General features: G+C 38.3%; 1 protein-coding gene across 1 annotated transcript; it reads left to right on the top strand.

Moving 5' to 3' along the window:
* Positions 1 to 33,957: 33,957 nt before the first annotated feature.
* LOC102903715 (large ribosomal subunit protein eL37-like) lies at positions 33,958 to 34,274 on the top strand. The gene has a single exon (XM_042272661.2). It carries the CDS (start codon positions 33,981 to 33,983, stop codon positions 34,272 to 34,274), a length of 294 nt encoding a protein of 97 aa, XP_042128595.1. The 5' UTR covers positions 33,958 to 33,980.
* Positions 34,275 to 72,089: the final 37,815 nt, after the last annotated feature.

The following is a 72,089-nucleotide window of genomic DNA, read 5'->3' as shown; positions in this document are numbered from 1 at the left end:
AACATCTATGCCTTTGTGTCCTCAGAAACTCTGTTTTCCTTTATGAAATTTAAGTAGAAGGAGCAGATAATATTTTTATTCAGGTAGTTGTCATTAATTCCAGAATATTCAGGGGCAATACTTCTCCCTAACCATTTCTAACATGCAGGTGTAGAATATTTCTGTGGACATAGAGGGGGAGAGAGAGAGAGAGAGAGAGAGAGAGAGAGAGAGAGAGAGAGAGAGAGAGAGAGAGAGAGAGAGAGACTCAGACAGGGAGTTGAAAAAAGTAAAAACATATATTTGTAAGTGATAGGCTAAAATTACAACAGTGACAAAATTATTCTTCTTCCTTATTGTAACCAGAATTAAGACATAATTGAAAGAACATTATTTTTCATTGTATGAGTTAAAGAATATAGTGTGTGTGTGTGTGTGTGTGTGTGTGTGTGTGTGTGTGTGTGTGTGTGTGTATGTATTCCATTGAGAAGGCAGAGCTACAGGAGTAGCTCTCATACTGTGAGGTGCTGGGAGAGAAGTTATGCTGCCTATTCCCAGTATTTGTTGTGTTTAAAAATTGAAAATTGCCACTTAGAAATTCATAGATCACTAGTTGGAGGGAAGTAGACTTGCTGGGATAATAGTAGAGAGTGAGTCTAGAAGGAGAGAGAGAAAGAGAGACAGAGACAGAGAGATAGAGACAAAGACACATACAGAGAGACAGAGACACAAAGAGAGACAGAGACACAAAGAGAGACAGAGATGGACAGACATACACAGAGAAAGAGACAGAGAGAGACAAAGACAGAGAGACAGACAGTATCTTTTTCTCCTCTCCAGAAGAAGCTTGCTACCCGTGCTTTGGAAACAAAGGGTGACACCAGAAACTTCATACTTTAAAGTAACAAATTGTTCCCAGCTCTTAGCCTGCAGTGCAGAGTGCAATTTTTTTATACAGAGACAGCAAAATTGGGCCTAGAGTAACTTGATACCTCAGGCTATTGTCTGACCCAGGATTTATTAGCTGAGGCTGCTCTGAGCTTAGAAGTTTGCACACTGCTCAGGGTCCCTCTCTCTAGAAGGTAAGGTTTTCTCTTCTGAGGAAACCTCTCTGGAAATGAATATGAAAACTCTGTCTTCTGACATTACTCTGACCATTCTATTCCTGACTATGTCCTAAGACTATCCTAGTGTCCACCATGTGGAGTTAGGCCAATGGAATCTCTCAGGGAAAGAGTTATCTCCAGCATTTTTATATGCAAAGAAGGGGGATATCAAATACAAAGAGCTTAAGATTCCCAATTCCATCTTTTGCCATCCTTATGAACTTGTAAAGATCGTTTACTTCTTTGAGTCTATTTAATCTCTAGAAAAAGCACTGTCTTAATGACTATCATAGAACTGTGTGAGAATTAAAAGAGTAAATGGAGGGAAAACATTCAGTTCCCAGGTTGTGCAGTTTGAATAGTGGGTTCTACCATTTGATATTTCTCACTTTTTGTTGTACTAATCATGTTTTACTGTGCAAATATGAGCAACCACAAATATCAGTAAGTACTTAATAGTTACACATCACTGAGGGTTTCAGCTGGTTCCAGTTTAGTGGATCCAAGTTGCAAGAACAATGACATTTACTCCACTAACTCCTTGTCCTTTTTAAATCAATGATTTACCCAGCAGTATTCTTCGGATGGATCTTGCAGAGGCATATAAAATCAAGTAAGGGCATGATTATACTCTTAAAGCCAAAGCTGAAAACATGTGTCCTAATGTCCCCACCCTTAATTCACTGTCCAAGCTAAACCTATGAATGCAGAGGAAAGTAAATGCTGAAGCCATTGATAAAACCTATAATAGCAATAGTGTTTTCAGAACCTATCCCCACACAGAAGGAAAATCTAAAATAGTAATTAAAATGGAAGTCTCATATCTCCCTCCCTAAACAATAGAGGGCACCATATTTTCTTCCCCTTTTCCCACTACAGAACTATGGAAAATAAATTAAATAGAGTATATTAGTTAGTTTTGCCTTGACAAAGTACCTGATGCAAAGCAACTTAAAAGTGGAAAGATTTATTTTGGTTTATGGTTTCAATGGATACAGCTCATCATCATCATGAAGTCATGGCAACCAGTGCATACAGGAGCTAATCATGTTTCTTCTTCAGCCAGGAGGCACACAGAGGACAGGAAAAAGAATGAGGCAAACAAATCTCAAGGATCACTTCCAGTGACCTACATCCTAAGCAATGTTCTACTTCCTGAAGTTCCTATAATGTTATAATATAACACCATCAACTACATACTAAACGTTCAAACATAGGAGCTTATAGAGGACATTTCATATTTAAACCACAACACATATTAAGCACATATTTTTTTCTATTCTTGGGTATTGATTTCTTTTTTAATGGTTGTATTTCTGGAAATCTCTTTAAACCAATTGTTTTATCAAGCAATGGATACTCGTGGTGCAAAATTCAAAGATTTTAAATGGCCATGTGCAATAAAAATACATTCCTCCTTTGCCCCACTCTCCCTTTACACAGCTTTTACCGAAATGGATATACAGATAATCGTGGAGTTTTGAGAATGTCTCCATTATTGTTTGTTTCCTAAATATATGCTGTAAGTTTTGACCTTCCCACATATTTGACATCACTAGTAAAGATATTGTGATAATGATGATGTTGGTGGAACCAGGATTAGTTAACACTTACTGCTCACTAACTCGGCACTGTAAGCTTGTTAACAGAAAGGCTATAAGAAAATAGTTAAGATTCAAGCTTCATATTTCAAACATCTGTGACTTCACATAGCTCCATTCACAGGCTGGCACTTGTGGTTTCCAGAATCAGATTCCAATCTGTTTTTTTTTTTTTTTTTTTGGAATGCTTCAAATTCCCTCTTTGGTAGATGCTTAACCATAATGTTGACAAAGTAGAACAGTTTTCAGCAACTATTCTTCCCTTTATGCTTGGGGGTACAACATAGCTTACTACTCCACTCTGTAATTGGCTGAATGCTTTGATGAAGTCAAAGCTTTTCTGAGCCACTGAGATCTGGAGTGGTTTCATACACAGCATGTGAACAGCAAAATTGGACTGATACAATAATTTAACTAAATAACTCACCACCACTTCTATAGATTTTTTCTGTGAGAATTTTACTTGCAATATCCTATTCCTCTGAGATATCATTTTTCCTTAATCATTATCATTGCATGTCTAAAACATAGTTATGAAGGAGGTACATAATCAATATAAGATAACACAGGCATAATTTCTGTAGAACTGGTGATTATCATGGGTTGATTGTTTATACCTCAATGTAAAAAGAATTAATTGTATAGAATATTGCAAGAATTCAGTATATCATGAATTCAAAACTTGACGTTTAAAATGTACTCAGTGGATGCTTCTAATTTGTATTACATATTTTCTTTAAACAGTTACAACTCCCTTTTGAGATGAGGTCTTTTATTTAGACCATTTTATAGATAAGAAAACTGAGGATAAGGGTTGATAATTCATTTCTCTTATGGTTAAATGTCAAGAAACAAACTAGGCTTCTGCTTCTAGATTCTGAACATTCACCATTCTATTGTGTTTCCTAGGTGATTGCTGAAATTTCCTTCAGCTTTCTGCTATATGGTTTTTTGGTCAGATATGTGTCAGCCCATGTAACAGAAGTGCTTTCTCTAGCTCAGCTCTTTCCAAAGTGTAAGATGCCTGTCTGGTATGGTCCAGGAGGTAATAGCAATGGAATAGTTCTCTGAAGACACTGAGTGAAAAAGCCATTTCCTTCCAAAATATGTTCAAATGTCAAGGAAAAAAATCTCAGTTGGGTACTAACATCTTCAATACTTCTAATACATGTTAATCTCCTTGTTTCTCTACTCTTTCTTTAAAAAAAATTCTAACAGATAGAGGATGTTCCTCTAAGACCAGCCTCTCATAAGTAAGAGCTTCTTATTAGAACTTCTTTTAGAGATGTGTTTTTATTATTTTTCCCATTGTCTTTTCATTAAAGCATGGATTTCTGGCTTCCCAGTGACTACGTACTTTGAAGTTCTCCTGTAAAGGGCATTTATTTAACCTGTGATAGTTGATTTAAAGGAAATGAGTAAAGAAATAGTCTATTCTATAAAGAACAAACATCATGAAGGTGGTAGTCAAATGAAAATATTTCATTAAGCACTATTTAATAGACACATTTTCCTTTTTTTTTTTTTTTGCCTGGCAGAATCTCTTCTACCACAGTAGGTCCTCAATCTGTGTTTCATTGTCAAGTGATTAACAGACAGTTTTATAGGTAGTGAATATACAGTTATAATTATTTAGAAACAACAATTCTGAGTCCCCCCCCCCAGCACTGGGGCTCAGGACAAATACACTAAAATAGATGGCAGAAATTCTGGGTCCTCTACTGTCTTGCCTCACTAGTTTTTTTTTTTTTTTTTTTTTTCCTTTTTTCCGAGACAGGGTTTCTCTGTGTAGCTTTGCGCCTTTCCTGGAGCTCACTTGGTAGCCCAGGCTGGCCTCGAACTCACAGCGATCCGCCTGGCTCTGCCTCCCGAGTGCTGGTTGCCTCACTAGTTAACTGTGTGTCTGTGCATAAATTATTCTTATTGTCTGAGTCTCAGAATGCCTATTTACTAAATAAGGAGTTTTAACTGGATGATTTCAAGTCAAAGGATATGGATATTTTCAATATTATTTTTATTAAAAGAATCGTTATCATTGATAATTTCAAATGATTTTATAACAAATCTGATAATAAAGGGCAACAATATATGTGCAACAGAAATATCATTAGCATATGATAATATGAGTTGATTACTTTTGCATGTATTGAAATGAAACATGTGGTAAAAATTAACCATTGCATGCAAATGAGTGAAACAAGCCTACTTTTGAAATAATAATTCATTATATCCCTTATAATATATGTCAGCGTCTTCTTGTTTTCCCCTAGCACACCAAAGCTATGAAGCTAGTGCATTGGAAGTTTACCAAGAAAGTATAAAAGAGAATCCTACCTTTCATTAGCATAAATCCCAGAATTCCACCTGTCTGAAATTGTAAGCTATTAATCTATGATAAGCCTGTCACTAGAAATTCATTTATAGCACAGACGTCCCATCTGGACAAGAGGTGAGTGCCTGGGCTCATTCCCAGAGAGAACTGCCCCTAGGTCCCATTCCTGGGCACCAGCCATTCCAGGAAAGACCTGCCCAACTTGGCCCCAGGTTCTGGCCATCAGGCAGGATCTCCTCCACCCCCACCATGAAGGTTCCCCTTCTCCAAGACCCCAAGCAGACCCTGAAATCTCCACGCCCTGCCCCCATGCCCATCTGTCCGAGACCCCAGCCACTTTCTGAGACTTAGAGACCAGCCCTCAGCTCCCATCCTGCTCTGGACCTCCCATCTGGACATGAGGTGAGTGCCTGGGCTCATACCCAGAGAAGCCAGCCCCCATGTCCCATCCCTGGGCACCAGCCATTCCTGGAAAGACCTGCCTAACTTAGCTCCAGGTTCTGGCCATCGGGCAGGATACCCTCCACCCCCAAAAGGAAGTTTCCTCTTCTCCAAGACCCCAGACAGACCCTGCAATCTCCATGCCCATCTGCCTGAGACCCCAGCAATGTCCTGAGACTCAGAGACTAGCCCCCAGCTCCCATCCTGCCCTGGAGCTTCAATCTGGACAAAAGAGCTTCCATTTGGACCAAAGAGAGGCTTCCTGAATCTGTCAGCTCTGTCTGGACCAAGAGCGCTGATAAGACCAAGAACAAATCCACAAGGAGATGGGCAGATGTCAAGGCACAAGTATATACAACAAGATGAAGAGCAATACAACATCACCAGAAACCACCCCTCCTCCAACAGCTAGACCTGAACATCACAAAATGGAAGAAATGCAAGAAAGCAACCTTATGAAAAGCATTATGAAGAGGCTAGAGCCTTATATAGAAGAAATCAAAAATGAAATTGAGGAAAAGACAAACAAAAAATGGGAAGAATGCTATAAAAAACTAGAGGAAAGGACAAATAAAGCAGAAGAAAACAATAAAGCCCTGAAAGAAAATCATGAAAAAGCAATGAAACAGATGAAGAAAACAGTCCAAGACCTGAAAAGGGAAATAGAAAAAATGAAGAAGACACAAACAGAGGCAGTGCTGGAAATAGAAAATCTGAGTAAACAAACAGGGACTTCAGATGCAAGTATAACCAACAGAATGCAAGAGATGGAAGAGAGGATCTCTGGTGTGAAGATAGGGTAGAAGAAATAGATTCATCAGTCAAAGAAAACACTAAAGCCAACAAAGTCATGACCAAAAATGTCCAAGAAATTTGGGACACCATGAAAAGACCAAACCTACGAATAATAGGGATAGAGGAAGGAGAAGAATGCCAACTCAAGGGCACAGAAAATATATTCAACAAGATCAGAGAAGAAAGCTTTTCCAACTTAAAGAAGGAAATGCCTATGAAGATACAAGAAGCCTATAAAACACCAAAAAGACTAGACCCCCCCAAAAAAAGTCCCCTCACCACATAATAATTAAACAACTAAACCTACAGAATAAGGAAAGAATATTAAGAGCAGCAAAGGAAAAAGGCCAAGTGACTTATAAAGGCAAACCATTCAGAATAACACTTGATTTCTCAATGGAGACTCTGAAAGCCAGAAGGACCTGGACAGATGTAATACAAACACTAAGAGACCATGGATGCCAGCCTAGACTAATATACCCAGCAAAACATTCAATCATCATAGATGGAGTGAACAAGACATTCCAAGACAAAGCCAGATTTAAACAATACTTATGCACAAACCCAGCCTACAGAAAGCACAGGCAATAGATAGATAATGCTGCAGCAGTAAACCCCAAAGAAGAGAAGTACACACATACTACCACCAAAAAATAACAGGAATGAACAATCACTGGTTATTAATATCTTTTAATATCAATGGACTTAATTCACCTATAAAAGACACAGGCTTACAGAATGGACATGAAAGCAGGACCCATGTTTCTGCTGCATACAAGAAACACACCTCAAATTCAAAGATAGACAAAACCTAAGAATAAAAGGCTGGGAAAAGACTTTCTAATCAAATGGTCTTAAGAAGCAAGTGGGTATAGCCATCCTAATATCCAGCAAAATAGACTTCAAACTAAAATCAGTCAAAAGAGATCAAGAAGGGCATTACATCCTCATCACAGGAAAGATCCATCTAGATGAAGTTTCAATTCTGAACATTTATGCCCCAAGCAGAAGGGCACCCACATATGTAAAAGAAACATTACTAAAGCTTAAACCACATATAAAACCCCATACATTAATAGTAGAAGACTTCAACACCCGAATTTCATCACTGGACAGATCTCCCAAATCGAAACTTAACAGAGAAATAAAGGACTTAACTGATGTTATGACTCAAATAGACTTAATCAATATCTATAGGACATTCCATTCTAATAAAAAAGAATATACCTTCTTCTCAGCACCCCAAGGAACCTTCTCTAAAATCGACCACATACTTGTCCACAAAGCAAATCTCAACAGATACAAAACAATTGGAATAACCTCCTGCGTTCTATCAGACTATCATGGTTTAAAGCTAGATTTCAACAACAATGAAAACTACAGAAAACCTACAATCTCATGGAAACTGAATAATGCTCAACTGAAGACCAATGGGTTAAGGAAGAAATAAAAAAGAAATTAAAGACTTCCTACAGATCAACAAAAATGAAGACACCACATACCCAAACTTATGAGACACTATGGAAGCAGTGCTAAGAGGAAAATTCATAGCACTAAATGCCCACATAAAGAAGTTGGAGAAATCCCACACTAGTGACTTAACAGTACACCTGAAAGCTCTAGAACAAGAAGAAGCAAAGTCTCCCAGGAAGAATAGACACCAGGAAATTATCAAATTGAGAGCTGAAATCACTAAAAAAGAAACAAAGAGAACAATACAAAAAATCAGTGAAACAAAGAGTTGGTTCTTTGAGAAAATCAACAAGATAGACTAGCTCATTTCCAAAGTAACCAAAAGACAGAGAGAAAACATCCAAATTAACAAAATCAGAAATGAAAAGGGGGACATAACAACAGAAAATGAGGAAATCCAGAGAATCATCAGGTCATACTTCAAAAACCTCTACTCCACAAAACTGGAAAATCTAAAAGAAATGGATAATTTTCTGGATAGGTACCACATACCTAAGTTAAATCAAGACCACATAAACTATCTAAATAGTCCAATATCTCCCAAGGAAATAGAATCAGTCATTAAAAGTCTCAAAAAAACAAAAAAAAAACAACAACAACAACAACAACAAAAAAAAAAACAAGGACCAGATGGTTTCAGCGCAGAATTCTACCAGGTCTTCAAAGAAGAGTTAATACCAATACTCTCTAAATTATTTCATACAATAGAAACAGAAGGAACATTACCAAACTCCTTCTATGAGGCTACAATTACCATGATTCCTAAACCAAACAAGGATACAACAAAGAAAGAGAACTACAGACCGATCTCCCTCATGAACATTGATGCAAAAATACTCAATAAAATACTGGCAAACAGACTCCAAGAATACATCAAAACAATTATCCACCATATCAAGTAGGCTTCATTCCAGGGATGCAAGGGTGGTTCAACATACAAAAGTCCCTCAATGTAATACACCATATAAACAAACTCAAAGAAAAAAACCATGTGATCATCTCACTAGATGCAGAAAAGGCATTTGACAAAATCCAAAACCCCTTCATGATAAAGGTCTTACAGCGATCAAGAATACAGGGAACATACTTAAACATAATAAAGGCAATTTACAGCAAGCCAACAGCCAACATCAAATTAAATGGAGAGAAACTCAAAGCAATTCCACTAAAATCCGGAATGAGGCAAGGCTGTCTGCTCTCCCCATACTTATTCAATATAGTACTTGAAGATCTAGCCAGAGCAATAAGACAACATAAGGAGATTAAGGGGATACAAATGGGAAAGGAAGAAGTCAAGCTTTCCCTATTTGCAGATGACATGATAGTATACTTGAGTGACCCCAAAGATTCCACCAAGGAACTGATACAGCTTATAAACACCTTCAGCAACATAGCAGGATACAGAATCAACTCAAAAAAATCAGTAGCCCTCCTATATACAATGGACAAAGAAGCTGAAAAGGAAATCAGAGATACATTACCCTTTACAATAGCCACAAATGACATAAAATACCTTGGGGTAACACTAACCAAGCAAGTGAAGGATCTATACGACAAGAATTTTAAGTCCCTGAAAAAAGAAATTGAAGATGTCAGAAAATGGAAAGATCTCTCATACTCATGGATAGGCAGGATTAAGAGAGTAGAAATGGCAATCTTTTTTTTTTTTTTTTTCGAGACAGGGTTTCTCTGTGTAGCTTTGTGCCTTTCCTGGAACTCGCTTTGGAGACCAGGCTGGCCTCAAACTCACAGAGATCTGCCTGCCTCTGCCTCCTGAGTGCTGGGATTAAAGGTGTGCGCCACCACCGCCCAGCCAGAAATGGCAATCTTACCAAAAGCAATCTACAGATTCAACACAATCCCCATCAAAATACCAACAAAATTCTTCACAGACCTGGAAAGAATAATACTCATCTTCATATGGAAGAACAAAAAACCCAGGATAGCCAAAAGAATCCTGTACAATAAAACAACCTATGGAGGCATCACAATCCCTTACTTCAAGCTCTACTATAGAGCTACAATAATAAAAACAGCTTGGTACTGGTATAAAAACCGACATGTGGACCAATGGAATCAAATTGAAGACCCTGACATTAATCCGCACACCTATGAACATATAATTTCTGACAAAGAAGCCAAAACTGTACAATGGAAAAAGAAAGCATCTTCAACAAATGGTGCTGGCATAACTGGATATCAACATGTAGAAGGCTGCAAATAGATCTACATCTGTCACCGTGCACAAAACTTAAGTCCAAGTGGATCAAAGACCTCAACATAAATCCAGTTACTCTGAACCTGATAGAAGAGAAAGTAGGAAGTAGTCTTGAATGCAATGGCAAGATCACTTCCTAAATATAACACCAGCAGCACAGACACTGAGAGTAACAATCAATCAATGGGACCTCTTGAAACTGAGATGCTTTTGTAGAGCAAAGGATACAGTCAACAAGGCAAAGCGACAACCTACAGAATGGGAAAAGGTCTTTACCAACCCCACATCTGACAGAGGACTGATATCCAAAATATATAAAGAACTCAAGAAGTTAAACATCAAAATGCCCAACAGTCCAATTAAGAAATGGGCTATAGAACTAAACAGAGAATTCTCAACAGAGGAAGCTCAAATGGCTGAAAGACATCTAAGGAATTGCCCGACATCCCTAATCATCAGGGAAATGCAAATCAAAATGACTCTGAGATACCACCTTACACTCGTCAGAATGGCTAAGATCAAAAACACTGAAGACAGCTTATGTTGGAGAGGATGTGGAGCTAAGGGAACTCTCCTCCACTGCTGGTGGGAATGCAAGCTTGTACAACCACTTTGGAAATCAATATGGTGCTTTCTTAGAAAATTGGGAATCAATCTCTGCCCAGACCCAGCTATACCACTCTTGGGCATATACCCAAGGAATGCTCAATCATACCACAAGGGCACTTGCTCAGCTATGTTCATATCAGCATTGTTTGTAATAGCCAGACCCTGGAAACAACCTAGATGCCCTTCAACTGGAGAATGGATAAATAAAATGTGGTACATATACACAATGGAATACCACTCAGCAGAGAAAAACAATGACATCATGAGGTTTGCAGGCAAATGGATGGACCTAGAAAAAATCATCCTGAGTGAAGTAACCCAGACTCAGAAAGACAAACATGGTATGTACTCAGTCATAGGAGGATACTAAATGTAAAACAAAGATGACTAGACTGTTACTCACAACTCCAGGGAGGATATCTAGAAAACAGGATCCCAAGAAAGACACTGGGATGGCCCAATGACAGAGAAATTGATGAGATCTACATGAACAACCTGGACGTGAGTGGGGGTAATGAAGGGCAAGGGTTGAGGGAAATAGAGCTTAGGGGAGTGGGAGATCCCAGCTGGATCAAGAACAGAGAAGGAGAACAAGGAATAAAAGACCATGGTAAATGAAGACCACATGAGAATAGGAAGAAGCAACGTGCTAGAGAGGTCCACAGAAATCCACAAAGATACCTCTACAATAGACTACTGGCAATGGTTGAGAGAAAGCCTGAAATGACCTACTCTGGTGATAGGATGGCCAAACACCCTAATTGTGCTAGAAACCTCATCCAGTGACTGAGGGAACTGGATGCAGTGATCCATGGCCAGGCCCCAGGTGGAACTCCAGGAGTCCAGTTGGCGAGAAAGAGGAGGGTTTGTATGAGCGAGAATTGTTGAGACCAAGACTGGATGAAGCACAGTGACAAATAGCCAAACAAATGGAAACACATGAACTATGAACCAATAGCCGAGGAGCCTCCAACTGGACCAGACCCTCTGGATAAGTGAGAGAGTTGATTAGCTTGATCTGTTTGTGAGGCATCCAGGCACTGGGACCTGGACCTGTCTTCAGTGCATGAGCTGGCTGTTTGGAACCTGGTGCTTATACAGGGACACTTGGCTCAGCCTGGGAGAAAGGGACTGGACCTGCCTGGACCGAATCTTCCAGGTTGAACTCAATCCTCAGGGGAGTCTTTGCCCTGGAGGAGATGGGAATGGGGGGGTGGGCAGGGGAGAAGGCGGTGGGGGAGGGGGGGAGAACCAGGGAATATGTGGCTGATATGTAAAATTAAATTAAATTATAAAATTTAAAAAAGAAGTTCATTTATAATGTTGTCATTGGAACCTAATGAACATTTAGGATGTATTTTAGGAACTGTAAATTTTTCTTTGTGCCCAAACAGAAAAGGGGAAGTGCATTTGTATCGCAGCAGAAAGATTTTGTGGCACAATGGTACAGCTAGCAAATTTGTTGAATTTTTCTCTTGCAATTTCCTTTCTTGTTTTATAATATAAAATCATATAGTTATGACTATGAAACTGTGGATTGGTGGAAGAAACTCAAGAATACTCTCTTTTAGCATGTTCATCTTACAGATATAATAATAGACCCAGAGCAATAAAGATCTTGTTCATAATCACATGGTTAATTGCAGCACTTGTCTAGGCTCAAAATCACCTTACTTCTAGCCTAATGTGCTGCTATGTTGAAATGTGTTACTCAAACACACACAGATTTATATATATTGTTTGAATCTTAGATGATCTTTTAATAAAACACCCAGAGCCAGATATCAGGGTGATAGCTGAAAGATCAGAGAAGTAGAACAGCCAGCCACTATTTCTTACCTCTTTGAAATCCTCAGCCTAAAGAGTGTGAGTTCCTGTTTCCTCATGCCTAGACATCACTTCCCAGGATTAAAGGCATATGTCCTTCACAGTACTGGGACTAAAGGTGTGTGCCACCAGTTCCTGGCTCTGTTTCGAGTGTGGCCTGGAACTCACAGAGATCCAGATGGATCTCTGCCTCCCGAGTGATAGGATTAAGGCTGTGTGCCACCACTGCCTGACCTCTATGTCTAATGTAGTGGCTGGCTTTGTCCTCTGATCCTCAGGCAAGTTTATTGGGGTACACAATATACCATCACATTTATAGATATGATGGGCATGCATGCAAACACAATGATCATGGTCAAGGTCAAGTCTAGAAAGTCATAAAGTTTGTCAAATTGCTCATTAATGGTGTAGGCCTGACCTCTTCTTAACCACCCTCATCAGAGATTGCTCTCCAAACTACCAGCACTGACCACCTCTCTTGACTGCATTTCCTGTTGTGTGATAAAAATCCTCTGACATACTCAGTTTAAGGGAACCAGTGTTTGGGCCCCCAGCAAACAGTTCATTCCTTTATAACAGGGAAAGCACAGTAGCAGGAGTTTGAGATAACAGATGAATTATACCTGCAATCAAGAAGCAGAGAGTGGTTATGCTCAACCAGCTTTCTCCTTTTCCAGATAGTATAGGACCCACCTCAGGAAATGCTGCCACACTCCTTCAGTATTACCTCCTCTGGTAAACCAATCCAGATAGTTCCTCACAGGTGTGCCCAGAAGCTAACCTAACTTTAAAAATTTCTTATAGGTGTGCCTTGTTTCCTAGGTGATTCCAGACCCTGTTAAGTTACTTGTAAGTAACCACCAGAGCCAACTTGGAACATATTAATTAATGATATAGTATGACATTGTTTGATTAATATCAGTTTTTTTATTTCAATTTATTAGCATTTATTAATTATTAATTGTAAAAAAAATTTTATACATGTGTATAATATGTTCAATCTCTTCAGTTCCTCATGCCTTGCTCTCCCCTCTGTTGCCCTTTCCTATACCTCCAAGCCCTCCTACTTTCATGTATTATCTCTATGGTTTTCTTCTATTGTTAGTGTTATATATATATATACATATAAGTATAGAAATACAACATGCCGAGTCCATTTTATTTTGCTTATATGTATATGTTTAGGGATGATGATTTGACATTGGATAACCAAACATTAAGTTCATCCCAGGAGGTGACTGATTTTCCCTCTCTCAACATCCATTAATTGTTTAAAGCTCTTCAATTAGGTTTGGACACTTGAGAGATTTCCTCTGTCTATGGTGGCATACCATCTAGTGCTGTCAATAGTAGGTAATTTATTCCTGGTACTGTAAATCTATGAACTACTTTTGAATGGCAAGGCTGTGGAATCTAGCTGAGAACCTACTACTATCACTTTCCTAAGCCACCATAAGTTTTGACTGCCATATAAATACTTATCCTTATAATGGGTGCATGGATAAATGGAGCTCTCACCTCCTCATCAATGAAGCTTTGTTTTGCTACAAACAAAGCCCATTACAGAAAGCAACAAACGGTCAAAATGCAGGCAACACATAAACATGAAGTTCCCAGCCTGAGCTGTTGCAACTAACACACAGCCCTACACCTCAGGCTCAGGGAACATCATGGAAAAAGAGGTGTAAAGATTAGAAGAACCAGAGGACCACGATATCTGCTGTGAGATTATGCTTTCTATATATGACAGGAAAGTTACACTAAAAATATCATCATTTAGTGGCCTAAATAAAACCTGAGCATCAAACGTTTTGATTCAGAGAGATCTGGGTTATTTCTGTAAATTGTATATTCATTGAGCAGGGAGACTAAATTCTCATACTTTATAACATCTAGTCCTAGACCAGGATGTATACTGAATAAAGATTAAATGTAAAACCTGTGATTTTATCAAACTTAATCAGTTAGCTATGTTTGCACAGCTAGTTGAAAATGAGGTGAAAATAAAAGGGCCTCAGATACTCATAAAGTAATTAGTTTAGAGGTAAGTTTATGGTAAAGTATACTAACACTGTATCACAAAAATAAATATTACTATTGAAGTAATTTGCTGTGTATATATTTTCTTAGGACCTTGCAACTCTTAATGTATTAAGAAATGAGGCTGGAAAATTCATAGTACATAATCAATGTGAATGAAGGCTACTAGAACTCACAAAGTTTTATAATATAAAATCATGGTCAGGATTGTAGGCCCATGGAAAAAATGAAGAAACACTAGACCTGAGACCAAAGACAGAAAATAAACACTACTTTGACTTTCCTTAACCTGTGTACCAAACACAAAGTATTATTGTACTCTTCCCAGGCATACCATACCACACCAGTGACAGTTGACAAGGGCTGATTTAAAACCTGTATTTCACTCTTTTCTATTAACTTCAGAACTTTGGAGAAGTCAATTAGACTTCTGCACTTGATCTCATTTGTGTGGGGACAGTTATACTTACTTAATAAGGGTATTGTTATCATTAAATTAAAGATGTAAGCTTAGTAAGGTGTTTTGGACAAGTGTATTTCATATTGAAAAATCAATAAAGAACACTGATTAATAAGAGCCATGTCATTCATAGTTATACTATGTAACTAATATACCAGGAAAATAAAATCCTCAAAGCACCTAATCATATTATTTATAACTTGTACTACATTATGATAATATTAATATTCTACCCATTCTAGGTTGCAAGTTTCTTGGGGGAATCATGCACTAAATTACAGTACAACTGTAAAAATTTGAAATGGTTAATGTTTACTCTTACCAATCCAAAGATATCCTAAATTTGAAGTGTAACAACTGAATATATATATGCATACAAATATATATATACACAAAAAATATGTGTGTGTACACATACATGCACACCAACATGTATATGGTTTACATACACCTGATTTTTCCCTTTTATGTTTTGCTCCTGAGTAAAATAGTGGAAAGGACTAAACAGTCAAAAGGATATGTCTCTTCTCTCTCTCTCTCTCTCTCTCTCTCTCTCTCTCTCTCTCTCTCTCTCTCTCCACACACATACATATGTATGACATATTTATACATATATAAGTACACACACACACACACACACACACACACACACACATATATATATATATGGAGAGAGAGAGAAAGAGAAAAAATCTCATTTCTTACTTGCTCACCAAATCGAACTTGATAGCCTCTCACTAATAAGTATGGAATTCAACGTCCTTGAATAGGCAAACCACACCTATTTTTCTAAGTGTTATCTAAAACTATTGCTTCACATGAATGATGGATTTCAGTCTTTGATCTTCTAACCATTCCTTGAAGATGCTCTATTGTTTCAATCTTGTATGCTGTCTTATTAATCTTATCTGCCTTGCAAAATCCAACTTATTATTCAGGACACATCTATGACACTTTCTCCAACCACGTCAATGAAACCAAAATGATCATCATGGCCCTTATGATAACCTCTCATCTGTGCCAGGAACAGTATGACAGGCAGTTACACCATGTTCTGTGATTATCTCTACTACAACATTTGTTTCATTTATTGTATATTGTATAAATCTCCATCTACCTTGTATCCTCTTAATTTGACATTGGGACTTGAGGAGTAAAATCGTGTTTAATCAAACTTAAAATTTTTGAGAAGATCTCAGTATAGGGTTTCAATCAATATTTGTTAAAAAGATAAAGAGCAGGGTTAAGTTGCATTTAATAAATATTTGTTGAATGAGAATAGTGTATAGAAGATCCAAATATCTAATGAGAGATTGGCCTCAGAATATAAATTTCTTTCCCAAAATAAAGTGCATGATATAGCAAGTCACACATTCAGATAAGGCCCATAACGTTGGGAAATATGATAAAGATGAAGGGCAAAGATAACTGAGATCCCATGAATGTTTAAGCTTGCAGACATCCCTGATCAACAAAGGATCAGGCACAGATAAACATGCTATCACACATCTGGAGATATTCCACCTCCTTTGACAGAATCCCCATGGCTTTCAGCAGACAGTATATGAGGGTATCTATAAATAATCACCCAAATATAAAGTCATCCATCCTGCTGGATTAAATATAGACATTGGGTTTGCTCCATGGAGGAGGGAACAGTGGTTTCCAACTCAAAGAAATTGTTATAAATTCCATTTGGTGCATGAATATGCACAGTGGATATTTCTTTCCATAAGGACACCAAAATAGCAATTAACTCAAGGCTAATGTTATAGCTGTTGCTGTCTCCCCTGCTCAGTATCTCCCCATCTGGATCCCTATCCAGATGCTGATGTGTCTAAATGTGTCTGCTGTGTGATACTTTATGCACCTGTTCTATGCATACCTGCCCACTACTTACTGCCAATGATTCTTATTCAGCGGAGGAAATGTCCAAATGGGTTATATACACCTGATATTTTTTTCATTTTATATTTTACTTCAGAGTAGAATAGTGGACACTATTGACCCATAACTTAAGTCAAAAGCATATGTCTTAACCTCTCTACTTATTAGCTGTGGAGTCTTAGGTAAGTTGCTTAAACTTTCTGAGTCTCATCAGTTTGCATTTTCACAGCACAGAGATAATCTCATATGCATGGTAGTCCATGAAGATTTAACAAGACACTGCATGTGAATTTTAAAAGTTATTCCTGTTTAATTCAACAGATGACGGAATCATGGATATTACAGGAATAATACATTGTAGAGCCATTGTATTGAGTTGGAGGTTGAGCTAAGACTGCCTCCACAAGCATCAGATATCATAGAAAGTTTTAATACAAGGTTTAATGTAAGTCTGTATAATAGAAATTTGTTTCTATATTGCCTTTAGAACCACAGGTCAAACCAGCATCAACCTTGCTTCCATAATATATGTGCATATCTTTAATTTTTGTTGAGTGTCTATCAAGCAGTAGGTATTGAAGATAAGGAAAGGAGAAGCATATATGATTACTGTGATCATCCCCAAAGATATTCTCAGGTTGGCTCAGCAACAGAGGTAATATTAACTGACATTTTTTAGCTTTTGATATCACTCATTAAGTGATATGAGCTACATTAAACATTTTGTATATTTAACTAACTTCATCTTCTTCAAAACATATTAGATGTAACCTCAATTTCTGCCCTGCTTTCCTATGAGAGAAACTGAGGCACAAATAGGGTAAATAATCTACACATATTTACGCAGCTAGTAAGTGGTTATTATAGAATTTTGTTAACATGCAATGTTTTTTTTAAATCACACTTTTTAACAGCAAATTATTCTATCTCTATGCAGATATAAGGCTAGTGACAATAGTATGACAATCTAGAGGAGCACAAAAGATGTGGAAGATCTACACTGGGCCTCCCCTCCCAGCAAAACTTGAGGTTCCAAGAAGATAGTTTTGGGATATTGTAATATTTTGAGTGTTATGGGATAAAGTCCAGAGATAAAAGTTGGGTGAATTTCCATGGAACTCATAATGACTTCTAGTGACCCACAGGAACATAAGACAATAGAAATAAACCTGTAGTTGATGGTAGCTTGTGTTGTTTAGCATCGACACACATAATTTTTGCTTAAGCTGTTCAGTGCTGTATCTGTGATAAAGCCAGGATGACAGTTAGTATTTCAATTTTACAATGAAGAAGCCTCAGGCCAAAGAGATATTAGTTTTAGTTACAGGAATACACAAGATCATTAAAAAAAGTAGAGTAAGCTATGCTGCTAGTAACTCACAACACTTTCTACTTTTCATCTTGATTCTATCATTCTATTTAATCATGAAAAGAAACCTCAGTAATTCTTAAAAGAAGAGAAAGAGTCTGTTTATTAGCCTGCCTCCACAGGCATCAGATATCATGAGAAGGCTTAATACAAGTCTAAATCTTAGACACATCACAACAAAATCCTCAAATAAGAACATGTGGTATAGATATTTCACGTTGTTGGCTAAAGTGAGAGGCATTTGTGGCCAGAAGTGTATGACTTGCATTGTTACCCTGGGGAAAAGATTTACCAGCCTTGGAGTAGATGTGAGTAAAATAAGGACAGAGATAAGGCAGTCATTTTTCAAAGAAAATGTCCTTTGGGTCATGCAGAGGTTCTGCTCTGTACAACAAGAAAGTGATAGTATTATCTATTGGAAGTGTTTTTAAAGACAGCATAGTGCTCTGATCTTCCAACACACAAACCTTGGTGACCCTGGAAGAAACTCATGCCAAAAACATTCTCTTAACTGGCTGACATTGTCATGAAATGGATTCCCACATACAATATGGGGAACTAGAAAGAGGTTTAAATGAACATTATCATTAGTAGGTTCTGAATGTCTTCTAGTGCACTTATCCCTTTAGAACAGGTTAAAAACTAAAGATATTTGCTTAAAATGAATATATTAATTTGAAAATTTAATATATATCTCAGCTATTCCATAGTGTTTTGTGAAGCCTAAAGACATATTCTATTAGCACTTCATAAGTGAACAATTAAAATCTCATCTTCAGTTGTTTAGTTACTTTTATGAGGCATTATATTGTAATATTTATAAATAGGGAAAAAAGACTGTGTATTACTCACTATTATACTCTAGGTGACCTGGAACCCATTTAAAATAGTGTGACCAGGAACCCATTTAAAATTGAAGTAATCTGTAATATAGGCTAATATTTAATCTGTTAGCTATTGCTCCATAATAATCTGTCCAAAACACAATACTCAGTAGATATTTTTAACCCCATAATTTTACAAATTAATAGTTTAGAATAGGTATATTTGAGTTTCTCTTAGTTTCTGACAAATTTCTACAAGTGTTTTTGTTGACAATGGACAGCCTTTCTAACACATTAGGGCCCTTAACTAAGGCAACTACATTGGTTTATCTCTCATGCATGTAGTATATTACTTTCCATCATGTCACATGAGCTAGTCCATATGATGGAGTCAGCAAGAAACACATGTGTTGTCTTAAACTAGTAGCTTAGCATCTAATTTCAGATGCCAAGAACTCTGTCTCTGTAGACATCCTGTACTTCAAGTAAAGACTGCTAGATGTCTCCTGTGCAGTCAGTCTTTCATACAACACACTGTCTTTCCTTTGCCCTCAGCTACAGAAGAGCAGAACCATTCATTCAAACCTTATGTACACTCAGATCTCCTGATGTGGTGTCTTTCAGTCAAAAGTAACACTAACTATGAATGGCAGGGCAGTTAGCAGTTTGCCTTGGGAAAAAAGAAGGATTCAATAAATAGAGAAAGAACAGAATAGAGTATGGATGATTAGTGAACGAATTGAAGAACATTAGGCTGCTGCTCCCATTATAAGTGAGGGCAAGTTCCTCATCATTGTTCTTTCACTCTCAAAACGTCCTTAATGATATTACTAGGGAAGAAACCATCTCTTGAATGTCCTGGAAGCCATGATGATTAAGTCTAAAAGTGTGGAAATTTGGGGCATTGATATTGATTTGGCATATGTATAACACAGAGAACACACTGGTAACCTTCTGATTACCCCCTCTTCATGACCATATTCCAAACTCCCATGTTCCTTGAACTTATCACATTATCTGTATCTTGCTTGCCTGCCTCCTTTACAATATTTCCCATAGGCAGTTATATGAGGGCAGAGACTTCATCTGTATAATTGTTACTGTCAGTCCACCATCCTATGATGGGGGTTTCACTGATTCAGTTTACTTACAATTCTCTATGACACGTACAGAATGTTGATACAAGAATAAAATAACCCTCTAATTCTAGGATATGACAGCAGGATTCAGCCTTCCTAACTGTATCCCCATCATTCTACAATCATCCAAAAGATAAACCTATTTCTAAATGTTCTGAATACCCTAGTTCAAGGTCAATGCCAGGTGTTTGTAGAAACAGTCATGTTACCTATGATGAGTCTGTCAAAATGTAAACAGTTTTGATGTGGGTTTGGAAAACTGGTGATAATTGCAATAATCATTATGAAAAAGATGTGTTGTTCTTTTCAACTCTTATTAACCTGGATTTTGTTTAAGAGCTTTCCAATTAGCTTCTTGTATCTGCATAGTTAACCTTTTCTGAGGTTTCCTCTTCAGGCCCCCTCTCTCCAAGCCCTCAGCCCTCATTTCTGCCCATGAAGTCTCACAGGAATAGTTGGAATTCAGCCTCCTGAACAGTTTCTGAGCACAGGATAATTGCAATATAATTAATGAATTAAAAAGAATGAAATGTTTTAAGTGCTTTCAATATTCCCCTTCCTATAATTATCTACAGGAAACATATTCATTAACAATCTTGTGCTGACAGGCCCCAGGCTCTGTTAAGCTAGCTCAACTTCCAATAAGAAAATTAATTGATGACCTCTTCAGATCATGTATCCCATTTTTATGGAAATAGAGGGGGTCAAAGCTGGACAGCATCCTGAAAACTGTTTACCAGATTAGACTCCTTCCTTGCTCTTATTCTGAGTACAACTTGGTTAGTTTCAAGTGACAAGAGCATTCTCTCTGCCTTCCCAAGACCTATTTCACTTTTTCACTAAAGGAAACATAATACTAGTTGTGGCTTCTATTAAGTTTCTCATTTCTCATATTGGTTTACTGTTAGCTTCAATTAAAAAATGATGAATCATTAATTCATGCAGATGTACTAACCACTCCGGTCTTTTAATGCTGTACTCATAGATTCTCATCTATGATGGAGAGTCATAGGGTAGTCAGAGGGATAGGACATATCAATTACACATAAGTGCCCTGGGTAGAATTTTACTTGATCATTTGGGGGGGTCTATTTATGTTAAATTAAATATTTATATTTTATAATACTTGATATATATATATATGAATTTTATATTATAACATTATATTAAAATAGTGCTATAGGTAGAGGGCTTCAGGCTGGGATTTTGAGTGACCAAGGCTATCTAGTCATTGACCATATTATTAGAGATATTTCTCGTTAAGTATGGTCTTATGACACATCCCCATTATATTAATTTATGTCCATGTACTGCCATCAATCTTGTATTGTAAGACTTAAATAAATATGGAAGACTAATAGAATGAACATTGTGGGTTAGGATTCCATCTCATATCCATTTTGCATTATTCGCTTATTATATATTTGAGTTTCAAATATGTGAATGTGGCTATGCCAAGTTCAATGTGGAACACAGTGAAGAATGGCAAAGGAACGGTGCACGCAGAGATTTTATAGACTAGTGGGGGGATAAGATTTCAATCTACAAATAATAGAGACAATAATAGACACAGGGCTAAAAGCTGGATGATAAGAGCAATAAAAGCACCATGGAAGGCCAGAGGACATACATATCGTATTCAGCCAAGGGAATCTGAGAATCTGTTACAGAAAAGGAAAGTTTTTGGCTGGTGCTTGAAGGATGGATAAAGTTTGGACGAGCAAATGTTAAGGAAGAATTCTTAGCAAAGTTTCTAAAACTGAATCCAAGAAAGAAAGATCTAACCAGATGGATCAGGGATGGAATAGTCCTCATGTGATGTATCCTTGGGAGGTGGCTACAAGGGTACAGAGCTAGAATCGCAGTTTCAGAACAATCTGAGAAGGCCTTTACATGTTATGACAAGAGCCTGAACCCACGGCAGGTTTTTAGTTGATAGTCTAATAGACTCTTTGTATTTAAAAATAGAGCATGACAGCCAGGTGGTGCATAATCTAAGTGTATGATGTGAGACTAGAAATAGGAATTCAAGACAGAGGGTTAATATATATATTTTTAAAATAATCACCATGACCCAAATCAACTTTGGGAAGAAGGGTCCTACAGGCTTGTTTACAAGTCAATCTTCGGGAGGCATTATCTCAGTTCAAGTTTCCTCTTCCCAGATGACACTAGCTCCTGTAAAGTTGACAAAAACTTAACCAGCCCAGTTAGTTAAATAATTATAAAATGCAACAAAGAATGATTAACCACACAATTCCAGATCAAATCCTACCATGTACAATGTATATGAAAGAGGATAAAAGCATGACATTTTACTTTGGGACAAATACAAATAAATGGAAATTAAGAGCAGAACAGTGGAAGAACACAAGGGAATCATGGAACACAATGAATAGTCCTGGAAACCATCTTTTAAAGGCAAGAAAACAGTTCCCGTGTTTAATAAACTCAGCTGAATGCACATTTTTAAGATGGCAATACTCAGGCACTGTGCAATACTTACTGGTTGCTTAGCATTAATAAAATTCTAATTTAGGCATAGGCTTTTAGAGAGTAACTGGGGATTCTGACTAGATAGAGAAGACCACAGATTTGGTAAGTTTTCAATATAAACGAATGATTTGGACAGGTGGACTGTTAAAGGGATATTTGGGGTTAAAGCAGGTGACAATTTGGGCATCATTTCATAAGATCAGGGATCCATAGAGGTAGTGTCAAAGAATATTTAAGGCAGGCCTGAGTAGTCTGAGTAGCTGCTTCTAAACATTTAGAAAATGGCTCAAACATTTCTCTTATACTTTAAAGTGAGCTTATGGAGACTCAATCATTGGAGACAAAGCTAAATTGGATTTATATTTTCTTGCTTCACCAAGAGGCCTCATCATTTATAAGCACAGAAACCAAGCACTATCTTCATATCCTCAAGATGATGTGGCCTCATTTCACTGGAAAGTCAACCTTTTCCAACTCAGATTTTATAGCTGTGGATCTGAGTCCAGACGATATCTTCTGAAAGTCTGAGGTTCTTGTGTTCCAGTGACTGAAATAGAGACCATATATTAAAAAAAAAAAAAAAACAAAACAAAGGTACTCCGGAGAATGGAAGTGGGCTTGGGAGTCAAGACAGAGCTGAGGCTGAAATGCTCTAGGTCCCCATAGTCATGACCCTTGATAGTTCATTTACATAATACCCATCTTCTACTAGAATCAGAGGTCAAAGGATCTTTTTTTTCACATGCTTTGTCTGTTACACGTAGCCCTGGCCATGAAAGGGTTACCAGTCAATATACCAACTAGCTTCTTCCATATGTTTATTTTGACACACCTTCCTCCTAGTATCCTGACACAGGTATATAGCTTCTGAAATCAGCCTGATTAAATTACATCCTTTTGCCTTTCTCTACTGGGTAACCTTAAGCAAGATTTTTTGATTCAATATTCTCATTTGCCTCCTAGGGTCATTTTGTGGGTGAAATTAGATAATATAAATGAGTAATTACACAGAGAAACTGATAGTAGAAACACAGCCAACCTTACTTCTTTTCTAATTACCATGCTTGTTCTGTCTGACTGACTAATTCATAAAGAAACTGTATTACCAACTCATCATAATGTTTCCATCTAGTAAAGATAGAGAAGGACTCCAAATATCAATGAAGAGTTTTAGAAACCCTGTTTGTACATCTCATTGCTGATCTCCTCAGCTGATGCAATGAATGGTAACCTTTGCAGTAGGATAGCTTTTTTTCTATTGGTAACATAGGCCATCTTGAAATAGAAATAACTTTGGCCTGGTAGTCATGGCAACTAAATGAGCAAACCAATATAGTGATAACTAGGAATATAGTAATTACAAGAGAGTTCCTAACACTCCATAGTTTTAGGAATCGGGAGAGAAAATAACAAGACTCTTATGTGGGATTCCAGCGTTTATTCCCTTCTGTGCCCCCAACAGTGTCCAAGCTGCAAGTTACCTTGAATTATGCTAGAGTATAAAGGAAGCAAAAGGTTAACTGAAAATGTCACTATATTATGCAGACTCCATTAAATCACCTATGTTGTACTTTATAGTAATGTAGTGTTTGGGGTCACTACCCAAGTTCCACACTCATGCATTGTAAGCCCAATAAATTCATTGGTTCATTGAGATGGATTTAATAGGTATCCTCATTTTGATGTCTTCAGTACCCAATGTAGAATGAATAGATATTTATTCATATCTTCATAGTAAAAGTTAAGACAACAATTCATTGTTGTTTCAGGTCTATATTCCACATGCCAAGCATTCCAAACAGAAAGAAATGTTTTACAGTAAAGTATGAAAGTAAATGTTATAGGCATAATGTGGGTCTTCTGGACTCTCTAGTAACCCTTTATTTTCAAGTCATGAGAATAAACAAAAATAATTAATTAAACAATTCAGTTCCCCACTCTTAAAGTCTTAACAGAAATTAGCTTTTGAACTCCTTGCACTGTCAGAGACTAAATTTCCTACAGTTATCATCAAAATATATTTTCCAGATGAATAACCCTAGAAAATCCTGGAATATACTATCTAAACACAAAATCTCAAACCATATCCAAGAACTAAAAAAAACAAAAAACAAAACAAAACAAAAAAAATCAACCCAGAAACTTGGAGATTTCCACAAATCCGTTTTAATAGTACTTCACATAATTCTTACCTATGCTTAAGTTTGAGAATCATTTTTCTAGAAAAGGCGTTGACTAATTCAAGAAAAAGAATGTCAGAATGAAGAGTAAGCAAAAGAAACAGACCCATCACATCTGACAACCTAATAAATCATAATGTCCATGTTATTTTATGGAACTCTGAGTGTTGAGAATATAATGGGACTAGACCAAAGTCTTTTTCTAATAGACTCAGAACCAGGTCTTAGATTTTTTTCACCAATGAGCTGAAAAGAAAGCAAAAGAGGGCTATCCTTACTTCAAGGTACTGTACCTTATTATGTAAACTGTTAACTTTTAAGGAGATTTTCCATGTAAGTAACTATTGCCTAATAGAAGATTGTCCAAATATTTTCAAGACATGAGCCTCCCTACTGACTTGGAAGAAGTCAGGGCCTGAGAAATTATAAGGATAAAGAAGATAGTCCTAAAATGTCATACTTGTACACATTTCAAAATGTTTTGCCATGTTCAGAGTTTCTTCATGGCAAAATGACATGGTTATCTGCAGATGTTCCTGATTTCAGTGTCAAGATCTTCAAATTTTACATATTAAAACCACAACCCCCTTTACAAAATGAATTTTACTAGAGTCGATAAGAATTTGTTGGGCAGGAAGTATGAGGCTAAAGCTCCCAGCAATGGTCGAACTTACAAGGGAGGGAAAAAGCGTGGCAGTCCCAAGCTAGGGAGGCAGATAAGATGAACACAGCTAAAACAATAAGATATTTTTCTGGACAATGTGCCCTGTTACTCCGTTGTCATGTTCCACACACTTGAAATGTTCCTCTATGTTCAAGGATTTTTCAACCAATGTATCTTGGTGAGGAGCAAGTCACTTCTTATGTTGAAGCTGAAAAAAGCCATATAAAAACTTTACAATCTACACAGATAATGAGAGGAATGCTGACCTGTTAGATGTGCCTGGGTAGAATTGGGGTATACATATAAAAAGAAGAAAAAATTGTTGTGAGATAATGCTTTTGTACACTGGTTTAATAAAACACTGATTGGCCATAGCCAGGTATAGGCAGGGAGACCAGAGTAAAGGAATGCTGGGAAGAGGAAGAGCAGAGTCAAGAGTCATCAGCCAGACACAGAGGAAGCAAGATGACAAGGCAGAACTGAGAAAAGTTACCAGGCCACGTGGCTAAACATAAATAAGAATTATGGGTTAATTCAAGTGTTGGACCTAGTCAGTAATAAGCCTGAGCTAATGCCTGATCATTTATCAATAATATTAAGTCTCTATATGATTATTTTATAAAAGGCTGCAGAACTATGGGGGTGTGGTGGGACTAGAGAAACTTCCAACTACATTTGGTGCTCCCCATTGTGCAATGAGCCATATAGTCCTAAGAAAACTTAAAAGATTCTGAATGCACAGAAACAGAGCCACACTGGGCTTCCTAGTCTCACAGTTTCGTGCCAGCAGCAGTGCAGACTTGTCTCCTAACAGCTGCCTGTGAAATGGAGCAGTCCACCAGCCGCCATGAGCTAAGCTGCATGGCAGATTCCTTCTGTGGTACACAGTGACCTCTGCAGCCATGCATGGCAGATTTAGCTTTTGCTAGTACTGGGGCAAGGGGGAAAGGTTTTTGGGCTACACGCTGCTGGATGGAAGCATAGACTCACTGCTTCAAAGAGTCAGTGATGAGCATGGTTCCCTCATAGCTGGCGGTAAACATAGTTATATCATGTTGGGAAGCTGAGATGGGCAGAGTCAGCAGCCAAAGCTGCCATTTCAGTACTAGCCACCCTGAAGTTTAAAGCAATAAAGTCACAATAAGACAGATTCAGATGGCATAAACCCTAAGCAGTTTACAATGTCTGTTAAAATGTACATAGGCTTAGAAGAGAGAGGAAAAAGAGTGTATGTAGTTATATAAAGAAATAGTTTTTAAAAAATAAAGTCTTTAAAGAGAAAGTAAAAGTAATATAAAAATAATAAGCCATATAAAGATGGAAATCACACACAGAGTCTAGATTATATTGTATTTGGGATTTTTTAATTGCAGAAAGACATTTGATTGTAAGGACTACTCATTTAAAACAATATTTATATTTTAAAGGTATCTTGACTTCAAAATTTATGTCTAAGGATAAGGGGTTCTACTTTTGTTTCCACAGAAGATGAAAACCTGTGAATTGCTTCCAGGTTAAGATGGATCAGATTTGATCAAGCCAGACCTCCTGAACCTTAACAGATGGTACCAATCAACAAAGGTTATAGCCAGTCTTCCCAGGACTAGACCATTATCTCGAATTTTCTCACAATCTCCATAAAAATATCAGTGCTCACAATCATTAGGAAGTAGCCTAGAAAACTACACCCACATTCCCAAAAAATAGATTATAGATGTTTGTCTTTATTTAGGCTGTTGGTTACAAATTGTTATTGGTCATAGTCAATCTCTTTCTAAAAAAAGGAAGGGGAATTAAATATAGAAATATAGGATATAGATATGATAGAATAAAAGAATAGATTATTGAATCTGCTTTTAAAGAATAACAACTTGCTTAAAATATTTTATATTGCTGTGGATTTTAGTTTATTAATACAAATTTAAAGTTAATTTGTTATACTGTATGTATATTTCTACTCTTGTTTAAGGTATTATGTTTGTGCAGCTCATTGAAATTATAATGTATAAATAAGAAATGCAGATTAATAATTAGTCATCTATGATAGTCAAACTTGCAGTCATGTTAGTTAAGTTTTCTAAGTATGCATAGATATAATTCAATAAGGTATGTAATCTTCAAACACTTCAAAGACCTACAGAATATGGCATTTAAAATGTTTTAAAAACTTAGACTTTTCCGGACAATGACACACGTCTGCTCCTAGAAGCACCAATTACTTCTAGGAGACTGATGGACATTAAATAAATTTATTATAGAGTTTGCTTTTTTGTCGCAAAAGTTAGCCACTGGTTAAAAAAAAATGCCCTTGTGTCTACTGATTGACAATGTGTTATATGAACTAGACATGCAGGAACCATAGGAAGGTGGCCACTGAACTTTCCAAGGCAAGATGGTCCTTCAGATTCCTGCTTTGCAGAAGAAACTACCAGACATTCTACAGGACTCAGAGAAAAGTGACTGAGAAACTCTATGCCTATAGGCTGAAGAAAGATACCCCAACATTGCAGAAGAACTTTGGGTAACTGCCCAGCTGTCTCTGCCATTCTAGTTTTTTGGAAGTTGCTTACAATGTTCTTCATGTTTTCTTAGGTAATATTATATCCTGCTTGTGTCTTTGATGTAGTTGGTTAAGATAGAACATAAATTAGATATGAAAATTTAGACTCATAAACATAGGTTAGGTAAAATATTTTCTTTAATTTTGTCAAATACAAATAGACTAGATATTATAACTGTAATTCTTGCTTAATAACTGTTTTATTATATGTAATTTTACTATGTTAAAGTTAAAATTTTCCTCTTTGTTTAGACAGAAAAGGGGAACTGCTGTGGAATAATACTTTTGTACACTGGTTTAATAAAACACTGATTGGCTAGTAGCCAGGTAGGAAGTATAGGTGGAGTGAACAGACTAAAGAATGTTTGGAAGAGGAAGAGCAGAGTCAGGGGTCATCAGCCAGACACAGAGGAAGCAAGATGACAAGACAGACTGAGAAAAGGTACTAAGCGATGTGGTAAAACATAAATAAAAATTATGGGTTAATTCAAGTGTAGGACCTAGTCAGTAATAAGCCTGAGCATTTATAAATAATATTAAGCCTCTGTGTGATTATTTTATAAAAGGCTGCAGGACTGTGGGGACCTGAATGTGGAGTATCACATCTTGTTTGTTTGTTTGTTTCCATTATGTTTTTTAAAATTCTTCTCATATAATACACCTCAATTGCAGTTTCCCCTCCCTTCATTCTTTCCAGCCCCCTTCCCCATCTCCCATCTCTTTGAGATCCACTCCGTTCCCTTCAGAAAAGAGTGGGCCTCCATTAAGTCAAAAGACCAGTGTGGGTATAAAACAAAAAAGGTATTTGTAATCACAAGTAAGTGCCCATGTAGAGCAGGAATATTGGTTTAAATTAAATATGATATTAAAAAATAGAATTTGCTAGATATTTATTAAAGAGTCTATTAAAAGATTGTAATACTTACGTACAAGCACACCAAATAGACTGAGCATGTTATATTATATATTTATGTTTTTATACATGTAACAATAACAATCAAAGAATAAAAGATCATGCATTTGAAAGGGAGCAGGGTGATGGGAGGGGCTGAAAGGATAAAAGGGGCAAAGGGGAAAATAATATATTTTAATTAAAAATTAAAAAGTATGGATTCTTTAAAGAGTAGAAAATAATTTGTATATGCATCTATAAAATGAAAATTGGTAGCAACATGAGTCATGGACATCATCACAGACCTTGACATGGCCATAGGCAAAAGCCCGTGCCTGGATGTTCTCAGTGTGTGTGGGGGGGCAAGCAAGCCACCAACATCTGCCCATTCCTCACAGCCCTGCCTTTTTCAGAACTGCCTCTTACCATAGCATACGAACCATTCTGCCTCTCTTTCTCTCCCATTTCACCACCTGCTTGGTGCCACAAGAAGCCAGTGGGCATGTGAATGCTACAGGCAGGATGGCCCATGAGGACCCAGGCTGCCCTGTGAGTGTCTTTTGCCCACCTGAGTTGCATGGCATCTGGCCATGTTGTTGTACTAAGGGGGTTTTATCACTGGGGCCATGGTGTTGTCTGCACCAGGGCTGCTGCTAAGGGCATGTCTGGGTCCATGGTCTTACCACATCTGGAGTCTATGTTGATGTCGACCCACTTTGGTGCTACCAGAGGCTACAGAGATGCCCACTGGGGTCTAGATCAAAACCTGTTGGCCACATTGCTACCAGGACCATGCAAATCTATGTGGCCCCTGCTGCCACCTGGGGCCATGGTGTCAACTTGGCCAGGGCTATAGCTGAGGGCCATGTCTGGGTCTGTGGCCCTACTGTAACCAGTGTCTGAGTTGATGTCCATGGCTCCTGATACCATTGAAGGCCATGCTGATGACAGGGTTCTGGACAGCCACCTGGGACCATGTTGGTGGCCAAGGGCCACTCCGCTGCACAGGCCATGGTGACATCTGAGACTGGGCTGCTGCTGGGGGCCATGTCTGGGTCTATGGTCCTGCCATAGTCGGGGGATCTGATGTCTGTGGCCTGTGGTACCACCAAAGGTCACATGGATTCATAGGGCTAGGCCTCATCCTGTGGCTATGTTGTTGTCCAAGGACCATGCTGTCATTCAGGCCATGGTATCATCTGGGCCAGGGCTGCTGCCAAGGAGCATATCTGGATCCATGGCCCAAATACAACCAACTATCAAAAGCAATGCCAATGCCAGGTGTGGGCTACCATCTGAGGCCATGTTAGTGTCTGAAAGCCTCACTGTTATAGGGTCCACACCAATCTGAGTGGCCTGCACTGCCACTTGGGGGATGCTGCCAAGAAGGATCATGTCTGACCCATGATACCACCAAAGGCCACATGGATACTGGGGTCTAGACTGCAACCCCTTGGCCAAATTGGTGTCTGAGGGCCATGCTGCCACCAGGATCATGCTGATATGGGTAGCCTATACAGCCACACAGGGGCATGGTGTTGCCCGGGCCTGGGTGATTGCCATGGGCCATGTCTGGGTCTGTGGTCCAATAGCAGCCAGGATTTGGGCTGATGTCCATGGATCATGTTACCACAGGGTGTCATAGGAACCATTTCTATTTAAATCTGAGGGCCGTGCTGAGCCATCCCTGGCCCTCATTGGTCCAGTGATAGCTGGTCCTGCCCCTCACTGGACACTGCAGTAGGAGAGCTGCCTCCCCCCAGCAGAGCTGAACATCACACTCAGGAGAAATGGCCCCACATCTCACCACAGGTGTGAGAGAGCTGGTCCCAGTGGCATGGTCCTAAGGGAGTTGGCTTTGTCCCTCGCCTGAGGGGGAAATCCCAGTGGCCTGGACCAACCAACTCAGCTATCACCTAGACTCACATCCAGGGCCTTGGATTGGTACACTCTAACATCTGCCCCATCTATGACTTGCTGGAGTGCACGAAGGGACTGGTCCTGCAGTATTATAGCTGTGAGATCTCCATGACTTGGGGACATGATATCTGAGAGGAGTTTCAATGAGAGTCCAGTGATTATAGTGTCTTAAAGGCCTTGAATCAGACCAATGAAATATTTCACGGGTGGGCTGATTTGACAAAAGTGTATACTAAGTGACACACTACAGCTCCCAATGCCACTAGGATGAGTGAAGTGGTGTTGGAAATATGGAGCAGCTAGGTATACTTTTTGACTTTTTGTTTTGTTTTGTTTTTAATAAACGTTGGGTGGCATGCTGTAAGGATGTGAAATGGATACAGAGGGACTGGGAGGTGAACAGAACTGGGGCACATAATGTGAAATTTCCAAAGAGTCAATAAAGAATTGTGTAAGAAAAATTAAAATTAGAAGTAGTATATAATTTGTAGGATATCCTCATATGCATACAAATAAATACAATATAATAAAAATATATTTTAAAGAATTAAAGAGTCAGTTTGTTCTGCACAGGTTCCATGGGCTTGCCTGAACGTCAGTTTGATTTGTGATCAAGAATAACATGATCTATATTTCACTAAGTGAAGTATATGGCGATTTATAAAGTTCTTTTCAAATATGAAACATGACCATTCACTACTAAGAACTTCTAATACCACTTGTTGCTTATAAGACAAAGTCTAAAATTGAGAAATGGGTGTTGAGGTGTTTTGAAATTTATTAATAAACTTTGTTTTTGAAACCTTTGTATAAGCATAGAGTGCATTTTGCTCACTTTCTTTGAACTCACTTCCCTCACACAACTATGTGTTCCCCGGCTTCATTGCAAATCTCTTCCCCATGTTCATTACAGGTATTTGTTTGTTTGTTTTGTGTCCCATAGAGTGTAACCAGGACAAATTGTTAACCCTGAGTTTGGAACTATCCATTAGAGCTTGTGGGTTCACTAGCAGTTACACAACTGGATACTATGTCTCTCTTACTCCTAGAATCTGTTAGTTGTCAATAGTTCAACTGTAAATGGTAGGGCTCCATGAGCCTCCTCCCCATCAATAGCTGACTGTTAGGGGAGCCTGCATTGCTTGAGTCCAATGCTTCTCAGAGTCTATGGGTGCCAAGGCTGGTCAATGCTTAGACAATGCCATACAATTGAGATCTGCTTTCTCAGCATGGATTCCAGCTGACCTTTCCCACATTTATTCCAATTGTCCAAATATTGTATACATGCTCTTTCATCTGAATGTGATGCCTTTCTTTGTGCTATCATTTCCTTGCTTAGTAAGTCTGGCCAACATTTTTAATTATCCATTTATGTTCAGATGATATTGTGTCTTCCAGGAATCCTCTTCTGTTCTTGCATCAATAATTTTGGCTTTCCTAACATTTTGCATATATTTATAATTTATGTATTATGTATGTAATGATTAGATTACATGTATACCTATGGAATTGGAATTATCACATTTCTAAATTCTCTCTTTCCCAACACCATCAACAAAACATGGGAACATGGTGTGCCTATTACCCTATTACCTACCTTTTACCAGTCCAGGCATGAGGCAGCAGCCATGGTTGTTCTCATGATTTTGTTGTCATAGCAAAGCCACATAGTTGTGAAATATGTTGATATAAGGAATATGGAGATCACTGTAGCTGAAAGTTTTCCTGTGTCCCACCTGGCCCATGGTCAGGACAAATCTCTTTCACCCACCAGTCCCACAGCTGCTTGGACCCAAATAAACACACACAGGTTAATATTATTTTTAAACTATGGCCATGGCAGGCTTCTTGATATCTAGTTCTTATATCTTAAATTAACCCATTTTTATAAATCTATACTTTGCCATGTGGCTCCTGGCTTACTGATATCGTTACATCTTGCTTTTCATGGCAGTTGCTGGCAATGTCTCCTCTGTTCTGCCTTTCTCCTTCCTCCTCTCTAGATAGAATGTCCTGCCTAATCCTATTCTGCTTCACCATTGGCCAAACAGCTTGACCAATCAGAGCAACATATTTTCACAGCACACAAAAAGACATTCCCCAATCATTTCCCCTTTGTTTTCCATTTAAAAGGAAGGTTTTAACTTCAACATAGTAAAATTACATATAACAAGCAAGAATTACAATTACAGTATCTAGTCTATTTGTATTTTGTAAAATTAAGGAAGATATCCTATCTATCCTATATTTGTGAGTCTAAGGTTTCATATCTAATTTATCTTTTATCATAACCAGGGAGAATCATAACTATCTAGTCTTTAAATACATCAAAGACCTCAGAAGGATATAATATTTCCTAAGTAAACAGGAAGTGCATTGTAAGCAACTTTCAAAAATCTAGAATGACAGAGACAGCTGGATGCCTAGACAGTCACCTAAATTTCTTCTGCAATGTTGAGGCATCCATTTTTAGCCCATAGGCCTAAAGTCTCTCAGTCATTTCTCTCTGTGTCCTGTAGAATGTCTGGCAGTTTCTTCTGCAAAATAGGAAGCTGAAAGACCATTTTGCCTTGTAAAGTTCAGTGGTTACCTTTCTATGGGTCCTGCATGTCCAGTCAATACAACATTTTGTCAAGCAGTCCAGGTAAGAACAGTTTCTTGCCCAAATGACTATTTTTGTTGAGAAGAAGATAAACTCCATATGGAATGTCTTTGATGCTGATCTTTCCTTTTAAGTAAATCAATGCTGCCAGGAATAGACGTGTCTCATTGTCCAGAAAGTCTAGGTTTTTAAAGCATTTCAAATGCCATATTCTGTAGGTCTTTGAAGTGTTTGAAGATTATCTACCTAATTGAATTATATCTATGTATACCTAATTGATTTATATCTATGTATATCTAGAAAACTCAACATGACTGTAAGTTTGACTAACACAGAAGACTAATTATTACCCTGTATTTCTTAATTATCCATTAAAATTTAAATGAGTTACATAAACATAATACCTTAAACAAGAGTAGAAATATATATATACAGTATAACAAAATTAACAATAAATTTGTATCAGTAAATTAAAGTCTATAGCAATTTAAAACATTTTAAATAACTTGCTCTTTAGAAGTAGATTAAGCTCTTCCAGTCTCTTTGGCCTCTGTGGCAGAAGCAAGATGACGAAAGGATCATCATCCTTTGGAAAGCATTGCAATAAGATGCACATGGTGTGCCACTGCTGTGGCTCTAAGGCCTACCACCTTCAGAAGTTGACCTGTGGTAAATGTGGCTACCCCACCAAGTACAAGAGAAAGTATAACTGGAGTGCCAAGCCTAAGAGACAAAATACTACCAGGACTGGGCGGATGAGGCACCTAAATATTGTCTATCAAAGATTCAGACATGGATTCCATGAAGGGACAACACCTAAATCCAAGAGGGTAGCTGTTGCAGCATCTAGTTCATCTTGAGGAATTTCAGTCAGTCATAAAATAAATGTTCTAGTTTCAAAAGCAAGAAAAAAATTAGATTCAATAATCTACCTTTCATCCTATCATATCTGTACTATCCCCTTTTCTTCTTTAGAAAGAGATTGCCTTTATAATCAACCCCCTTTAAATAAAAATAAACATTTATAAACAATTTGAAAATTTGAGTGTAGCTTCTCATACTACTTTCTGTTGGTTGTGGGTGCTGGTAATATTATGGGGATCCTGAGAAAATTAAAAATTGTGGTCAAGTCTTGACTGGAGTAGTATGTAATGCTGCACTGTCTGAGTCAGTTGCCTTGGAGCTCATTTTGGATATTGGATCATCTGGAGACCTCTCAGGGGGTCTTCCTTGATCAAAACATATTAGCCTTAGAAGCAATCCACAGGTTCTCATCTTCCGTGGAAACAAAAGCAGAACCTCTTTTCCAAAGCAAAGTATCCTTAGACATAAATTTTGAAATCAAGATATCTTTAAAATATACATATTGGCCGGGCGGTGGTGGCGCACGCCTTTAATCCCAGCACTCGGGAGGCAGAGGCAGGCGGATCTCTGTGAGTTCGAGGCCAGCCTGGGCTACCAAGTGAGTCCCAGGAAAGGAGCAAAGCTACATAGAGAAACCCTGTCTCGAAAAAACCAAATATATATATATATATATATATATATATATATATATATATATATATTGATTTAACTCAGCAGCTTTTTACAATCAAATGTCTCTCTGCAGATAAAAATCCCAAAGACAATATAATCCAGACTCTCTGTGTAATTTCCATCTTTACATGGTTTATTTTTGTATTACTTTTACTTTCTCTTTAAAGACTTTATTTTTTAAAACTTTCTATTTCTTTATGTAATTGTCTACATTCATTTTTCTCTCTCTTCCAAGCCTACTTTTATTTTTACACACTGTAAACCATTTAAAGAATATTTCATCTGAATCTGACTTCTTGTGAATCTATTGCTTTAAAATGCAGCATTACTAGGACTGAAATGGCAGCTCTGGCTGCTGCTCCACCCATCTCACCTTTTCAACATGGCATTAGAAGCTACATTTACTGCCAGCTCTGGGGAAACCATGGTCTCTGCCAACTCTGGGAGGCAGTGGGTCTATGCTTCCATCCAGCAGCATGTAACCCCCAAACCTTTTTTTCTTTTTTCTTTTTGTATGAGCAAAAGCTAAATCCACCACACAGTGTGCTGATTGACTCTTAGACACTACTGTGTACACCGGCAGGAATCTGTCATACTGCACTCAAGCCTATACCCCATTAGTTCACAATACTGTAGCTCAAGCCCATAGGATGCAGCATCTCTGTATCATAGCTTTACTCTGAGACACAACTTGAAGATGCTCTTCACTCCATTTTAGAACCCCCTTTTTTAAAAGCTTTCTCAAGTTTTGGGTGGAAATTCTTGCCCCATGTCTGGGCGCCATTTGTAGTCAGAAGATTTCCTGTGTCCTGGCCTGCTGGTCAGGACAAATCTCTTCCACTCATGTCACCCAAGTAAACACACAGAGGCTTATATTAATTGTAACTGCATGGCCATGGCTCAAGCTTCATCCTAGGTGGCTCTTTTATCTTAAATTAGCCCATAGCTATTAATCTATGTATTGCCATGTGTTCTGTGACTTTACCTGCATCCCACTACATGTTGTTCCTCGGGCGGCTAGCTGGCATCTCTCCCGGCCTTCTTCCTCTCTAGAGAGGAAGCTCTTTGAATTTCCCACCTGCCTGTAAGCTGCCTTGCCATAAGCCAAATGGCTTTATTTATCAACTAATCATAGCAACATATTTTCACAGCATACAAAAAGACATTCTCCTATCAGATCACCTTGCCAAACCACCCTACTGTCAGGTAAGAAAACCAAGCTGGAGAAAAGGAAAGAGCATGTCTGAGACTATAGCAGTGCAAGCATATAAAGCAAATAAAGAACCTACTCCTTGTGATTCTTAGCTCAGGAAAAGGTTCACATCACCTTTTGCTTTCAGGCCTATTCTGGAAGTTACTATCTTACATCTTAAGCCACACTGGTTAGTTATTACTTTTACAGCCTTAGCTAATGTTGTGGAGAAATAATGTTCTTTTCTCCTACCTTTATTTTCACATCATATGACTTGAGCTAAATCATGGTGTATGTTTTCCTTCATTTCTAAGATGGGTATTAAAAGAATAGCTTCCTAATATCTAAAGAGTTCATATATTATAAATGCAGAGAAAGTCCATTTCTGCCCACTTTTTTTCCTGCAGTAGCAATTTTGGAGCATTTCGTGATGATTTGTAAATCTTTGTAACTATAACAGGAGAATGGATAATTCTAAGAATGCATCTTTTGGAACAATGAACCATTCTGTAATTGAATAAGCCTGAAACAGAATGAATAAGAACATGTCTATAAAATGGTCTGAGCCCCCACAGGAACAAGTCACTCCATAAAGACAAGGTATTGTTGCTGCAGTATTTGTAATGTCACATAGTGTGAGCACTATTCACTATGAGAGGAAAATGGTCCATGTGGGACTTCATAAATAAAAGTACAGGCTTGTTTATTCTTTCCCTCTCGGCTCCCAGCTCTGTTTTGCCCTCATAGTATTTCACCTTGCATTCCTTCTTGTTAGTAAAGACAGGAGGGAAATTCTGAAAAGAAATGAACAAAATGCACCATTTGTTCAGTAATTCAAGTGTTTATCAAGTGCATGCTATATTTCTGTTATGTTAAGCCCTTTTTAGTCTTCGTTCTCAGGATTCCATCTAAAACTTTTCTCTGGCTCTGAGAAGCTCTAGCCTCAAGTGGATATTTTTATAACATCAAAGCTTTTCCTCTTTGTTATGATATCTCTGAGCCTACATAGGTACAGGCATTTATCAGGTTATTTTGCAAACTCCTCAAGGATAAGAGCTGTTTCATGATTTTATACCATTCCCCCAACCCCACTAAAAACTTAGTTGATGAAAAATTATTATGATTTAGGGATAAAGGAAGGCTAGCCATCGCATCTTTATTGAACAAATTATTTGCAAAGGTGCTTATAATTGATGGGTAGGTACCAAGGACACAGACGTGTTTGAGGCAAAGTTCTCTATCTTCAAAGAAGCATATAATTATGATATAAATAAATAAGGATATGTCATAATGATAGCTAGTATAAGTTTTGTGTATAAAAATAAATCAAGAAGAAAAGATTTAAGATGATGGTAGGTCATTTTATATAAATTGGTGACATCTGCAAAAGAACTGAGTGAAATAAGAAATAGTTGTTTGGATGACTTAGCTATAATATGGATTGATGCCAAATTTGGGTGGTTTCAGCTTACAAATTTTGGACTTTACTATTATAGTGCAAATGTAATATGCATTCACTATACATTTTGACTGACTCCCAGCCTTTTGATATGATATGGTATGGTATGACATATGACAGGAAATTTCATGCTACTGGACATGGCAGTGTCAACTTACATCAGCCACAGCTTTCTCAGCTTCTAGTCATCCACACAGCCACACAAAGATAAGCAACTGATATTGCATAATGTATTGTATTGCTTGCTTATAATGGTTGGTAGGTAAATATACATAGTAAATGTATTTTCAATTTAGCATGGGCTTTTTACAGGCAGAGAAAAGCAAGCAGAAAGATCTTGACACTTAGACACAGTTTAGAAGATCAAGGATGAAGATGAAGGCCAGTATATCTAGATTACGTGAGTAATGGCTAGAACAATGAAAAAATAACCAAGATAGATACAGCAGGAGCTACCTTACATGGAGCATGCTGGTCAAGAAAAGGAACAGGACTCTTTTTTAGGATGAATTTGGTGGTACTTGTTGTCTAAGATTCCCCCATATTCCCACCACTCTTCCTACTGCCAGTGACCCTTCTTTCCAATCATTCCTGTCCTTTTGACTTTGATATCTCCATCCATTCTCATCTCATCTCATACAGAGCTGTTCTCAAGGCTTTAACAAAGGCTGCCAAGCCTGCATGGTCTGTGGGTCTCTGACATGTAATCCATATCATCATGAAAGAATTTGAACTAGATTTGAGAAGATTTTTATATTATATACAGGTGTGTGTGTGTGTGTGTGTGTGTGTGTGTGTGTGTGCGTGTGTGTTGTGTGTGTAGGTACAGAGACCCTTAATTCTAATCAGTACATGTTAAAAATATAAAATATTGTACATAACAAATTGTTAGCAAGTGTTTGTGGACGATTGATTGAGTTAATAAAATAGGAAATATTTGTCAGGTTTTACTATGTTCTTGATTATATAATATATATATAATTGAAACACACACATATATGGAAGGCAAACATGTAAGTTTAGAATGACTTGTGAAGGCTTCACTGATGATATGACATTTGCAAATGTCTGTAAAGGTATGTACCATGGGATCAGATATTTTATTTTCTATTGTATCACTGCATCTAGATGAGTGTTGTCACTTGTAGGAATTCTTTTTTGGGTATCCTACTGAAAGAATGAAGGAGTATAATGATAGTGGCTAGGAGTCCAAGAGGATGGATTGGAGTGGAGCCAGACTTCTTGTTACATAGACACCTGTGAGAGTTCAAGGAGCCCCACACAGCTCCAGATGTCACTATTTTTCTCTGGACCATAGTTTCATTATCAGCAAACCATTAAGACTGGTATGGATCATGCCCAGGGGCCTCCCATTATCTGTTATGTGCTACATCCTGCATTGATTCAAGTCAGGAGTAGTCATCACCATGACTAATCTGTTCTAGGGCTGGAACATTCCTGTTTAGCAAGAGGCTGCAGGATAGAGTGGGTGTCTCTGTGTGTTCTTCTCTGCTATTGGAGCAGAGTGCACCACAGTTCTCAGAGATGGGCTCCAGCACATTCACCTGCCCACATAAAGCATGCCTGCCCAGCCCCCAGACACAAGGACTCAGGAATTTCTTGGCAGTGCATAGAACCTGAATCCTGAGCCTGCTCCAGGTGCTAGGTGGGAGGATATTGTCACTCAGAAATCAGTTTACGCAGTCACTGGAAAATTCCACTTTACCAGAGAGCTGATATCCCAAGGATCCAGAACAAGGCTTTTGCTTTTAAAAACTTTAACCAGAGCTCATTAAAGAGGGTTTTCAAAAATCCTGTAGATGATGCATGGTAGAAAAAAAATGCTTCATTACATGGGAAATTCCTTACCAACCCTGCTTCTTTGCCAAGATTTCTTGGGAATTACATAAGATTCAAGATGTTCCCATGCACAGTGGACTTTGTAACCAGTCAATTCTGGACTGCACTTCAAACTCAATTATATCCTCCAAACTTTCATATGACAATAGTTGATCATTATTTTCTCTCTCGAGCTGTTTTCTGCTCTAAAATGGACACCATATCCGCAGCCTTCCATGGCTATTTTAAGATGAGTACATGAATACTGAGATATTGACTGTGTATTTTTTACTTCTATGTACCTGGGTTTTGACGTGTTCCCTTTCCAGTAAGATGTGTGTGACTTGCACAAGTAGCTTTATCATACAGGTCAGCTTTCCAAGATGAAAGATGAGAATATCTTGAAAGATTATTGCAGGGGTTATTGATATGCTCTATGAGAAATTACTTATACAGTGACAGGTTCTCAGTAGCCATGCAGCTCAAGCCAGTGCCTGCCTACACTCTGCACAAACATGAGGGCATGAATGCATCAAGAAGATATACTGTGTAATATAAGGTAGTTTTGCCTCTATTAGTCTGAATGTGCTCAGACATTACTATAGACTTTATGCTTATAAGAAAAGAAAAAAAATATTCTGGTCCAAGGGTACTCCCAACTCTTTCTAGCATTAGGAGAAGAAAATATACTGTCTTATACTTAGCCCTAAGAAGAAGAGTCACTTTTTTATACATCTATAGCTTTTGTTTCTGGCCAGAAGCAATAATAGTCTCACTCCATTTATTCAAATATGTCCTTGGATCACCAGTCCACATAGAAACACGAAGTTGTTTGTGTTTTCTTCCAGGATTTCTACAAAAGACCTCTTGGGTTCAGGTAAGTGTGATAATTTCTTAGTTTTACCCCTTGCCAAATAGCATTTTCATACAGAATAAAGTTCCCCTGAAATAATGCAATGAAAGATAATCCAATACAGCCTGCATTTTAGTTAACAACTGGCCACCAGGTACTAAGATAAAAAGAACATGAAATATATACAACCCAAGAAAGGACTCTATTCTGCTTGTGCTGGTGTTTACCCCTGGGTGACATTACGGTACCTTTTTAGTCTTCAAAGACGTATTCTAAGCTCAGTCATTTGGATCTGCCTACTTTGTCAATAGGACTTGGGCTGAAAGAGGTCCAATTAGTTATCCAAGCTTAATATACTTGAAAAGTACCAACCTGAGATCTGAACCCAGGCTGCCTAGGTTCAATCTTTGGCCTTCATCTATATCCCGTGATCTGTTGCTGTCACACAAAATTCTGTCTTAAGGTACCAGAGGGTTACACTAAGGCTCATTATGCTCATGTTCTCTAAAGGCTAATTTGCATGCCCTCACTCTGAAGTTGAATGGCATGGTCACTCACAGTCTGACCAGCTCAGCTACATTAATAAGGACTCTGAATAAGTATTCATGGATAATGTCATGGGAATCTGGAACATTCAAGTCTGTCTTTAAGGAGGAAGGAGGCTATGTACTGGTATAGAAAAGCATTGTACCACTGATATTATATACAATATTCTCTAAAATTATGTAATTAGAAGCAGAAACTATATTCATGTCTTGGTTATTATGTATCTCAAAATTCTCTACAAACATATACCCTGCCCAGTTGCCTATATGCAAAGTGAGCTATCCCTGTTTCTCCATTGTAGATATCTTGCTAGAACAGAGTCAAGTCCTTGAAAGTCCCTTGCTTTGTGCTTATTGGACCACAATAGTCAGGAACCTTTGATTTCACATGGATTTTATGCCAAGATTTAAACAGTGCTTTGCCTAGAAATTAGACTCACTTCTGAATAAACAACCTGATATTGCTAGAACAGTGTTCCATCCATCTCTCTGCCAATCTCTACATTTTATACAGCTGAAGTAGCTGTCCTTTGGGAAAAGTGCTACCATGACTTCAATTATATAAATGCACAAGTCCTCATGAAAACATTTAGGAATGAAATCTGGGAAGCAAATATTAGGTGGTAATTCTTCCTGATATGGGAACTTGGTGACTATACATTGTCTTCCAGGCACTTTGTTGGGACTAGTATTTTAGGGAAGGAGTGAATAAAGATGATTCCTGTTCTTGTTGGGATAATTTGGGTTTAGGATATGAGTGCAAAGTAAAATATAATTACAAACTTAGGTACATGCTGAGAGGGAAAAGATGATGTTGTCAGGAGAAAGAGTATCAGAGGCAGTCACACTTGAGACTAGGAGGGGCAAGAAGAGCTGTTCTGACTACATAATCTCTAATAACATCTCTGAAGGAACCCCAGTGGTAGCTGGTAAAGAAGGGAGGAGATGAGTACAGATGAGAATGAGCTAAGTTTCATGAGAAATGGAAGATCTACAGTGAATAGAGAAAATGGCTGTGAGAAGGCCATAGGATCAGCAAAGTTCTGGGGCAACAGTGGGGATTGTGAAATAGTTTAAAGAATAAAATACTGTGACCCATTTTTTATTTTAGGAAGATTCCTTTGGCTGTGGCATAGAGAACCTGAGTCATTAAAACTCTGAATAATTCCAATGTATTTTTATCTTAAAAATAGTGTCCTTCTTGAATCTCAGTAAGAACATTGGAATACATCGGAATATAGTCTGGGCCTCGCCTGAGTCATCTCCAGGATTTTTGTGCATGGTGAGGCCCTGGGGGCCCTGGGCGCAGAACATCACAGACAGCTTTTGTGGAGTCCCGTGGCCCTGATTTGGTATGCCCTCCTTCTTCTCTTCTGTTTCTTGATGAATCATAGCTTATGACCAAAGTGGGCAGATTCTCCTGTCAGCTCCCACCCTCCCTGTCCCCATCAGGGGAGAGAGCCCTGCCAAGTTCCCTACTAGAGTCAGGGACACCACCTGTCATGCTGTGTCCTCCTCCCACTCGGACAGCTGACAGCTTCTGTGACGCATGATCTGGGGGAGCACAGATCATTAAAGCCGCAGGGTCCTCAGGAATAGTTCAGATCAGCCACTTAATTTATGAGAACAGGAGGGAAAAGGTATCTCTCTGGGCCCTAGTTAACTGGGAAACAGAATTAAAGTTAAGACAAGCTGCGAGAGAGCTGAAGGGGATGGATAGCTCTGTCACTGGTTAGATCTGAAATTTGCTTTGTGACAGTGTGGCAATTTAATGTTCTCTAAAATATGAATCCAACAAACTGAGTTCCATCACTAAGTCTGGAGCTGGTCATCTGTGTGTAATTGTCTAACATCCCTCCTTCTATGAACATTTCTTTCTTTGAGATTATTAGAGAATTGGTCCTACATGTTGTTGAAATCAGTGTGAGCCAACAGGCTTCAAAACTTGAGGACTCTGGTGGTAACTCAGAATGGGACTATTGAGGTAACAGATGACATTTGATGATATATTCTTTATTTTAACTTATAAAGACTAAAGTAATTGTCGCTACTGCTGCAGGTCTATGACCCCACAGCTATGCACGGGTGTGGCTGCTCGATTCCATCACCTTTGATTCAAAACTCTACTCAGGTCCACTTTTTCTGAAGAAGATTCTTTAACCTTTGGAAATTTTCTATCATTTCTTCCCCATGAATTAATATATTGATTGTGTTGCTCATCTTTCTTGATCTTCAGTTAGAAAACTGATGAATCCCTGACACAAAATACATAGGCTACTGATGACTGACCAGTTATGTTGTGCTGATGACAGTGATGATGCTGATAGAATCAATTGAGAATTTGCTTTACTTGAATATCATTTAATTCTCTTCACCATACCATGGTCTATATATTACATAGTGTATATATGAACACTGTATGTGTGACATACTGATATATGTGCAAAATAAAAGCACAAAATTCCAAACAAGCTAAAACCAACAAAAGCTTTTTATAAGGAGAATTAAGAAGCCAAAAGAGATTGGCAAATACATTTGCAGGCTGACTAGCATCATCCCAGGTCCAAACAAAATGAAACCCCATCTCTACGCAGAAGATGTAACTAATTTACTATCTGTATAAAGAGTTAATACATAAACATTTCTCCTCCTACCACTTTCTAAACATAAGCACTTTGCTTCAACCCAAAGAGTGACATGTGGGAGAAGATCCAGGATGCTGAAGAATTGCCTAGGGGAGTGGGGAGAAGAATTCCAATATGCCTTGCAGGCAGTCACCCAATCTGATGTTGGCCTTGATGCTGTTGCTTGTGGTAAAAGACATCCTGGACCTTAATCAGGAGGATTTGCTTCCTGGCTGTCTTCCTCCCTCCCTCTTCGTCCTTTTTTCTATGCTACTCAATAATGTTAATTTGGGCTTCTAAGAAGTCCATTACTTTCATGTAAAGATCTAAGACACTCAGACAGCCCCACAGCATTCCTGTCCCTGAATTGATGCTCTCACAAAAATGTGTACCTGCAAACATGCACACATATACACACATGCACATGTGTGTGTGCGCACAGGAATGAATTTTGGAGGCACTGTATATAAGCCTGAGTTCATATGATCTGTACTTATTTATATCTCTGAAGGGACTAACTCATTTTTGTAGGTTCAGGAGTAGTATCTATGGAAATGGTTATAGGATTTGCAAATGTCCCCTTTTCTGCTGCTTCCTTCCTGCTGCACCTTGAGGGTGGAGTAAGCTTTAGGAATTTGGGGGAGGAACCATTCCTTAGTCCACCGCAAAATACACAGAGTCTCTGTCTTAGTTTTTTACTTTAGTAGTTTACTTAGGATTTTTTTACTGCTGTGAAGACACACCATGACCATGGTAACTTTTACAATGAAAACATTTATTTGAGCTGGTAGCTTACATTTTCAGAGGTTCAGTCCATTATCATCATGACAGGGAACATAATGACATCTAGGCAGATTTGGTGCTGGCTGCATCTTGGCCAGAAGGCAACAGGAAGTCGATTGACTGTCATACTGAGGGAAACTTGAGAAAAGAGACCCAAAGCCTACCCATATAGGGACACACTTCCTACATCAAAGCCACACTTACTCTAACTAGGCCACACCTCCTAATAATGCCACTCCCTTTGGGGACCCATGTTCTTTCAAACCACCTCAGTCTTCCTCTATGGTTGGTACTTTGTTTACTGTGTTGACACTGGCCACCAATTTTGGTGACATGAAAGTTTCACAGGGCTCGGATTCCCTTGTGTAATAGGTTTTCAAACTGAATAGAGGAGGGAAGCTCCTTCTTGTTCCCCTACTCAGGGTTCCTAATGATCAGGGTCTAGCACCTAGCTTGAGCTAACGTGTATGCACTCATGTGCAACTCTTTTCACCCCTCTTCAGAAAACAAACAACCAAACAAAACGTGATACTTTCCTTCGTGTGGTTTTCCAGGATGAATGATGTATAATAATTCTCCTCAAAGGGCAAGTCAGGAATGCTGGCTCCTTTCCTGGGATCACAGTGAGGGGAAAATATGTCAATGCAAAATAGTATCTTTTCTAAGTAACTTGCCCTTTTGCATAGACTTGTTAAAAGTCAGCAAAGAGTCTGGAGAAAGCAAGTGAAGTATAAAGTGGAAGAGACTCTGTATTGATACAACAAAGAAGCCACTGTAGGAATGTATGGAAAGAGAGACACCGAAGGCAAATACTGCATGGCAGAGCTGGCTATTAATTAGTATTTGAATGTGTACTTGTGTGTTGCGTGTGTGTGTGTGTGTGTGTGTGTGTGTGTGTGTGTGTGTGTGTGTGTTCATGCAGCCCCAGCAGTCCCTCTTGCTTCTTGAGATGGAACAGAAGGTGATAGCCTTCTTTGCTTCTTTGAGATAAGTGATTTGTTTAAATTAATTAATTTATTTATTTTACATCCCAACTAGAGCCTCTCCTCTCTCCTTTCCCCCTGTTCCCTGCCCCCTCCTCCCCTCTGTCACCCCCCATATATACCTCTCTTCCACAACCCCTCAGAAAGCAGCTGGTCTCCGATGGGCTTCAGCAAAGCATGATATGTCAAGCTGCCATAAGACCAAGTACCTTCCCACTGTGTTCAGACTGGGCAAGGCAATACAGCATGAAAAATACGTTCCCAAGAGCCAGTCCAAGCACTGGGGAAAGCCCCTGCCCTCACTAGTGGGAGTCCCAGACATAGACATAGCTACATAGCTGTCACATGAATGCAGAGGGATAGGTCTGTTTCATGCAGGCTTCCTGGTTGTCAGCTCAGACTTTGTAACTTCCCATGAGCCTGGCTAGTGGTTTCTGTGTGTCTTCTTGTGATGTACCTGACTACCTTACAATCCCTCCTTCCTCTCCTCAGCAGGACTCTCTGAGTGTGGGCCAAGGTTTGGCTTTGGGTCTCTGAATCTGCCTCCATCAGTCACTGGATGAAGGCTTTCCAATGACAACTGAGGTACTCACCAATCCCATCACAAGGGAGGATGGCCAGTTCAGGCTATGCATCCACTGCTGAGATAAGTGGTTTTGGGGAGAAGCACTTCTCACAAGTCTTAGGCCTGAGCTGAGATTGTAATTAATAGCTCTTCCTTACTCAGTCCAGATTTCTTTCTCTCATCCTCCAAAGTGCTGGCAGCCTGTGCACTTCATTTTTAGTGTTGCCTGAGGGGCCATTTCTATCAACTGAAGTGCTAAGTGCCCCTCTGCCACAGTAGAGCTCATTAAATGCAGCCTTGTCTTGGACAGGTGCTTATAAAGGCCCAGGAGCACAGTTCTTCCATACCAGTCAGTCCCTAGCCTGGGATGTGGTGTAGGTTAGGGTGGCTAATGTCTGGCAGCCTCCTTTGCACTTATTTGCCATGTTTTTTTGCAGACAAAATTCAGAGGTATTCAATCAAGAGGGGTCACATGTTTTCAGAGAGTTTACTAAAAATCCAACATAATTATTTGCATTTCAAAGTTGCATCTACTCTGAAGAACACTCTTGAAAAGAACTTGAATAAGATTTGTAACCTAAAATTTTGGCACTCTGAGTTTTCTCCTTGTTTTTCCAAACACTATAGGTGCATTCACATCATAGAACATGCTCAACTGAACTGTAACCTGGGATTAATATTTTGCATTTTTAATAGACCACAAATACTTTCAGAGTATGGATCACATCTTGTTCACCAACATAATCCTGATATCTAATAAAGTACCTTCATTATAGATGCTCATAAAATGTTTAGTGAGTGAACAAATAAGCAAATGGCTGAATTGTAGGTGCATATAGATGGATGCATGAAGTCATGAATGGATCTATAGCTGGGTACATTTTTCTAAAGGAAATATTTTTTAATCTCTTATAGGTCAGACATACCTCAATTCCATAGAAATGTAAAGTTTAAATGAAATGAGAATTGCTAAACTTTTGTCACAGTCCTTGATACATAGAGGATTCTAACCAAAAACATCCTCTTTTCCTGTAGCCACCTGTACTTGCTAACAAGGTAACAAGTTCACATCTACAGAACATTAAAGGCTCTGAAAGTTTATCCACTTGTAAACTTAAAGCATTCTGTGTCTTTCCCTGTGGTAAAGACACACCACATATTCATTTTACTGTTTCCTAGAACCCATCAATAGCATTCAACTATTTAAGTTTACACTGGTTTCCTTATCACCCACTGTCAAATTGCTCAGCGTAGCCCATCATATCTGGCCTAAATTCATTAAAATCTGCTTCTCCAGTCTCAAAGGTTGTCACGCTGTGCCCACCACATTGATCTCATTTCACAGATTGGCATTAGTACTGGTTTAGGACACACCCAGTTACTTTCTTCTCAGGACCCTTAAATATCTTATTTCTCTTGCCTACAATGGCTCTCATCCTCCAGGCTATCATGAGTCCTGTTCACATATGTGACCATGGCAAATATTTTATTATATTATTTTTCAATGTTCAATATTCAAATGTATTATATTTCTACTCATTTGTTCACATATTTGTTCTAGCCTCTAATCCAAATTCTGCATGATGTGTTATAGCCTTAAGGAACACATTATCAAACATATAAAATTGTTGATATGCATTTATAAAGGAATGAAAATTCTAATATTAACCCACACTTTTTCCTCATTATCATTATTATTATTCTTTGAAGTTGATGCTAAGATCATCTGGGAAGAGGGAACCTCAACTGAGGAATTATCTCCATCAATGTGGCCTGTAGGCAAGTCCGTGGGTCATTTTCTTGATTAATGATTGATGTGAGATGGCCACAGCTCACTGTGGGTGGTGCCACTCATGGGCTGGTGGTTTATAGTCTCTCTTTTGGTTTTTGCCTTGGGGCTTCTGCCCTGACTTCCTCCTATAATATACTTGAAGCTGTGAAATGAAATAAAACCTTTCTTCATTGAGTAGGTTTTAGCCATGGTCTTTATCACAGCAATAGAAGACAAACTAAGATACCTTGCCTCATGCTCTTCCCTCAGCCCTCATACCATATGCACAAACACCAGCCAATGTGTGGACATCTCACTTTCCATTCTACATTTTAGGATTATCCATTACAGTTTTGCTGCTCTGACTTGTATATTCTGAAAAGCTGGAATAGATGCATGATATGATGGTAACTACATTCACTTGTCTGGAGACCTCTGAATATGCCATCTTATTCAGATCCAGTCAGTCTGTGGATTATGTGCTTCACCTTATCTATCTGTCACTTTGGCTATTACCTGCCTCTGGATACTGGCATTTATGTTCCAAGTCACTTTGCAGCTGAAAATGGCAGCCATAAGGGAATTATAGGAGCATTAATAATTGTCATTGTGAATTTTAAAATATCATGGTGTCTGATGTCTTCCAGGTACTACAGGTCAAAAGAAAATGCTTAGAAGAGAAAAATGACACAGTCCCCTGAATCCATCTGTGAGCTATACTTAAACATAAAACTCTGAGGGATCCATCAACCAAGGGCCACAATATGCTTTTCCTTAGGATATAACTGAAGAAAAGTAAAGGAATGTGTATGCACCCTGCAAGGAGAGAGGTGCACATTTTTATTTCAGCCCTTGGAACAAAGCTCTTCATTAGAGCTTGTTCTTTGAATCAAGTCACACAAAAGAAAGGAGTCTTATTCTTCTTAGGACTCTCTTCATGTCTTTTCTAGTTTTTCATTTTACTTCTGAAGTGCGGTGAAAACGGATTTCTAACCAGGCTTATTAAATAAGAAACACAGAACCAAATACAGGGGCAAAAGCCGTAGAGATCACCAAACTAACCTTAGCTCACCACGCCACCACAGTAGCTTCCCAAGAGAACCTCTTCCTGTCCAATCTGCTCTTTTATTGCCTTCCTGTTCTGCCTTCTCATTGGCTCTAAGCCCAGCCACATCACTTTCTCCTCACTCCCTGTCTATACAGACCTCCAGGTCTCTATGGTTGGTACTGGGATTAAAGGCATGTGTCACCACGCTTGGTTGTGTCCTTGAACATGCAGAGACTCTGCCTACCATGTGATTAGATTAAGGGTGTGTGCTACCACCGCCTAACTTCTGTTTATGGCTGACTATGGCCTCTGATATCTAGGCAAACTTCATTTATTAACATACACATAAAACATCACATTTCAGCACAAATAAAATATCACCACAGTGTGGGACCTGAGCACTTGGGAAGGAGATATTAACAGTATATCACTTTGCAAAAATATCAAACAAATAGCAACAACAAAACATACTCTGGATTTGGAAGCACAACACCTATACTGTGTAGATGAAAACCTACAAGCTCAGAAATGGTTAACATGGAAGCTTGTGAGTCCAGAGCCTGGCTTTTTGGCATCTCTTCTTTTTTCACTGCTTCTTTGCCATTAAATGAGAAGAGTTGTGTGTCACTTCAGTAACGTTGCCAGCTGACTTCTCATGGGAAAAACAATGGATGCACTCTAGAAAACTCAACCCTTTTCCAGGTTTTCTCTTCATATTACTCAGATTTGGTGACATTCTTGGGAAATACTTGGTGACAAAATCTGTTGAATTATGCAAGAATCATCATGAGCAACTTTCAAAATAGGTTTTATTGTATTTCTGACTTTGGAAAGAACAAAACTTGCATTGGGAAATCAGCTCTCAACCCTTGTTGACTAAATCCTAGTGAAAATAAAATAGAATACTGAAATAGAATTTTATATCATTTTTCCTTAGAGGATACATATAAGAATTTATTTAGGCTACACATTTGTATCTGGAAAGATCTTTATTATTTGTTTTTTGAGTTATTCACTCTCATCCAACTTTTTCATAAATTCATGATATTTATTTGAATCATCTGTCATGTTGACATTTGATCTCAATTTCAGTAGCCATTTGCTTTCAAGATATTTTGGACACCTAACAATGTGTGCTGTCTTAAATATGCCTACTGAGATTTTAATAATAATCTATTGTTCAGCCCCAATGTCACTTCCTTTTCTATGAGGAATAAAAATCATCATTATTCCATGTTCTCACTCCCTCTTCTCTGCTGCCATCAATGACTTTGATTAAGGCTTCTAAGTCCACATATATCACTGTCTGATTTGAAAGCCTTTTGAAGTCATCTTCTCTTTCACCCATTCAAATATATTCCTTATTTCCTACTGATTGGACAAGTCAGAATTATCTTTCTCATTTCCAAAGAAGCCATGTAGTGCACCCCTGTCTATGCCTTTGCTTGTTTTTACCTTTCCTAGGATGCAGTCTCTTGACACTTGTTCTTTACTAAAACATACATGTGCAATCATGTGCTGTTAGCTTCTCCTTCCATAAGGTTATTTATTCTTTTAGAATGATGCTTCACATTCCTACATTCCATGCTTTGTATATTCCTGCTTTCTTTCAAACCATTATCTTGTACAACAAGAAACTGGGATCTATGTCAAGGACACATAGACAGGAAAGGAATCTCACTGGATTACATTACATGGATTGTACTGTAATTATCAACACCACTCATCATCTGTCAAGAAAAGTTCAAATCCAACCTTGTCCAGTTCATTTGACCTTTCTTCTATGAATTCCACATATATTTATAATTAGTCAAAAGAAGACTACTAATTAATTATCCTCAACTTTGTTTTGATTTGTCACTATTATTATTTTTTATTACTTATTTTCAAAATGAACCCCTAATGTACCATGTTCTTAGTTACTGGCTAGATCTCTTTGAATTTGTGAAGAATATTTAAAACTGACTCCTATAGAGAGATACCTTCCTATTCCTCTGCACATCTGTTCATTTCTTTTCTAGGTCTTTTTAGAACACGAATTACAACAATTTTCATTAGTAGGCAAGGTTAGGGTAAAAATTTCAGACCCCAAGCATGGTACTCCTTTTTGCTCTATGATTAATCATGTACTTATTTTTTCATGATTTCCAAATAAAACAGAGCTGATTTCTGAATTGATCTAGCTTTAACTCATTCCATTTCTTCTTCTGCCTACTACTAGGTAAATGATCAAGCTGGCACATATTTTGCAGTTTCTGTGTTCTTGAGTAAAGAAGAAGACCTGCTTAGGTCTCCAATATTTCTAACAGAAATAACAAAATTCCCAACTGACACAGAGAGGGTGGCTTGAAACATCTTCCTAGTGTATGTTTCTAACCTCTTGTTCTATCATAAGACTTGCTTGGATAGAATTACCCTTTTTATAGACATAGAAGCAGTTGATGTCACAGTACCACATAGAGATCATCTTCTCCAACCCTCCCACCTGACATATGATAACATGATGACTCAGAAGTAATGAGGTTCTTTGTTAAATGCAGACGAAAGCAGAGGCAAAATCAGAGTAGAGACCTCCTCTTCTCTTTGCATAGATATTTTCATGGATGCCAGGTACATAATAGGACATTTAATTTCTTTTGATTCCAACACCTGGATCTCATCAGACAGTGTCTGGTGCAAAAAAAGTAACCAATTACTTTTATAAATATTCCTTCATTTTGAAGGTATTTTGTGTGGTTTGGGGGAAGAAATCATATTTCATGGAAGGTAACTGACACAGGTTGGTGACAATCCATGTATTGTAATCCAGTGGGAATCTTTTCCTGTCCATGTGTCTTAGACATGGATCCCAGTTTCTTGTTGTACAAGATAATGAGTTGAAAGAAAGCAGGACCATACAAAGCATGGGATATAGGGATATTAAGTATCATTCTAAAGGAATTAAGGGAAGAATTTGGAGAAAATGCTTAATATTAGCATCCCCAACTCTAAGAATTCTATGTTATACAAAACAAATTACAAAATAAAATAGAGTTTACAAGAAAAAGGAAGAGAAAAGCAGCGGCACACAGAGAAGTCCAAAAGCAACTTACAGTTTATCTTTCATTGGTGCTCACAGATGATTTCATTCTCTATAAAGCCCAGCTCAAATTTGGTTACCCCTGCAAGGCTTTTATCAATCCACACTGTCAAAATATATTTTTCTCCAAAATATTATCATAGAATCTTGTTAATATTTCACTCATGGCTTGTGTTTCTTGTGCCTTAGTTGTTTATGTAACTGTCTGTCTTTCCCATTAGATTGAGAGATTCTTTGGGACATGAACTCCCTTAATATACATGTATATTTCCTCCAGCTAGGGCGGCAGGTATGCACAGTGCTGGCTGCCTCTCCCTCATTCCTTGCTTCAGGCAGATGCTGATAATCAATCACAACATCCCTTACCATAATGCTTGGGAAAGGCTTCAAAATCCTTCAAAACAAAACCCCTCAGGCTGCCACCGTTTTTTTGCTTTTTAATGCAGGAGTTTGTTTGCTGCCTCTTCTTTTCCTTGAATATCACCATTGTTTGCACAGTATTGGCATTCAGTTAACGTTATTTTGATTTGAACTAACTCCTAACAAGAGTATCTTCAAAAAAAATCTTTTGGGGTTGGTGTAAGCAGTCAGGGAGGATGGTGAGTGAGAAATAAGGCAAGGTAGGAAGGACCACAATTATTAATTCATAGAACATAGTTTGAGGGATAATAGGAAATTGATATGGGATACAAATGTATTGATCATTTGGGAACCTAGGTTATCATTCTGTGACTATAAAAAAAATACCCGGGATAATTAATATGTATAAAAAAATTATTTTGAATCATAGTTTAGTGGTTGGCACTGTTGCATTGGAACATGGTGAGGTTAAGCAAAACTGTTAATTCGTGGCCACGAAACAAGAGAGGAAGAAGTGGTCAGGGTCCCCAAATCTCCTAGTATACTCTTAATGGCTTAAGAGACTTTCCACAAGATGCCACTTCTCAAAACCTATTACTTCATATTAATACCACAGTGAAGACAAAGCCATCAACATGTAGGCTTTTGGAGATGTTCCAAATCCAAACTACAGGAGAATATCAGACAAGAGGTTCATTGCCATGGGCTGTGTATGGAAGAAGTGACAGAAACAGATCATGGAGATGATTAGTTTTGTGGTGGCAAACACAAGAGTGAATCTAGAAACATTTGTTAGGCTTGTACATGCAATACAGTGAAGGCTTGTACATACTTTGTCTAGCATAGTTTGATGAGTTAGTAGCCAGAGAGTCATTCCACTCAAGGTACCTATGGCTCCTCATTATCTTTTCATCCCAAGATTAATGCTTCCTTTCCCTATCTGTTTCAGATTAGTCAATATCTTCAGGTTTTCCCTATTTTTGCTTTGGTGAGCTAATGGAAAGTATTCCATCATGGCTGTGCAAGGTGTCCCACCATAGGTAGTGGGCTCCAGAAAGCCAGCTCATGCATCAGGGATGTATTTTGATGCAGGGAGATGGGCTTGAATCTGGATCAATTGAATGTACCAGGCTGTGCTGACTCCCCACAAGAGGCTTTACCTTGTCAGAGGAAGGAATGGGGAGTGGGTTGTTGGGAAGAGGCTGAGAGGTGGGAGGGAGGGAAGAGAGGGGGATCTGTGGTTGATATGTAAAATGAATAAAATGTTTCTTAGTAATAGTAAATAATTAATTAAAATAAGGTACTGCAATTGGACAGAAATATCACTTCATAATGAATTAGAAACTCTTGGTCATTTTTGAATATATTTTTTTAGGTTGTGTCTTAGCATTCCTTTTTCTGTGAAGAGACACCATGACCATGGGAACTCTTATAAAGGAAAACATTTAATTGGGTGGCTTACAGGTTTAGAGGTTTGGTTCATTATTATGGTAGGACATGGAGGCATGCAGGTAGAAATGGTACTGGAGAAGGAGCTGAGAGTGAAAAAGGAGCTACATATTGATCCTGCAGGCAACAGGAAGTAATCTGAGTATCACACTGAGTAAAGCTTGAGCACAGGAGACCTCAAAGCCTACCTCCCACAGTGACACACCTCCTCCAACAAGGGCACACTTACTCCAACAAAGCCACACCTTCTAATAGTGCCACTCCCTATGAGCCTATGTGGGCCAATTACATTCAAACCACTATAGATTATATTCACAAAAATGTGATATTTTCATTCAAAAATAGCTAACTACCACTTCCCTGTTGGCTTTATGTGAGGAAAGTCTACTTTAAGGGAGACAGTGATAGAGGCATGGGTAGTTCTTTTCCTGGATTTCTTCATCATAGGGAAGTCTCCTGAGGGTGAATAAGAGCCACTGGCATCAAGATGCCAGCCAGGGTTGTCAAAAGAAGGAGTAGAGATTCTGATTTAAGAGAAAACCAGGAGATTCAGTGATCAACTCTGGTATATGGACATTGACTAGGATTATTGTTAGCCTTGTAATGTTGCAAAGATGTTTTTGAATGTATGATTTGTTCTCTGACCAGTTTTAGAAAATCCATGGCCATTTTCTCTTCTACTATTTTTTATGTCTTATTGCTGCCTTCTGAATCTCCATTTCCCCATTTGATCTTGCTCTCTCTCTATATTTTTCATTTTTTTTTTCTCTGTGTGGTTCAGGTTGGATAATTTCCATTTAATAGTCATTAAACTCACTGTTCCTTTATTCAATTGTGTGTGCTATGCTGTTAAACCCATCCAATTAATTCTTGGTTTGAGATGTTGTACTTTAAATTTAAGCCTATGTATTTAAGCCTGCTTTAGAGGCTATATTTTCTCATTAAATTCCAGTAAATTTGAAATCTTTTTCTTTTTTCCAAATTATTTCCCTACTCATAATAGTTTTCAAATGATATTATCTATTATTTCCAATATCTTTATCATGTGTAGGTTTTTGTTTCCAACTATTTTTGCTTCATGTTTATGGATAACAGTTTTCTTCCCCTTTTCACAGACTGATGGTTTATTACATTCTAGACATCATAATTTAGATAAATTTAGAGACTGGAATAAGTGTCATTTTACCTCAAAGCCAAATCTTTTACTAACTCAGTTGTTTAGAGAAGTAAGATGATAATTTCAGTTACATTTAATCATGAATTGAGTCAAGTCACATCTGGATTGCAGCTTTATTTGATGTTAGTTCACCTGTGATTTCAAATAACCAAGGTCAAGACATGTCCTGCATATTTTACTGATTTTCTTTTTAGCAGGACTTTGATTTTTATAGAATACACAAAGTAGAGAAAGCTTGTTCTTGCTTCATCAAATCACCCTCAGTTTGACAAGGCAGTCATCAAAGGTCTTGTAGAAGATGACTTCTGGACATGACATACACATTGTATTCATGAACTCACTGAATCTGTGGTAATTTATATAAGACCTGCACAAGATAGTGCTGGTTAACATTTCAGCATGTAGGAGAGTGGAGCCATTAGATCCTTGCCATTTTCTTTAGTAGTGTATCCACTGACAAGTTTCACTTGCTCCAATAATAAATTGCCACTAAAGCTTTGCAAGAAATTCTAATAAGCTTAGTGGTCCACACAAAAAGAAAGTATGAAAGTAGCAGGAGGACATGCTGCGAAGAAGAGTTTCAGAATGAGAGGGAGGTGAACAAGAAAGAAGGAAAGGGGATTTAAAATCACTAAAATTCATTGCAATTAAAGTCATATTTTAATGAAAATTAAAAGTCCTGTAGACAGTTGAGGATGAGAATATTAGTACTATGCTGCTGGTGTTTATCTTATAAAATCAATCTAGTCCAACATACCCAGTCACATGACAATGATAATTTTTCTGTTTTATCTTGTCTTATTAAATCTTAATTTCTTATGAATCAATATTTTAGAAGCTTCTAGGAAGAAGCAGTCACTGTTCTCTGCTCATGCAGAAAGTTTTCAAATATTCCACAGTTTGATTCACTAGGCTTATGTGTATCCATTGTTTCTAATGTCTTTAAAATACGTTAGATGATTTGACAATTTTTTTAGTGTCAATGGTGAGAGCAATGGTCTTTTCATCTTTCACTTCCTAAGTATACAAAACACCTCTGGTTATCATTATGAGAACATTTTTGGATGTCTTTATGGACGTCCAGGCAGATTTATGTGTAGTATTCCGTGTCAAGATTAGCTGCAGATGGTTTTGAGTTAATCTAGGTGTATTGTAGCACACCCAACTCTCAATGATTTACCACGCATATCTATTTTCTCATGTTCATGAATATATGAGTTAGATGTGGTGGGATGTGGATGGATTATCTGGGTTTGGCTTTAGGCCACAGGGCAAGTTTAGATGCAATTTAAATTGTATATCCTCTCTTTGACTATCTAGTGCAAACGGTTCTTATGATTAGAGCTAGCATCAATAAGATTATGGTATATAATATGGACTGCACAGAATTCTATATCATCCTAAACTCATGTAGAGAAACTTTATTTCTAATGTACTAGTAGTATTTGGGTATAGAGTTTTGGGGAGCATATTAGGTTGTGGGAGTAGAACCTTCCCAACAAGAGTAGTGCCCTCTTAAGAAGAGGCACTGGGAAGAGTTCTCTTCTCTTCTGTCCTGTCCTGTCCTGTCCTCTCCCCTCTCCTCCCCCTCCCTTCCCTTCCATTCCCTTCCTTACCCCTTCAACTCCCTTACTTACCCCTCTCCTCCACCTCTCCTCTTCTTTTCTTCCACCACTCTTATCCACTCTTTTCTTGTCCTACTCTCCTCTCTCATCATTTTCTATTTAATCTTCTCTCTCTTTCCTGCCCACTTTCTCTGACATGTAGATATGAGAGATATCCATCTTCAAACCAAGAAGAATGTCTTGCTAACTACTGCATTTTTTCAAAAAAAAAATTAATTCATTTTACAAACCAACCACGGATTCCCCTCTCATCCTTCTTCCCACTTACCTCCTCCCACCTTACCCCCACCACAGCCTACCTCCCATCCTTTCTTCCAAAAGGGTAAGTCCTCTCATAGGGGTACAGAAAAGCCTGGTACATTCAGTTGAAGCAGGACCAAATCCTCCCCCACTGCATCAAGGGTGAGCATGGTGTTCCACCATTGGTAATGGGATCCAGAAAGCCAGCTCATGAACCACAGATAGACAGATAGATCTTGATCACACTGACAGAGGCCCCTCAAACAGAGTCTAGTCCAGCTACACAATTGTCTCCCATATGCAGAGGGTCTAGTTCAGTCCCATTCATGTTCCACAGGTGTTGGTCTGAAGTTTGTGAGTTCCTAAGAGCTTGGTTTAGTTGTCTCTGTAGATTTCACCATCATGATTTTGACCCCCTTCTCATATAATCACTCTTCCCACTCTTCAACTGGACTCCCAGAGCTCAGCATGGTGCTTGGATGTGGATCTCTGCATCTGCCCCAGCAGTTACTGGATGAGGATTCTATGATGAGAGTTCAGATATTCACCAATTTGATTACCAGTTCAAGCACCCTCACCATTATTGCTAGTAGTCTAATCTGGGCTTGTCTTTGTGGATTGTTGGAAATTTGCTTAGCACCAGGATTCTCCCTTACCCCATAATGTCTCCCTCTATCAAGATATCCCTTTCATTGCTCTCCCACTCCATCCCTCCCCAAGCTTGACGATCCCATCCCCTCATGTTCTTGTTTCCCCATCCACTCCCCTCTATTGCTCCCCATCCCCAGTTTACTTATGGAGATCTCATCTGTTTCTCCTTCCCAAGGTGATCCCTATGTCCCACATAGGGTTCTCCTTGTTTCTTAGCTTCTCTGGAGCTGCAGGTTGTTGATTATCTTTTGCTTTACATCTAGTATCCATTTATGAGTGAGTACATACAATGTTTGTCTTTCTGAGTCTGGGTTACCTCACTCAGGCTATTTCTAGTTGCTTCCATTTGCCTGCAAATTTCATGATGTCACTGTTTTTTTAATAGCTGAGTAATACTCCGTTGTGTACATGTACCACATTTTGTTTCTTTTTTTTTTCTTTTTCTTTTTTTTTTTTTTTTTTTTTTTTTGGTTTTTAAGACAGGGTTTCTCTGTGTAGTCCTGGGTCTCACTCTGTATACCAGACTGGACTCAAACTCACAGAGATCCCCCTGGCTCTGCTTCCCAAGTGCTGGGATTAAAAGTGTGCACCAGCACCACCCAGCTGTACCACATTTTCTTTATGCATTCTTTAGTTCAGGGTCATCTTGCTTTCAGGTTCTGCTCATTGTGAATAATGCTTCTAGGAACATAGTTGAGCAAGTGTCCTTGTGGTATGATTGAGCATCCCTTGGGTGTATGCCCAACAGTGGTATTCTTGTGTCTTGACGAAGATTGATTCCCAATTTTCTGAGAAGTGGTCATACTGATTTCCAAAGTGGATGTACAAGTTTGCACTCCCATCAAAGTGGAGGAGTGTTACCCTTTTCTACATCCTCTCCAACATAAGTGTCATCAGTGCTTTTGATCATAGACATTACAAAAATGAACATGTGGACCAATGGAATAGAATTGAAGATCCTGATATTAATCCACACACCCATGAACACATGATTTTTGACAAAGAAGCCAAAACTGTACAATGGAAAAAAAGAAAGCATCTTCAACAAATCATGCTAACATAACTGGATGTCAACATGTAGAATACTGCAAATAGATCCATATCTATCACCATGCACAAAATTCAAATCCAAGTGAATCAAAGACCTCAACATAAATCTAGCTACACCGAATCTGATAAAGGAGGAATTAGGGAGTAGCCTAGAATGCATTGGCACAGGAGACTACTTCATATATATAACACAAGTAGCACAGACACTGAGAGCAACAATTAATAAATAGAACCTCCTGAAACTGAGACACTTCTGTAAGGCAAAGAACATTGTAAATAGGACAAAACAACAGCCTACAGAATGGGAAAAAAAATTCTTCACTAACCCCATATCTGAAAGAATCTGATGGAGGGCTGATCTCCAAAATATATAAAGAATTCAAGATACTAGACAGCAAAATGTCAAACAGTCCAATTAAAAAATGGGCTACAAATCTAAACAAAGAATTCTCAACAGAAGACTCCCAAATGGCCAAAAGACATTTAAGGAATTGTTCAACATTCTTAGTCATTGGGGAAATGCAAATCAAAATGACTCTGAGATACAATTACTACATTTTCATTACCTTGACCTTGATCTTTCCAACTGCAAAAGCTATGAGAAATATTATTACTTAAGCCATCAATTCAATGATATTTTCTTCTTTCATTGTAAACAAATGCAGGTTTAATACACAAGACAATTTACAGTCCCATGTCACAGATGCTAATATTTGATTAGTAAATCCAAGGCATCGAGATGTCACCAAATTATAAGGGGCAATGAAATAGACTCTAGCAACAAAAAGAATTTAAAGAGAGTAGATACAAACCTATCACAGGAAAACAAGCGTTTTCAAAACATTAATTACACACTGTGTTAGAGTGAAAACATCAAATCAATAAAAAGAGACAAGAGAATATGCTAAATCTCTGATACCCATAAAAATCCTTTATATTTTCTGGACTAACCATTTTTATACTGAGAATCCATATGGCAATCCTCACCCTAGATGAAAGAGAATAGATCAGAAGTAGCCCAAGCCAAACTGCTGTCCTTGCTCCAGCTGGAAATGTTCCTCTCACCTGTTTCTCCCAATTCAGATTCTAATAGAAACTAAGTCTATTAAGGAAAAGGGAAACCAGGTGCCTAATGGAACAAACAATGCAACTGAAGCAGCCCAGACTGCCGGCAGGATTGTTGCCATTGGTAACACATCTTTCTCTGTCTTTGAAACTGCCATGCTATAGTCCTTCTCATCTCTAGTAAATAGCATAATTACCCAGAAGTCTCATTAATCAGAACTCTGGATTTGTTAATTTAGTTAATCTAGGATGGGACCCAATACTTCATAGTTCAAATAAGTTTCTAGGATATGGTGATAGTGCTGGCCTAGGGATAACTTAGAGTGGACTGTTGCATAGGTCTTAAATTTTCTGAAGCAGAGATATTTCATGCACTTTCTGAGGTATACTGGAAAGTTTTCATTCTTTTCTGTGATTTTCTGCCAGTGTTTCTGATGGGATGAGACCTTTCATGAGGCAAAAACGTATGTAGCTGAGCCTGGCATGTTGGAGAGAGTCCTATGTTGGGAAGGTGGATGCTAAGGCATCTTTATTACTGATTTACTTCATTACTTTGGGCAAATTTTGTTCATCCCCCTGGATCTTGGGTTCATTGGACATAAAAAAAATATCTAAGCATTTGATTGTTGTTGGAGAGCTTCTCTCCATGTTCCACCAAGCCCCACAGTCCCACAATCCATGTATAAAATAATCACTCAGACACTTATATTTCTTATAAACTGTATGGCCATGGCAGGCTTCTTGCTAACTGTTCTTATATCTTAAATTAACCCATTTCTATAAATCTATACCTTGCCACATGGCTGGTGGCTTACCGGCGTCTTTACATGCTGCTTGTCCTGGCGGTGGCTGCAGTGTCTCTCCCTCCTTCTTCCTGTTTCCCCAATTCTCCTCTCTCTTTGTCCCACCTATACTTCCTGCCTGGTCACTGGCCATCAGTGTTTTATTTATATAGAATGATATCCACAGCATTTGATGTCTGATTGAATGATTTATTCTTTGAGACATGATCTCTTTCATTCTCTATGGTCATCACTGGGTCTTTACTTGTCTTGCATGACCTTGAAAATGTAAAGGATTTATTTCATGTATCCTTGCATTTATTGGTTATTATATTGGAATTAAGTATTTTGAAAAAATATCAAAGAGGTGCTTATGTAACATCTGAGGTGCATGCAAGGGTGGCTATATAACTTTGGAGGAACAGTGCAAAATAAAGTTGTACAATCTCCTGTCTGAAACATCAAGAAAATAGTGAAGTTTCTAAACTGTAAGTATTCTCTTTGTGTCAACAAGTTCTCTCTCAGCTTGTCATAGTGTTTATTTGTTATTCACTGCCATTCTAAATAGAAAAATTAATGATTTCAGTGAATTTTATCATTTATCATTGACAGTTTTAAATATAAATACAAGAACATTTAACTTATATTTAGGACAAAATTTATATTTAGTTATTTACACTTGTATGTGTTTTGTTCTTAACCAAAAAAGATGCTGCACCAAGATAATTCGTTTTTAGTTCAATTTTTGATATGCACACATTTGAACAACAATAGACTTTTGACATACTGATGAAATCAAAACCACATTAATTTTCAGGTATTTCATTATTTGTTACTTTTATCATATGCAGATGATTGAAACAAGGAAGCAACTTTACTAAGAAAAGATAGAAGAGGGTTTTATATTGTTAATGTACAATACTGCATTGTTTTGCTCCAAAGCACACTCACAAGACACTTCTAATGGTTATTGGTAGTCCTCTTACCCAGTTAACACATTCATCTTGTTCATGATTTTGATCTCATGGAACAGTAATATACAGGTCCATTGGAAGGCAGTGCTCATGGGAGCAGCCTGAATATATATATATTCAGATGACAAGGAATTCTACACATGCATGTTACATATATCTCCTCTGCTAAAAAAGATGTGGTCTGTAGTGGTTGGTTAAGCATGTGGCTGGTTAAGCATTCAGGCTTTGGAGCAACACAGTTCAGCTGAGAGCCATTGGGATGAGGACACAGAAGCTTCCAGTCCGAGGAAACAGGACCAGCTAAGGAACTGGTGAGGTGAGATAGCTGTGGCTTATTCTGTCTCTCTGATCTACCAGCATTGACCCCAATAACTGGCCTCGGGTTTGATTTTATTAATAAGAACTTTTAAGATTCCTGCAACATCTGGCGCCCAACGTTCGTGTTACGAGTTCATGGAAAAGCTGTTTGCCTGTGGCCTTGTGAGCCCTAGCTCAGGCCCAAGCTACACTCAGCCGGTTTTGGTGGTGATGCATGCCGGTAGGATTTGCTGAAGGAGGCAGAGGCAGGAAGATCCCGAGTTTGAGCCGGCCTAGGGGGCTTGGGAGAAGCTTTGGCCCAGACTGAGTCACAAACAGTGGTGGGACCATGGAAGCAGTGGCTACTGCTCCACGTTGCCAGCTCCTTCTCATCATGTTGGTGACTGCGGTGATGCTGCTACCTGGGACGAAGGGTTTACTGCTGCTGGTTCAGAGAAGAATTGCCAGGACCATCGTGTTACAAGAAAGCATCGGCAAAGGTCAGTTTGGAAAAGCTTGGCAAGACAAATGGTGGGGAGAAATTGTTGTGAAGATTTTCTGTTCTAGGGAAGAATGTTCATGGTTCCGAGAGACAGACATTTATCAGACTATGATTGCTCCAAACCACAGAGGAGGCACAAAAAAAAAAAAAAAAGTCTGCATGGAACCATGACCACACCTAACAGCAACTTTGAAATCTTCAAAAGGACTATGGTAAAGCCATTAAGCTGATTAACACCACGGAAAGATCTGCTTTGGACTACAAACTGCTTAGGACAATTTTGAGATGGCTAGCTGAGATGATCCAGCCTGACAGACTACTTGAACAAGGACTTGAAACAAGCCCTGAACTTTCCTATTATGCAGAGACTGGACAAATGATACAGGACTTGATGATTAACCCAAAAATTTTCTTTTCAAGATTCCCTAAAGATATCTTCACCCCTAGAAAGCAAAAAGAAAAAGAGAATATAGATATGAGATAGATCATTGAATCTACTCTGAGAAAAAAGATAAAGAAATAGGTAGATCACTGAATCTACACTGAAGAAAAAGGGGAAGATATAAAAATGACAAAAGGTAGACTACTGAACGTATTATGAAAAGAAAAAAGAAAGAATATGATAAGATAAAAAGGGAGATTATGGAATCTACTTTTAAAAAGGAACTACTTGTTTTAAATAAGATAAGTAATGAAAATTTTTTTATCTGAGTTTATCAGATGTTACTGGACTGGACATTGTTAATATATATAATGGAGTTTTTTATCTGAATCTGTCAAATGTTAATGGACTAGACATCATTAATGTAATTTTGGCTGTATATATTGTATATGCTTATTGGATAGTTTTTCTTGTATTAGTTATAAGCTTTTTTAATTTTAGACAAAAAGAGAGGAGATGTAGTGGTATTGTGTTCACCAAAATATTGTGTACCTTAATAAACTTATTAAGGTACACAATATTTTCTATTTATTTACAGAACACAAAATCAAAGATAAAATTCTTGCAAATCTTAAGTTATCAGTTCTGGAGAAGTAGTTCAACACTTAAAAGCCTTGGTTGCTCTTCCAGAAAACCCAGGTTCAATTCCCAGAACCCATATGGCAGTTCACAAGTCTCTATAATTCCAGTTAGAGGTTAGACTCTTCTTAAACCAGGCAAGGAAGAGGAACAAAGACAAACATACAAAACACCCATACACACAAAATTAAAAAAAAATAAAATACAAGAAAGAATTTTAAGACATCAAAAGTTGCATTTTTTTTAAGTGTACACTTAAAGAGGGGAAATGAAGATATGGCTGAGTAGCTAAGACAGTTCTTGTGTAAGTATAAAAACCTGTGTTCAAATCCCTGACATCCATATAAAAATTCAGACATGGCTCTTGTATATATAATAACCCCAGCATTGTAAGTCTGGGACAGGTTAATCCTAGGAACTTGCTGGGCAGCCAGCCTAATGGCAAGTGTGAGAATCTCTTTCAGTGAGAGCTCTTGTCTCAAGGCTATGAGATTGAAAGTTGTAGAGGAAGACACCAACATCCTTTTATGGCTTTTTTTGTGCACACATGGTAGTAGACATGCTGCATATTCATGTGTGTAACACATATACAAATAAAATAACATACATACATACATACACACACACACACAAGCAAACAAACATTTCAAATTAAAATAAACAAGTGGGGCTCGTCTTAGTCAGGTGCTATGTGGATGCACAGGTTGCAATCTATGAGGCCACTACTAGGTAGTCATTATCCTCATTGCCGTTCTGTTGACTCAATTGCTTGGTGAAGGCAGTGTGTGCCACTGTGTTTCCATTGAAATGTTATTGGGTTGTCCTTTCCGCAATCTCTGTGTTAGAAAAAAAATGGTAAGTGCTATCTAAACTTAAGGAGAGGGCACTCAAATTCCATTTCCTAAAGGCAGAAGTTTCAAACACGCAAAATTTGTGCATATATGTAAAAAAAAAAACTACTATAGTTAATATGCATTTTGGGTTAGTGAACGTTTTCTGTATCTATAAGGGCCAGTCTGGGAGTCTAAAAACCCATACTTTTCCATTAGTTCTACTATATTGTAACTCACAAAAGCATTGTAAAAGCTATAAAACTGATGTAAGTATAAAGCTAAGATCAAGAGAGCACAAAAACACTTCCGAGACTGAGAATGTACAACTCTTGCCAGTAAAAGTCTTCAGATCTCAGAATCTACCCAGACCTTGAGGAGAATGACCCTCTCTATCAGACACTGTATGGTCCTGCTTTCCTTAGAAAGATCTGTTCCCTCAGGGGTTATGGGAAGCATGTAGTGAAGTGGAGTTCTATTCATAGCATCCCCTGCACATGGATGGCTGGGAATAAGCAATTATCTGGCCATGGTGCAGGATCTCCAGGCCTCCTCATTGCAATGGCACACACTGCATCTCTGCCTGCCCACAATTCTCCTCACTTGGCAGATGCTATAGGCAGAAGACGCTGAGTGCAGGCGAATTATTTCCACTACTTCCTGGTAATTTCAGTACTGCATTCATCCAAGGCCCTCAAAATTCTTAATCGACAGGAATATGCTAACCTGAGACTGGGTCATGGAGGGACAGCCTGGAGATCCAGAGAGATTGGTGACAGCTGCTGCCCTCTCTCTGGAGAGGATAAGTGTAGCTATCATCATCCTTGGTGACAGGAGGAGGGATGAGCAGGTCTTTTAAGGTCTTTTCCAATCTGGAAAGTCTATGAATATCACTACCAGCTGAGAGCGATTCTCCATGCTTTATTCATCATGAAAATGACGCAAATCTAGAGAAGCAGCTTTCTCAGAGGTAGGTGGCCACTAAACCAGGCATTCAGACACTTAGCACTCTGAAAACACTTGCTGAGGAAAGTCCTTGAATTTTAAAAAAGAACATTTCAGGTAAAGATAGAAGAAACACGGTGTATTTAGTAATGCATGGAAATAGAGGCTGACGTGTTTTAAGTTCAATAGCAGTGAGCTATAGTTGCCTAGAAAAGCATTGTAATTCTGTCTTGTATTAATGGAAGTAAAATGCCTTAGATGGAGAATGAGATCATTCCTATCTACTTTGTGTTAAGCAAACCTTACCTGGGTAATACTATTGAAATTGTAGAATACTTGCACTTCTGGAAAAAGTGAAAAATTTCAAAGACACGTCACCAATATAGTAAAGGTCTTGGAATCCTCTGTATGTAGAAAAAAGTTTGGAAAGTTGAGACATGTAAAGCTTGAAAAACTAGGGGAAAATCCTTCATATGGAGGGGTAAGATGAAGTACAAAAAGAGTTTCCAGAAGTTACATACAAGTTCTAGTGAGCTAGAGGGACATGCAGTTTATTTCAGAAGTATGCAAGAAATATTTTTTCCAGTGTCCAGAGCTAAACAAGGATGCTACAGCATTGCCATGCACTAATTTCTGGAGGCTTTAGATTATACATATCAGGGATGCTAGAATGGATGTTGCTGCAACAGCAGGTGGTCTTTTCTAACTAGAGTCTCTGTGGCACTGATAACAGTTTTTTGTATGATATCTTTAAACACAAGATAATTACAATCAAGATCTTACACAGATTGCCTTGTTTTAAAAAGTTTTCAACTATACAGCAAAATATAACTATAGACTAAGATGTTATAATCGACAGCTTCCATATGAAAGGACTTGTTCAAATTGAGTTCACACAGCACACAACTCACCTCTCTAATGTGTACAATTCAATGATCTTTTGTTCAGTTCTAAATCTCTGAAACTGTCATAGAAATTAGTTCTATGATATTTTATACATTACAGCTACAAAACCATGCCAATTTTCAATTATTTCTTGCTGAATGATAAATCATTATGTGAATCTGCAGAAGTTTAAATAGCCATATACAACTATTGGAAACATTGCTTCTACTTTTGGTCCATTATAAATAATACTATAATATACATTTGCATATAATATTTTGGTCATATTTTCTTCAACATTTTGGTTATGTACAAGAGAGTGATTTCTGGATCCCATGATAATGCTGTGAGTTTTTCCTTGTTTGTTTTGCTTTTGTTTTGGGCTTTGTTTCTGGATTTTACTGGTAGGGTTCAAGCTCAGGACCTTATTTATTTTTCCTAGGTGAGTTGTGCTACTGAGTGATACCCTCCAGGTCAGGTATATTTAACCTTTGAGGAAGTACTGCTGACATTTTGCTAATACTTACTTTATAGCATGTATACCAGTCTATTCAACAATACCTTTTTTTTTTAATTAAGAATTTTTTTATTCATTTTATATACCAATCACAGATCCCCTTCTTCCTTCCTATGGCCCCTCCAGTTCCCCACCCCCACCCCGGGTAACTCACCCCCCCATTTCCCTCCTACAGGGAGGTAAGGCCTCCCATGGGGAGTCAGCAGAGCCTGGTACTTTCAGTAGAGGCAAGTTCAATACCCTCCCCCTGCCTCAAGGATGTGCAAGGTGTCCCACCATAGGTAGTGGGCTCGAAAAAGCCTGCTCATACACCAGGGATAGATCAAGCTAAACAACTGTCTCAATAACACCTTTTAAAGTAGGAATCGGTAGTTTAAAAAACTGAAGGAGTTTACACTCGAAACACTTTAAAATTTGTTGTCTTACTAGGATTTGATGCTCACCCCTTTACTTTTTTGTGGGGAGGGATTAAGATCTCATGCAATGGAATGTGAAAATCTTGAGGTATGTGCTGAGAACCGACAAGTGCATTGAGTTATACAACCCACATACTTCTAAAGAAAAAGAACATCCATATTGTCCCAGATTGTCTCTTCATACCTATTTTCACTTAATTGCTGGTTTTACACAGTTGCCACATACACCTAACTGTTTTAAAGCTTTTACATTGATGATGAGATTTACCCATACTATACAATCACCTGAAATTATCAATAAGTTGTCATAACAAAACTAAGTTTTTTTTTCCACTAAGCTTAGAGTTGTAAATTATCCTTCCTTCATTAAAAAAAAAAACACTACATAGTATTCCATTGTATGGATTATATTGATTTACATGTTACTCATCTAATGAACACTGGGATCAGTTCAGTTTTACAGTAATTTCTCCATGATAATTCATGTGATTGCCTTTGTGAGTGAATTTGTATGTGTGCACATGTGCTTGAGTGTGTGCTTGTGTGTGTGTGTGTGTGTGTGTGTGTGTGTGTGTGTGTGTGTGTGTGCATTCAGAGGTCAGAGGTTGGCATTAGGTGTTTTCACCTATTCATTGGTTATCCTCCCTCCTTTCCTCTCTCTCTGTGTCTGTCTCTGTCTACCCCCCGCCCCACTCTATCTCTCTCTCTCTGGCTGGCCAGCAAGCCCCAGAAATCTTTCTAATCTTTCTGTGCCCCATGCAATCCTTAACACTGGAATTATGGGTACAAAAGGCCATACCCAGGTTCCACATGGATGCTGGAGATCCAGACTCAGGTCCTCATGGAAGGGTAGCAAGCATTCTTACACATAAAGCTATCTCCTCATCTCTTCTAATTAATTTCATCACTGGATGTTTTTTTGGATTCTAGGTAAGTTATATACATACATATCTTAGTTGGAATCCATCAGAATTTTTTTCATGGCAGTTGTATCATCTTATGCTCCCTCAGATGTAATTTTTTTATCTTTGTAAGTATCTAATTTTATTGATCATTTTATTCATGGTGATCAATGGTTTGTGTGTGAGAGTTGAATGTATGTGGAGACATGAGGTTGATGGAAAGCATCTTCCTCAGTCACTCATCACCTGAGGTTTTTTGTTTTGTTTGTTTTTGAGACAATGTCCCTCATTGAACCTAGAGTTCACAGATTCAGTTAGGTTGGCTGGCCAGTTGAGTTACAAGGTCACTCCATCACACAGTTCTGGGATTAAAGGCACTTGATTCTTCTCATTGCTTTTTATATGGGTGCTGGGCATCTAAACTCAGGCCTTCATGTTTGGTTGGCAGTCACTTCAAAGACTGACCTATCTCTCTAGCCCTGATACTTGTCTTACCTTTTATTGAGCTGTTTGCTTTTGATTTTGACTGATAGGAATCATTACAGAAGGGTCCTTTACTGAGCCTTAAGAGCCAGAGTATATTGTAGATGTACCCACTGGGACTGAGCTCTACAACTTCTATATTTTGATTGGTTGTGGTTGTCTGTAAAGGTTTCTGTTTCAAAAGAAGTTTCCTTGATGAGGGGTGAAAACAATACTTATCTGTGAGTTATAAGGACAAATGTTTATAGATCGTTGCAGAAGGTGGATAGAAAAAATTGTTAAGAGTCAGAGGATGAGGGAGTTTGCTGTGAGATTGTGTCTCCTAGTAATATCAGAATCTATACATAAAAATTTTTACCAATATAACTGCCCAAATGTGAGATGAACAAGGATGACACAGTGAACTTGCCAAACAAGACATAGAACATTCCATGAGGCTTCAGTCTTACACAAAGAACAGTAAGTAACCAATGTATGCTGGGAATGGGAGAAGTGACCTTCCCCAGGAAAGAGCACATGAATTGATTGTCCAGTGTCAAAAGGTCAGTGCATAAAACATATATACATATAGCATTACAGAGTGAACAAGCTATATTTATGAACATAAACATATACAATTAGTCAAACAAAGAGGTCATGAATCTGAAGGAGAGCATGGAGGGGTGTATGGAAAGGTATGAAGGGAGGAAAGGGGAGGGATAAATGTTGTGATTATCATTTCAAAAATAAAAGAGTCATTTACTGAATAGTTGTGAATATTTTCTCATAGCCTATGCCATTACTGACAACATCATTTGACAAAAAAAAATGGAAGAAGTCTTTTTTTATTTTATTTTATTTTTTATTATTATTATTTTAATTTTATAATATAATTTAATTTTACATATCAGCTTCAGATTCCCCTGACCTCCCTCCTCCTGCCTCCCCCTGTCTTCCCCCCAATCCACCCCCTATTCCCATCTCCTCCAGTGCAACGACTCCCCTATGGATTCAGCTCAACCTGGTAGATTCAGTCAAGACGGGTCCAATCCCTTCCTCCCTTTACTCAGGCTGAAAAAAGTGTCCCAGCATAGGCCCCAGGCTCCAAAAAGCCAGCTCATGCACTAAGGACAGGTCCCAGTCCCACTGCCTGGGGGCCTTCCAAACAGTTCAAGCTAATCAACTGTCTCACTTATCTAGAGGGCCTGATCCAATTCGGGGCTCCTCAGCTATTGGTTCATAATTCATGTGTTTCCACTAGTTTGGCCATTTGTCCCTGTGCTTTTTCCAATCATGGACTCAACATCTCTTGCTCATACAATCCCTCCTCTTTCTTGTTGATTAGACTCCTGAAGCTCCACCTGGGGTCTGGCCATGGATCTTTGCATCTGCTTCCATCAGTCATTGGATGAGAGTTTTACCATGACAGAGTGTTTGGCCATCCTATCACCAGAGTAGGTCAGTTTGGGCTTTCTCTGGACCATTGCCAGTAGTCTATTGTGGAGGTTTTTTTTTTTTTTTTTTTTTTTTTTTTTGTGTGTGTGTGTGTGTGTGTGTGTGTGTGTGTGTGTGTGTGGATTTCTGTGGACTTCTCTAGCACTTTGCTTCTTCCTATTCACAGAATGGCTAAGATAAAAAACACTGAAGACAGCTTATACTGGAGAGGATATGGAGCAAGAGGAACACTCCTCCACTGTTGCTGGGAATGCAAGCTTGTACAGCCACTTTGGAAATCAATATGGCGCTTTCTTAGAAAATTGGGAATCAGTCTCCCTGAAGACCCAGAGCTATACCACTCTTGGGCATATTCCCAAAGAATGTTCAATCATACCACAAGGGCACATAGTCAGCTATGTTCATAGCAGCATTGTTTGTAATAGCCAGACCCTGGAAACAACCTAGATGCCCTTCAATTGAAGAATGGATAAATAAAATGTGGTACATAAACATGATGGAGTACTACTCAGCAGAGAAAAACAATGACATCATGAGGTTTGCAGGCAAATGGATAGAACTTGAAAAAATCATCCTGAGTGAGGTAACCCAGACTCAGAAAGACAAACATGGTATGTACTTACTCATAGATGTAAAACAAAGGATGACTAGTATTGGTGAAATTATTAAGGCCACTCCACGTAGTTAAAAGGGAGGTTTATTTTGTAGGGTAACTTACAAGTGAATGGATAGTTTACAGAGTCTGGAAAAGGCATGGCGCAGCCCAGAGGTGTTCTCTGGAGAACTCTGCTTGGTCTACCTCCAGCAGGGTCCAGGAACCAAAAGAGCCCATGCATCCGGATCTCTGGTCTTCAGGGCCCTCCCTTGGCCCTGCCTTGTAGGTGTGACATCTACCAAACCTCAGTGGAGGTTGGAACTTCCAGATCAAAGCTGGAATGGCTACCCACTACATTTCCCCCTTTTGTCTAAATAAGAAGGTTCTAACCTAATACAAGACTATATACAAAGGAATGGTTATTAAATATTGTCCAGGAGTAATGAGGGATAATGACCTAGATAAGATGGAACTACAATCAATGTGAACAATATGAAGCAAGAAACACATACTAGCCGGGCGGTGGTGGCGCACGCCTTTAATCCCAGCACTCGGGAGGCAGAGCCAGGCGGATCTCTGTGAGTTCGAGGCCAGCCTGGGCTACCAAGTGAGCTCCAGGAAAGGCGCAAAGCTACACAGAGAAACCCTGTCTCGAAAAACCAAAAAAAAAAAAAAAAAAAAAAAAAAAAAGAAACACATACTAAAATCTAGGGCATAGGTAAATGGCATGTTACAAAGATCATTCCAAAAGGTGTCCTATCCTAAAGAACCTGTATCTAATACTTAATATGTTCTATCTAAGATGACATATATATATAAAGTTGTAACTATAACTGCTAGTCTTCAATCCCATCAAAGACCTGAGAAGGAATATAATGGTACCTGAAAAATGGTAGATGGATGCAAGCAACTTTCAGGAATCTTGCAAGAGTAGACAGAGACAGCTGGCAGCCTGGACAGTCACCTAATGTTTCTCAGCATTGTTGGTGCATTCAGATTGGCAATAGGCCTAGTGTATCTGACAGACCATTTTCAGAAGCAGGAATTCTGAAAGACCATCTTACCCTATCTTGGTAGAGTTCAGAAGTCACTTTTCCTTGTGTTCCACTTGTCCAGAAGGACAGCACTCATATTGTCAGCAGTTGAGGCAAGGGCAGTTCTTTGCCCAATAGGCCATTTTGTGCCAAGAAGACGAACTTCCAAATGGAAATGTCTTAGAAGCCCAACATTCTCTCGGGATCAAATTGGTCCTGCCAGGAGCAATTGTGTTTCATGTCAACAGAATTCTATGTTATTTAAATGCCATATTCTCTAGGTCTATGAAGTGTTTGAAGATTACCTGTCCATTTGAAACATGTATCTGTAAATCTGGATAAACTAACTAATGTAGGTATAGAGATGACAAGCATAGGTGACTATAAATCTATAAGTCTTATCTACCAAAATAAACTAAGGACTAAGGCTTCATGTAAACAAGGTAACAGTCTATAAGCAAATGTACAGTAAAGACGATGACTTCAAAATTGTGACAATACACAAGATATTTATAACAGAGGTAGGGATGTATGGTGCGATATGCAGTATGACAATAATCTTAAATATATATCAATATACAGAATATCTTAAACAGAAGTAGAACATACATACAATATGGAAGATATACATTTACATTTGTATCAATATACAAATATTTTAAATAAGAGTAGAAATATATGTATATTATAACAAATATAGTTCTGTATTTCTATCAATATACAAATGATCTTAAACAGGAATATGAAAATAGTTTACATTTGTATCAACATATAAGAATTATAAGAATCCACAACAGTGCAAATTACAATGCAAATTTTCTAAGGCTGTTATTTTACTAAATTTGTTTACTAGTATATACAGTAATCTACCACTACAGACTAGACTGCTACTCACAACTCCAGGGAGGCTACCTAGTAAAGAGGACCCTAAGAAAGACACAGGGATTGCCCAACAACAGAAAAATGGATGAGATCTACAAGAGCAAACTGGAAGTGAAGGGGGTAATGGAGGACAAGGATCAGGGGAAAGAGAGCTTAGGGGAGTAGGAGATCCCACCTGGATCAAGACCAGAGAGGGAGAACAAGGAAAGAGAGGCCATGATAAATGAAGACCACATGGGAATAGGAAAAAGCAAAGTGCTGGAAAAAGTCTGATAATCATGC

Source organism: Peromyscus maniculatus, chromosome 2 (genome assembly GCF_049852395.1).
Source record: "Peromyscus maniculatus bairdii isolate BWxNUB_F1_BW_parent chromosome 2, HU_Pman_BW_mat_3.1, whole genome shotgun sequence".
NCBI lineage: Eukaryota > Metazoa > Chordata > Mammalia > Rodentia > Cricetidae > Peromyscus > Peromyscus maniculatus.
The sequence above is the reverse complement of the archived record's forward strand: the minus strand, read 5'-3'. Positions and strand labels throughout refer to the sequence as shown.

What these genes read in the sequence shown, in the direction of transcription:
- LOC102903715 (XM_042272661.2), top strand. Translation starts at nt 33,981, where the DNA reads ATGACGAAAGGATCATCATCCTTTGGAAAGCATTGCAATAAGATGCAC.